The sequence below is a fragment of the Arachis duranensis genome, chromosome 9, assembly GCF_000817695.3.
Source record: "Arachis duranensis cultivar V14167 chromosome 9, aradu.V14167.gnm2.J7QH, whole genome shotgun sequence".
Taxonomy (NCBI): Eukaryota; Viridiplantae; Streptophyta; class Magnoliopsida; order Fabales; family Fabaceae; genus Arachis; species Arachis duranensis.
This window is the reverse complement of record NC_029780.3, coordinates 114,609,270-114,663,306: the sequence shown is the minus strand read 5'-3', so window position 1 is coordinate 114,663,306 and position 54,037 is coordinate 114,609,270. Positions and strand designations below refer to the sequence as shown.

General features: G+C 31.5%; 3 protein-coding genes across 9 annotated transcripts; all 3 read left to right on the top strand.

The window, feature by feature from the left end:
- Positions 1-10,517: 10,517 nt before the first annotated feature.
- On the top strand, positions 10,518-38,632 carry LOC107467298 (helicase-like transcription factor CHR28). 5 transcript variants are annotated; one of them, XM_052253999.1, is made up of 13 exons: positions 10,518-10,664; positions 11,871-12,016; positions 12,109-12,280; positions 12,377-12,978; positions 13,383-13,454; positions 13,523-13,600; positions 13,711-14,617; positions 14,815-14,945; positions 15,759-15,980; positions 16,742-16,973; positions 37,405-37,625; positions 37,835-38,044; positions 38,304-38,632. In XM_052253999.1, exons 2-13 carry the CDS (start codon positions 11,906-11,908, stop codon positions 38,412-38,414), a joined length of 3,069 nt encoding a protein of 1,022 aa, XP_052109959.1. In that variant the 5' UTR covers positions 10,518-10,664; positions 11,871-11,905; the 3' UTR covers positions 38,415-38,632. The 5 variants fall into 5 exon arrangements, with proteins under 5 accessions (XP_052109959.1, XP_015941827.1, XP_020987116.1 ...); XM_016086341.3 differs by lacking the exons at positions 37,405-37,625; positions 37,835-38,044; positions 38,304-38,632 and adding exons at positions 17,115-17,335; positions 17,597-17,806; positions 18,296-18,708; XM_021131457.2 differs by lacking the exons at positions 37,405-37,625; positions 37,835-38,044; positions 38,304-38,632 and adding exons at positions 17,597-17,806; positions 18,296-18,708 and having other exon boundaries at positions 11,878-12,016; positions 16,742-17,335.
- On the top strand, positions 24,580-35,613 carry LOC107467303 (protein arginine N-methyltransferase 1). Of its 3 annotated transcripts, XR_008002639.1 has the most exons (6): positions 24,580-24,801; positions 27,987-28,187; positions 28,470-28,520; positions 28,596-28,664; positions 33,378-34,936; positions 35,282-35,613. XR_008002639.1 is itself a non-coding variant. In XM_052254000.1 (5 exons), exons 2-5 carry the CDS (start codon positions 28,038-28,040, stop codon positions 35,339-35,341), a joined length of 330 nt encoding a protein of 109 aa, XP_052109960.1. In that variant the 5' UTR covers positions 24,580-24,801; positions 27,987-28,037; the 3' UTR covers positions 35,342-35,613. The 3 variants fall into 3 exon arrangements, 1 of the variants encoding a protein (XP_052109960.1); XM_052254000.1 differs by lacking the exon at positions 33,378-34,936; XR_002367879.2 differs by lacking the exons at positions 27,987-28,187; positions 28,470-28,520; positions 28,596-28,664; positions 33,378-34,936.
- Positions 38,633-46,029: 7,397 nt separating the features above from the next.
- LOC127741624 (F-box/kelch-repeat protein At3g23880-like) lies at positions 46,030-47,174 on the top strand. The gene has a single exon (XM_052254423.1). The coding sequence runs from the start codon at positions 46,030-46,032 to the stop codon at positions 47,119-47,121; it is 1,092 nt and encodes a 363-aa protein (XP_052110383.1). The 3' UTR covers positions 47,122-47,174.
- The last annotated feature ends 6,863 nt before the right edge of the window (positions 47,175-54,037 follow it).

Genomic DNA, 54,037 nt, shown 5'->3' with positions numbered 1-54,037 from the left:
TTATTTTAATATAAAATTATCAAATCACTAATATTTTAAATGATAATTTATAAAATAAAAAATCATTATTTTATTTATATTAAAATTATTTTAAATTTTAAAAACATGTGTACAACTTATTAGAGTATTAGTTGAGTTAGTAAATTAATCCATCGGGCCAATTAAATCGGTGTATGGTGTTTAAGTGTTTTGATCACCGTATTAGTATAAAATCGTTGAAGATGTTTTATCAAGAATTTGATTTATATACATACCAAAAGTCAAATAGTGCTCAAAGTAAAGTCCATTAAACCTGTGTATGGTGTTCAAGTATTTTGACTACTTGAAATACCAAGTTAAATCTTCAAGAAATTTATTATTATTGTAAAGTAAAAAGAAGCTATAAAATATTATTTAAAAAAAAGATTTGGATATTTTTTATATTAAATATTTAAAATTCTAAAAAAATCTATTTTTTTATTTTTTTACATTGAGATATTTTAATAAAATTTTACTTTATCTCTCTAAATATAAAGGTTTATAATATATAATAAATTTTATGAGTACATCAAAATATCTTAAATTCATAAAATAATAACAAATTAATAATCTTAATTATGATAAGTTTTTTATCTTATAATTTTTTTAATTATTGATCATCTTTTTTTATAAGTACACCTAAATATATTTATAATATTATGTGTATTATTTTTATAATTAGTAAAGTTATTATTTTATACATGAATTAAAACTAATATAACATAATTTTTTATATTAATTATTTAAAAAATTAATTAAATAATAATAATAATAATAATAATAATAATTCAAATCTAAAAATCAAAAACATATCTCAATCCTAAGGTTTAGATAAAAAGGATTCAACAACAGCAAACATATGTCAATCCTATATTCTTCTATGTTCGTTCCATGACCCAAATTTTTAATATTGGTAATAACATATATAAAACTTGAATATTATAAAATAAAAACCTCAACCACTCATTACAGGCACATTATATTAACATAATAATCATAATTTAATTATTTTTACTTACATAGAATAATAACTCTATTAATTACCACTACTCATCTGTCCCACTCTTGCATTAAACACAGAATTTATCCTTTTCCAATGAAGTCACACATCACTTTATACAATTCATAATTAGAGGACCGTGTCACCGTAACAGTCTCGTCTCGTTATACATGTCATCTATATGTATAGAATGAATCTTTTTTTTACATCATAAAATTGCAAAAGGTCAAAGAGTACTCAACGCTTGTGCATGGTATTCAAGTGTTATGGCCACCTTATTTCTGATACACAGAGTACTAAGTTAGATAGCTTCAAAAATTTTATTATTATTCTAAAAAGAAAGAAGCTATAAAATATTATCTAGAAAAAAAAAATTACTTATTTTTATACTAAGTATTTAAACTTCTAAAAATTCATTTCATTGAATTTTTACGTTGAGATATTTTAATAAAATGTTTGTAACTTTATCTCTCAAAATATAAAAGTTTATAATATAGGATAAATTTTATGAATACAGCTAAATATCTTAAATTTATAAATAATAACAAATTAATAATCTTAATCATAGTAGTTTCTTCATCTTATAATTTTTTTTAAAGTATTGATCATTTTTTTACAGGTACACCTAAATATATTTAAAATATTATCTGTATTATTTGTATAACCAGTAAAATTATTGTTTTATACAAAAATTAAAATTAATATAACAAATAATATTTTATACAAAAATTTTTATAGTTGTAATTATAATCTTATCGTCTTTTATGACATTTATATTTTTTAATTTTAATATAAAATTATCAAATCACTATTATTTTAAATGATTATTTATAAAATAAAAATAAATTATTATTTTATTTATATTAAAATTATTTTAAATTTAAAAATACATGTGCAACTTGTTAGAGTATTAGTTGAGTTAGTGAATTAGGCTTAGTTTGGTAAAGCTTTTGCTTTTTAAAAGTAGCTTATGAAAGCTGTCTTTTAAAAGACAGCTTTTTAAAAGCTGCAGCACTTACGTTTGGTAAAATAAAATTAAAAATGACTTTTAATAAGTACAAGCACTATAATTGTGTTTGGTAAAACAACTAAATTACTATAATCTAATTTTTTCCACCAATCAAACTTAATGCTATATTATTTCGAACCATCTCCATAGTTCCAAGAAACTCATCTCCAACTTTTTCAACTCCATTTTCAGCTTATAATTTGGACTAATGCTCATGCAAAAAAAATTTTATGATTGGTTTTCATCAACCTCTTCCCGTTTCAAAGAACAGAAAAAAACAAACAAACATAATAGATCTACTGAAAAAATACAAAATTAACGCAAAAAAATAATATAAATAGATAGAAGTTCATACCTAATATGTGATAGAGATGTATTTGTGTTGAAATTTGTGAAGATTAGGTTGAAAAATAAAAAATATACGAAGATTGTGTTAGATTTTATGAAGGTTAGGAAGAGAAGTTAGAAATATATGAAGATTTTAATGGCAATATAATAGCGGGAAATATGTGCGGGAAAATGAAAAAAATTTGGTAAGTATAAGCCAGCTTTGAAAAGCTCCCTCCTAGGTGCTTTCAAAAGCACCCCTAACTTTTAAAAGTCGCAAGCACAAGCACTTGAGTTTTTTAATTTACCAAACGCAAAATGACGTGCTTGTGCTTTTTAAAAGCACAAGCACCTCCTGAAAAAGCTTTACCAAACCCAGCCTTAATCTATCGGCCAATTAAATCGGTGTATTGTGTTTAAGTGTTTTGATCACCGTATTCGTATAAAATTATTGAAGATGTGTTTATAAAAAATTTGATTTATATACATACCAAAAGTTAAAGAGTGCTCAAGGTAAAGTCTATTAAACATGTATATGGTATTTAAGTATTTTGACCACTTTATTTTAAATACATACACAGAATACCAAGTTAGATGGCTTCAAGAATTTTATTATAATTCTAAAGAAAAAGAAGCTATAAAATATTATTTAAAAAGAAACTGCATATTTTTTATGCTAAATATTTAAAGTTCTAAAAAATCTATTTCTTTATATTTTTACATTGAGATATTTTAATAAAATTTTAGTAATTTTATCTCTCTAAATATAAATATTTATAATATATAATAAATTTTATGAGTACATCTAAATATCTTAAAATTCATAAATAGTAACAAATTAATAATCTTAATAATAATTTTTTCATCATATAATTTTTTTTAAGTATTGATCATCCTGATTTATAAGTACACCTAAATATATTTTAGATATTATGTGTATTATTTTTATAATTAGTAAATAATATTATTTTATTCATATTAAAATTATTTTACATTTTAAAAATACGTGTACAACTTGTTAGAGTATTAGTTGAGTTAGTGAATTAATTTTCTATTAATATCGACTTTTGTATATACTATAAGTCCTATTAAGGAGCCAAACAATGTGTACAATGGGTTATGCTGATTTTGCGGTTTAGCCAGATCCAATTCTTGACTTTTCGAATCTAGAACTCTAATATCATATCATGATACCACTCATCCCAAAAGTTTCAACTGATGAAAAAAGATAACATTATTATATCTCTAATACTCCCTAAACTTTCATTATACACATTGTACAAACAGTGACGAATCCAAAGAATTTTGACAGTGAAAACAAAATATATATAATATGAATAAATGTGAGAAAAGGTGATAGAATCCCCCAAATTAAACACAAGATAAACCACAAAATTGGGGTTTATCAGTATTGTTTAATTTATTTTTAATGTGTATTTTTTATTTCAATATATACACATGTAGTTATTTTCTATGTATATATAACATGATTAATTTTTAAAATATCTAATTTACAAATTAAAATACCCAAATAGTAACTTAAATGGTAACATAATTTAAAATTATATTTTTTAGATTTTTATTTTTAAAAAAATGAGTAATCTTTTTCTTAACAGTACAATCGAAACATTTTTTTATATATATCATTAAACAATTATTTAAAATTTATTTTTCATACAATTAGAAATCAACTCTTACTGATATTCATAGTGGAGAAAGTTTTTTCAATTAATGTAGTTGCTACAGAAAAAAATGTAGCTAATTTTAAATAATACTCTTTTGAGTTGATTTCTAAAAAAGAACACTAATCTCATTTAAATTGATAATTGATTATTCTAATAGACATCCAATATAAAATTTTTAAATTAATTATTATGTACCAAAAGTTGAGTAAAAAATTATTGTGAAGTCAAATTTAATAATTTAACAAGAGCAAATAAATATTATTATCATATACTGCTTAAAAAATTTTCAAATTGTAGTGGAGCACTTGCCCCGCACCCAATAACATAAATCCATCCATATGTACAAATATTCCAATGATTTCTCATACTTTCCATATACTATATATACTACAACATTACTCTTTAAAAAAACAGATGTTAATATTATTTTTATATTGATTATTTAAAATAATAACAATAATAATAATAATAAATAATAATAAAAAAATAAATTAATAATTTAAATCTAAAAATAAAAAACATATGTCAATCCTAAAGTTCAGATAAGAAGGATCCAACAACGATAAACATATATCAATCCTATATTTTTGTATGTCTGTCCCATGACCCAAAATTTTAACCTCCTTTATTTCGGACCTAACTCATATTAGTAACAATATGCATCAAACTTGAATACTAGAAAACAAAAACCTCCACCACTAATTACAGTCACATTGTATTAACATAATAATTATAATTTAATTATTTTTACTTACATAGAATAATAACTCTATTAATTATCACTACTCATCTGTCCCACTCCTACAACAAATACATAATTTGTCCTTTTCAATGAAATTACACATGACATTATGCAATTCATAATTAGAAAATCGTATTATCATAACAGTCTCATCTTCTTGCACGTGTCTTCTACATGTATAGAAGAGTGCTCAACGTAAAGTCAATTAATCCTGTATATGGTATTCGAGTGTTTTGGCCACCTTATTACATGGAATACTAGGTTAAATGGCTTCAAGAATTTATTATTATTCTAAAAAAAAGTTATAAAATATTATCTAGAGAAAAAAAATTTACATATTTTTTATACTAAATATTTAAATTCCTAAAAATCAATTTCGTTGTATTTTTACGTTGAGATATTTTAATAAAATTTTTGTAACTTTATCTTTGTAAATATAAAAGTTTATAGTATATGATAAATTTTATGAATACACTTAAATATATTAAATTCATAAATAATAACAGATTAATAATCTTATCATTTTTTAAAGTATTGATCATTTTTTATAAGCACACCTAAATATATTTAGAATATTATGTGTATTGTTTTTATGACCAGTAAAATTATTGTTTTATACAAAAATTAAAATTAATATAACAAATAATATTTTTACAAAAGTTTTATAATTGTAATTATAATCTTATCATTTTTTATGACATTTATTATTTTTAATTTTAATACAAATTATCAAATCACTATTATTTTAAATGATAATTTATAAAATAAAAATAAATTATTATTTTATTTATATTAAAATTATTTTAAATTTTAAAAACACATGTACAACTTGTTAGAGTATTAATTGAGTTAGTGAATTAATCCATGGATCAATTAAATTGGTGTATGGTGTTTAAGTATTTATCAAGAATTTGATTTATATACATACCAAAATTCAAAAAATGCTCAAAGTAAAGCCCATTAAATCTGTGTATGATATTCAAGTATTTTAACCACTTTATTTCAGATACACGAAATACCAAGTTAGATGGCTTCAAGAATTTTATTATAATTATAAAGAGAAAGAAATTATAAAATATTATCTAAAGAAAAAAAATTACATATTTTTTATATTAAGTATTTAAAGTTTTAAAAAATCTATTTCTTTATATTTTTACATTGAGACATTTTAATAAAATTTTAGTAATTTTATCTCTCTAAATATAAAGATTTATAATATATAATAAATTTTTTGAGTACGTCTAAACATCTTAAATTCATAAATAATAACAAATTAATAATATTAATCATGATAGTTTTTTTATCTTATATTGTAATTATAATTCTATCATCCGTTATGACATTCGTATTTTTTAAGTTTAATATAAAATCATAAAATCACTATTATTTTAAATGATAATTTATAAAATGAAAATAAATTATTATTTTGTTTATATTAAAATTATTTTAAATTTAAAAAACACGCGTACAACTTATTAGAGTATTAATTGAGTTAGTGAATTAATTTTCTATTCTAATATGATTATTTATAAGATAAAGTAGTCTTTTTAACATAATTAATATTGACTTTTGTATATACTATATATACTACAACTTTACTCTTTAAAAAATAGAATTTTATATTATTTTTATATTGATTATTTAAAAAATAACTAAATAATAATAACAATAGTACTAAATAATAATAAAAAATAAATCAATAATTTAAATCTAAAAATAAAAAACATATCTTAATTCTAAGATTCAAATAAGAAGGATTCAACAAGAGCTAACATATGTTAATTTTATATTCTTGTATGTCTGTCTTATGACCCAAATTTTTAATCTCTTCCATTTCGAGCCTAACTCATATTAATAATAATATATATAAAACTTGAATATTAGAAAACAAAAACCTCGACCACTCATTACAGGCACATTATATTAACATAATAATCATAATTTAATTATTTTTACTTACATAGAATAATAACCCTATTAATGACCACTACTTATCTGTTACATTTTTGCATCAAACATAGAATTTATCTTTTTTCAAAGAAGTCACACATCACTTTATGCAACTCATAATTAGAAGACCATGTCACCGTAATAGTCTCATCTCGTTACACTTGTCACCTCTCAATGAAGTCACACATCATATTATGCAACTCATAATTAGATGAGCGTGTCACCGTAACAGTCTCATCTCGTTATACTGTCATCTATATGTATAGAAAGATCTTCTTTCTACATCATAAAATTGCAGAAACTCAAAGAATGCTCAACGTAAAGCCAATTAATCCTGGGCATGGTACCCATGCATTTTGACCACCTTATTTCTGATACACGAAATACTAGGTTAAATGACTTCAAAAATTTTATTATTATTCTAAAGAAAAAGAAGCTATAAAATATTATCTAGAAAAAAAAAATTTACATATTTTTTATACTAAGTATTTAAACTCCTAAAAATCTATTTTGTTGTATTTTTAAGTGTGTTGAGATATTTTAATAAAATTTTAGTAACTTTATCTCTCTAAATATAAAGGTTTATAAAATATTACAAACTTTTATAGTATTTATAACATTTTTTAAGTCATTTTTTAAATTTTTTTGTATTAGAATAAAATATATTTTTTAATTATTTTGTATGGAATAAAATATTTTTTTTTATGAGCTATTAAAAATGGACAAAAGAGTATTGTATGAAATTCGAATTGATAGATCACAAATATTTTAAAGAAGTCTCATAATTAAATATTTTGTTAGCTTTTTTTAATGTATGAAATAAAATATATATTTTTTAATTTTTAAATTATTAATTTTTTAATAAATTATTAATTTTTTTAACAGCATAGAAATTACTGTGTGTAATTTGAACCAAGCTGGTTCGAATTAGTGTGTGCGTGTGTGTTATGTATAATTCGAACCTACTTGGTTTGAATTAGTGTATACGTGTGTTGTGTATAATTCCAACCTACTTGGTTCGAATTAGTGTGTGCGTTTGCGTATAATTTGAACCTACTTGGAGTTCAAATTATGTAAAAATAGAGTTCGAATTTAGCTGGTTTGAACTTCATATAAGCGTGCATTGATGGATTTATGAAACAGTTTTCGTGTTGGCTGATTCATGTAAAATTTTGCTCCCCTTGGTTTATTATTGTGATTTACCCTAAATATAATTCAAACCACTCAATTTTTATCTTTATACTCTTGTAAGTTTTTTTTGGATGGAATACTCTTGTAAGTTAGGTTGGAGAAAGTTAGATCTTGGCAAAAAATTGTAAAAATACCCCTTACTAAAAGAATACTAAGCCTGGTGGAGAAGTCTGTCCCGATTTGCCAAAATTCGCAATTTAAACAATGTAGATTAGACGAACTTTTGTTATTTGACGGTCTTAATTTTTCAGCCCAACCAACTTTTTTTGACGGATTATACGAACCGCCCAAACGAATTTAAACCCGTTTAATAATGCGTGAATGGTTAACTTGCTAGCATTTTTTATGAATGTTCATTAATTTAGAGTTGGAATCAAATTGGCAATGTCAAGGGCATTAATTTATAGGCACGTGCATATACCTGAATAATCTCCTCATTTGCATCTGCTAATAGCACTCTAAATTTTTTGTGGATCCATGTAAAATGGATTGCATTTGTTTGACTTTATTTGATTGTGGCACTATAAAATTTTCAAAATCAGTCACATACCTACTAACGATTTTTTATCGACGAATAATTTCAATTGATATATCACATTTTGTAACACGATAGATTAATGATACATTCTTCGAACAGTAAGTAAAAAGTGTGTCTCAAATGCTACTTCTCAATGAATATGTTAACTATAGGCTCATTTAATTAATTAAAATCAATGATTGTTCAGTTTGATCAAGTGATACAAAATAATAGAAATAGATTTTTTTTTATTTTTTTTAACACTTAAAAAAATAAAATGTGATCTTTTATTTTTAATTTTATAAGTAGAACCAAAATTAAATAAGAAAGAGCACAATAAAAAATAAAATTAAACACTGAACACCATCTAATTTTTTTTTCCAGTGAAAAGAATCTACTCTCCAAAACAACCCTTTTCAAATAAGATATAATCCTTTCATGTATAAGTATATTCTGTTACTTCTAAACACTACAAAAATATAAATACACCTACTTACTCAAAATGAGATAAATTAATTTCATTATATTTTTCACTTTAAAAATTTTTCTTGCATATATAGAAAGTATAGATGGATGAAATTTAAATTTGACCAGTAAAACTCTTTTGAAACAATTGCTCAATTCAAAATGAAGATTCTCTTAAAAAAACTAACTTTACATATATTTTATTAGATTGGTCATAATACATGAGTATATCTAATTATTTTTCAATAAAATAGAGGTCATTGTCTTTTCATTGAATTTTCAGATCTATGTAATTAAAACCCAGATTAATGAGTAAAACTCAAGATAATAGATGTGATCCAGTGTCAGCGGTTACGACAAAAGACAATTTTTTTTGGTAACTTTACGACAAAAGACAATTGTACTACAATATTGGATAAAAAAATAATTTTAAGTAAAAATAATTATCAAATAATAAAAAATATAAGAATATGTCTACATCAATAAAAAATTAAAAAAATTATAATTTGTACTTTAAAAGAATTAATTCCAATAAAAAATAAGAATACATTTTTATTTTATAAAAAATAACAAAGAGAAAAAACAAATAAAAAAATCAAATAAAATATTTTGACTCTAAAATTTATAGTTATAAACAATAGAAAAATTATATATAACATTCGACCATACGAAAATTAATAATATAAATTATACAGAATATTGGGCACATAATATTTTCCTAAAATATTATTCACATAAATTTTATTAATTATGTAGGTATGTCTATTAACATTAAATTGACAAATTCTGGTTCATACAAAAATTTATTGTCTATTTTCACTAAAGTTGACTCAAGAAAATGTAAGCAAATAAGCAATGTTTATGATTTTTATTTCTTATTAAATATATAAAATATAATTCATTCTATAATTAAACGATTATTATTTTACACAGTATAAGCCAATTATAATTTACATTTATTAAAATAATTAAAAATTAGTAAAATTTTAGTTATTAAATACTAATTTCTTTATAAATTAAAAAAAATATTTTTAATTAAAATATTTTAAAAGAATATGCATACTAACATAGAATACATTACGTCAATTTTGTTAGCGTCATAATATTACATGTTTTAAGATAATATATAATAATGATAATGATAACAATTTAATCAGCTAATCCAGCTATTATCTAATTATATATCAATATAATTGGATTTATCACCATCATCGATTTAGAATTACATGATAATTACTCCTTATATTTCAAATTAAGTGTTATATATACAGGCGATAATAATGATATATAACCTTAAAAAGGAAAGTAAATGTAATATTAATTATTTTAATAAGCACAATTTTGTCTACTTACATAATCTTTTATCACTATGAAAAAAGTTTTTCATTATTATTATCAAATGGAATATGAATTTTAAAAAAAAGATAGTAATTTTTTTCTAGAACAATTAAAATAATTTAATAGGCAGCATTATATATTCCGTAACCATTTCTCTGACCGCATTTATGATCAAAATCTCAAAATCAAATTACATTATCCTAATTTTAATAAGTATATGAAATAAAAAAATAAAAATAAATGAAATAAATATATGACGAAGTGAAGGAAAAGCAAAACAAAGATGAACAGAGTGGAATGAAGACTGAAGAGAAAGAGTGAAGTCGTGAATCCTCGTTTCCCCCGAAGTTTCAGGCTTTAACCCCTTTCGTCACTCTTAATCGGAATCTTTTCGCTCATTCCATTCCCTAACCAGATTTTGGGTAAGTAGAATCCACTTAACTCCATTAACCCCTCGTCGTTTTTACCTTCTTTTACTCTCTTTTTACTGCGTTTTGCTGTAAACAAGAACCCTAGTCTCGCTTCCTGCATCCGCCTAATTCCTCACCGAAGATCGAATCTTTTCCCCACTCTTAAGGCAATCTTCAACCATTCACTGTGAATTCCTCTCTTTTACCGTGTTCTGTGTTGATTGCTTGTTTTTTTTTTTTAAATTTTGGTTCTCTCCCCCCTTTTACTTTTCTATCGAATGTGTTTGTTCTTTCTATCTAGTTCCAATTGCATTCTGATTTAGTTGGTTGGTTATGTTCGTTTATTTTATTATTTATTTTGCCCCTAATACCGTTGCCATTCTCATTTGGGGTATGAATTTTCTTCAATGGTCGAAGGTATGCGTATCTATATAAATGATTATGCCTATATTATAACTCTTGTTGCAGTTTTAGCTTGCTGGTTGGTGCACCATTCTTTGAATTGATTGATGATGGGGTTAGCAGATTGGTAGCTTATTGGGAGGATATTATTGATGAGTTTGGAGTGTCTGTTTTAGGCATTGTTAGGAACTGATTCTAATTTATTGCATTTCAATTGGGGAAAGGTTTCTTGAGGTCACTGAATGTTTGAAATTAAGCTCTAGTTCTGTACTCTAAACCTAGTTAGGTTGGAAAGACTCTTTTGAGGAGTGCTGCTGTTGTGGTTGTGGATAATATTTAAGTACCATATCTTGCTAATTGTATTGCAGTATGTGTTCTCTTTTAGACATGGTTTATGATAGCACACTATAGTAATCATGTTTTATGAATTATAATCGATGCTGCCAACCCCACCAGCCAGTGAAGGCACAGCAGTTGTTATTCGTCACACTGGGCATGTTCCCCCCACCCCCAAAACAAAAAAACAACATAACACACACATAAAAGGACTGGTTTGCTTTCTATGTAAAGGGAATAATGAATTCAAATTATTCAAAAATTTAGTAGGGGATATCCTATTCATTGTAAATTATTGGGAATTCTGACTTCTTTACTAGATAATTGCTTTTTTCTTTTCCTTTACTATGCTGATACCAGATTTCAGAAACTTGTTATCTTGTGTGATGTAAATTTTAGCTTTTATCAGAAAGAAAAACTTTTCATCAATCTGTTTCTCTTATGCTTATTTATTTTTTATTTTCCTCCCTGATGAATAAGCTGTTAGTAAGGAAGCTGGAAAGTGGTTGAAGTAGATGCCCGACAATGGAGACCATATCCATGATTTTGTCAACTCAACTTGGAGATTTTGTTCTTCTTTAGGTGGTTGGATTTCGGGTTTAATATTGAAACCTTGCAAAAAAGTGGTGAGACAAGACATTTTATTTGGAGAAGTTTTTTGTTTTTTCTTATTTGCTGTCATTTTAAATTACAATTTCATGATGCTTTTTGAATTCAGGTTGGCATAGTATTTACGAGTTCTCTTTCTAGGTTGGCTGACGGAAAGGACAATTGTTATCCTGAGTTCATGGATGAATGTATATATATTAGCTCATCAGATGATGACCTTGAGGAGATAGAAGATCCAAAAAGGAATCTCCCTCAATGGGCTGCTGCTGAAAGGAATTCAGGTGGTTGATCTGTTCTAGATGCTCCCCTTCAATGGAGTTTCTTTATAAATTAGTAAGCACTTTCATGATATAAGTAATAAGTAATGTTGTGTGCAGATTATGGTGGACGGCCAAGGCACGATAGTTTTTCAAGAGGCACAAGTACTTCAGGTGCTAGCTCGTCCAATGTTAATAATACTCATTCCCAAATCAAGCTTCATGCTCAACCTGTATCTAGCAAAAATGGACTGAATCAGAGAGTTGCACGTCGAGAAGAACCTTCATATCATGCACAGAATGGAAACACAAGTCAGTCAACTCAACAGGCTTTCAAGCGGGCTCTTCCTCAAACTGTTCATCCATATACATCAAGGGTTCCACCATCTTCGTCGTTTGCACCTGATAGCAGATTAAGTAACTTAAAGGATAACATGAACAATAGTCAGTTTTTCGATACATATAGGAATCGTCCCCATGGAGTAGGACCTAGCACGATGAGCGACAAGGCCTACAACCGTGGCCCATTTATGAGGGGAAGTGATGAAGATCGCTTCATGAATCAAAATGGTGTGATTAGGGTTCTTCCTCCATCTTTGATGCATGGTAAGTCTGTACCTCCACAGTATGCTAGTTCCAGTGAACCTGCATTCCGCTCTGGTGCAGGTGATGAACGGGCTCCTGGAAGTGATGAGAGACTAATTTATGAGGCCATTGTGGAGGTATACACCCTATTTTTTATTGTATGGTTAATTCCGTTGATGTTCTAAGTTGTACGAGCCGCATGTTAAATTCCCTCATATATGATATGTTGCCAAAGTTGACTTCCTAGGAAATTTGTTATAGCCATTCAGACAATGAACTTAAGATTCAGTGTAAGGGGTTGAGGCTTGCTCTTCTTTATTTCTTTGTGGTTTTTGGTGGTAAGAATAAATTTTCTTAAAAGTTTTCTGGATGGAAAATTCAAAATTAAATAAAGTAACATCCTATCATAATATGGATCCCTAAGTCTATAGACAATATGCAAAAAGCACAACTAGCATATATTGGTGTACTTGTAATCATGTCCTAAATCAACATACTTTTTGTGGAAGATCTTTCAAAGAATGTATTTTGTTTCTTGCAGGATCTCAGTCAAAATAGAATAGAAGTTGATGTACCTGAGGGTCACATGTGTGTCTCTCTTCTTAGACATCAGGTATTGTGGCTTGTCTATTTGTAATAAACTTTCAGGGAGCCATTCATTGATATAACTCTACATTGCAGAAAATTGCATTGGCTTGGATGCTTCAGAAGGAAACCAGAAGTTTGCATTGCCTTGGGGGGATTTTGGCTGATGATCAGGTCATCTTTTACGTATTTAATTGATGTTTTTTTTTTCTTTTTTTAATCAATGGCACTGATGATTTTCATCTTATTGCTTTTAACTGAACATCAAACCCTTGTTCTAACAGGGCCTTGGCAAGACAGTTTCAATGATTGCCCTCATCCTAATGCAGAGGTCACTGCAATCAAAATCTAAAACAGACGATGCATGCAATCATAAAACTGAAGCTTTGAATTTGGACGATGAGGATGATCGTGCTACTGTTGATTTGGAAAAGCTTGAAAATAAAGAAGAATCTGATGATGTAAAACCTAGTACAGAACCTAGTAGTTCAACACGAGCACCAAGTAGGAAAAGGCCGGCTGCTGGCACACTTGTTGTTTGCCCTGCAAGTGTTCTTCGACAATGGGCCAGAGAGCTTAAAGAAAAAGTTGTTGAAGAGCAGAGACTTGCTGTTTTGGTTTATCACGGGGGCAGTAGGACAAAGGATCCTACTGAACTTGCAAGATATGATGTGGTCCTCACAACATATGCTATTGTGACTAATGAAGTTCCAAAGCAGCCGTTGGTTGAGGAGGATGATATTGATGAAAAAATGGGGGAAAGATTTGGGATATCCTCTGAATTTTCTGCCAGTAAAAAGAGGAAGCAGTTATTTAATGGAAGTAAGAAAAGTAAAAAGGGTAGAAAGGGATTAGACGAATCTTCAATTGAATCTGCTTCTGGTCCTCTTGCAAAAGTAGGTTGGTTTAGGGTTATTCTAGATGAAGCTCAAACAATAAAGAACCATAGAACTCAGGTAGCTAGAGCTTGCTGCAGTCTTAGGGCCAAAAGGAGGTGGTGCTTATCTGGAACACCTATTCAAAATACAATTGATGATTTGTATAGCTACTTTAGGTTCCTGAAGTATGATCCTTATGCTGTGTATAAATCGTTCTACAATACAATAAAAGTTCCGATATCCAGAAATTCTATCCAAGGGTACAAGAAGCTTCAGGCAGTTCTGAGGGCCATTATGCTTCGCCGTACAAAAGGTACTTTTCCTTTGGTGCATAGATCGTTTGCATGTACTTTTTCCTGGCTATAAGAGTGTCCTATCACTCCTGCTGTTCTTTTAATTAAAATTTGTCAATTAGATATTCTTTCTTAAATTATTTTTATATTTCATGGTTAAGTTTGCCCTTTGGTACTATGACTTCAATTATAATATCAAATTCTTGCATTTGTTAAGGAACTTTGATCGATGGGAAGCCAATAATCAATTTACCTCCTAAAACAATTGAGCTGACTAAGGTGGATTTCTCCACTGAGGAGCGGGCCTTCTATATGCAGTTGGAAGCAGATTCACGTTCCCAATTTAAGGTTTATTTGCTTTATTTGTTTATATCATCGTGGAAAATTTGTAGTGATATGTTTTTATAATTATAGGATTCGGTAAGTGTGCTTTTGCTATTGAGATTTTAAATAATGTGCATTGGAGTTTTGCTTTCTTGCAGGTAGAAATTAGATTTAATATAAATTGTAATCTTGGCAGCTTACAGAATAAATTCAACCTTGCGGCCTCTATAACTGAATTTCAATTCTATATTCTTAGTTTTGATATTCAGTTTAGTTGATATTTGATGTTTTGTAGGGAATGATCAATAAAAGAGACTGTAGTCCCCCTAAAGTATTACATATATTGATATGGTCTATTTAGGATATGAAGCAGTAATGACAGTTTGTGATATGAATTTGGTCAAGTACCGAGTACAAAATCCTCTGGTAATTTTATTTATTTAGTTTGATAAAAACAGCCCTTTAGTGCACTAATGCCACTAAACAAAGATAACAATTAGGAAATTGAAACATTATTAATTTAAGCAACAAATTTTAAGATTGTTCACTAATTAACAACTAGATGCCTGATTGAGTCTAAAATATTTTCTTAAGATCTACTAAGATATGTTTCAAATATTCTAAGACATATTGAGCATATTCGCAGATATTTTCTAGACATTGCAACAGATTCGTTAGTGTGTGGTGCTATTTGGACCTATCTACTTGGCTTCTTTGAATCAGGGAAATAATTTGTAGGATTGGCTAGAGTGTGATTTAGCTTTTATTTAGTTAGATTTCATTGCTGTTACGGCTAAGTACTGCATCAGTTTTAAATCAATGACATATACCTTGCAGGCCTATGCTGCTGCTGGCACGGTGAATCAAAACTATGCAAATATTCTTTTAATGCTTTTGCGTCTTCGTCAAGCTTGTGATCACCCACGTCTTGTTAAAGATTATTATTCTGATCCTCTTGGGAAATCCTCTGTGGAAATGGCAAACTCACTTCCAAAGGAGATGTTGATTAATCTGTTTAATAGTTTGGAAACGACCTTTGCTATATGCTGTACTTGTGAGGTCAGTTAATTTCTAACGTGATGTATTCAGACATTTGTTTTCTTTGTTGTTAATATGAGCTCTAAAAACTTGATGGAATAAATCCTTTTATTATAACATGGAAGTTTAATTCTATGTATGGTATCTTTAATGTATTTTGGTGAAAAATTATAGTATCTAATAGGTAAACTTACAATGTTAAGTTAAACTGCTGCTGAGAAAATACACAAGTATGTGCCTACGCTTGACAGTGGTCAAAACTTGGATTGTCACATATATTGTCAATGTTGTTATAGAATTGCATGGTTAGCACACTCCCAAGCACGTTGCAGGAGTGGATAAATGGAAGAAAATGAGTGACTAGATGGAGATAGATCGCATACCACGGGGGAATGTAGTTGACTAGTTGTGAGCTTTCACTTAAAACACAAATGTTTCCCATCTCAGTTTTAATAATAAAAAAGAGAATATGGGGGGATGCTGTACGGTATAATGTCCAAACCCATCACTTTCAAGTGAGTGTGTTGCTGATCTAACCAATTTTTTCTTCTTTAATCTCCTGAAGCTTACAGTTCTAACCATGCTTATGGATATTTGTTTTTTAGGAAAATTTCTATTCTGATGCTATGATCTATTGGTTAATTAATTTGTTCACTAATCACTGGTTGATATTTTAGATTTTGATTTCTCAGTTTATCCGTCTAGGCATATAGCTGTATAGTAAACCAATAGCAATACGTTGTTGGTATGGGTTTGGTTGATTCGTACTGTGTTTTCAACAGGATCCACCTGAAGACGCAGTTGTTACAATGTGTGGCCATGTCTTCTGTTATCAATGTGTATCAGATTACTTGAATGGTGATGATAATACATGCCCTGCTCGTGGTTGTAAAGCAGCACTTGCAGAAGATGTTGTTTTCTCCAAAGCTACTTTGAGGAGTTGCTTGGCTGATGAACTTGGTGGTAGTAATTCCATAAAAGCGCATGATTTTGATCATTCACTAGTGCAGCAGAGTGAGTACAGTTCATCTAAAATCAAAGCTGTCCTTGAGATTCTGCATTCAAATTGTAAACTGAATAGTCGTAGCTCTGGTTTACTAAATTCTGGTGGAAGCCATAGAGGTTCGCCATCTGATGATGATTCATATATTGAAGATTGCGACTCAGATGTTAGGATTATGAAAAACACAAGAAAATATTCAGACTCCACAACTGTAGGACCAATAAAAGCTATAGTTTTTTCCCAATGGACTAGCATGTTGGACTTGGTTGAGGCATCATTGCAACAATCCTGTATGAAATATAGGAGACTTGATGGGCGGATGTCTCTGATTGCTAGGGACAGATCTGTTAAAGATTTCAATACTGATCCCGAGGTTTGATCTTCTGTTTTCCCTGACATTATTAATGCTGATAATGGTTTTATGCACAATTATAAATATATAGAAAGTAGTAAGAGGACCTATTTGGTGGTAGCTGAAGTAATATGAAATTTAATCTTTGTTTATCATTCTTTCGCTTGATTTTATTTGGGAATCAGTGTGCATTGCTATCACTTCTTGATATTGCATTATTTACTATTCCAGTGCATTTAACCTGATAGTCTGTTGGTGTCTGACAACTGAAATTCCTTCCAGGTAACTGTTATGCTGATGTCACTAAAAGCAGGAAATCTTGGTTTGAATATGGTTGCTGCATGCCATGTTATTCTTTTGGATCTGTGGTGGAATCCAACAACTGAAGATCAAGCTATTGATCGAGCTCATAGAATTGGACAGACTCGTCCTGTTACTGTGACACGGCTTACTGTAAAAGATACAGTTGAAGACAGAATACTGGCTCTTCAGGTAATGATATCTGTCTATTTATTTTCATTTCATGCGTTAAAACACGGGCATACATTTGGAGTAATTGGATTTAGGGTCACCAAAGTGGGGCTTTGCTGCTTTCGATTATGATCCAACTTTAGTAAGTCCTGATTTTTCTCCCTCCTATATTTTCCCTTTTTAAATTTTAATATTGCTCTCTGTTTCAAATTTTTTAAACAGAATGGTACAAGTTGATTGATGCATTTTTAGGCCAACATTTTTGTATTTGTTTTTATTTATTTATTTTGCTTTTCTCAAGTTGTAAAAAGTAACAGACTAATAAATATTATAACCTGCAACAAGGGCCTAGTAAGGATCAGCATGAGTTATCTTGTGGTCCAAGGGGAAGTTGGTCTCATAAATTCCCATTCCACTTTAATTTGTGTGGTTGCTTGCTTTCATCACAGCATGTGTGTGTGTGTATATCAATGATAAACTGATGTTGTCTTACATTGGAAACTATGGCAGGAAGAGAAGAGGAAAATGGTTGCATCTGCTTTTGGGGAAGAACATGCTGGCAGTTCTGCGACTCGCCTTACAATGGATGATCTGAAATATCTTTTCATGGTGTAGAACTTTTAGATGATCGCTTACTTGTTCCCACCATGCATGGTGAATGGTGATAGCTACCTCAAGATTTTGCTTTTGGAGGGGTTAGGTTTGGAGAGAGTTCTGAAGGGATGCATGCATGGCTTCTTTTTTTTGGTGCCTGCTGACATGTGTAGCTCAAGTTGGCTGGTGAGGTTGGTTAATCCAACCGGTAACTTTGTCTATTTTGGAGCCCTTAAAGGGCATTTTTGTCCTCAGAACATCTATGTAGCATAAAGCTGCCTGTAAATATCTAATTACATTTATTATTATGGAAATGCTACCTTGTATAATTTTATTGTTCAGGTGCACGTTGTGCTGTTTGTTATTGCTTCCAATTCTCATTCTAAAACAACAAATTCAAATTAATTAAACATTTTCCTTAATTTGAAATAAGTTTTATAAAAGGGGAAACACGTCATAGCTCAAATTCATTATAATTATATTTAAAAAGAGATCAAGAAGTTATTTGCAATGACTTCAAATTTCATTACTTAGCACCACTCTATAATGAAAGCAAATGGTATCATAAATTAATCTACAACAACAAACATTGTGTCTTATTATGTTGTATTATGTCTCAGCGATATTATTAAACATTAATACTTGCATCATTTTTTATTTCTTCATGTATAGTCTTTTTAGTTTTTTTTTTTATTATTTGTTGCCTGTCTATTTTTTATTTGATTCACCATCTTGGGGTGTTTTGCTATTTTTTTTCGCACATGCTTAAATAACTGATGAGATTTTACCGCCTTGCCTACAACAGGTGTTACGCTAATTTTCTCTTATATCTTTGTTTTTTGTTTTGTTCATATGTGTGTGGCTATTTTATGTGTGTGGCTATTTTATCTCTGCCATACTTAATTTATGTCTAATACTTTGATTCACATAATATAGCCACTAGCCAGTCTAATAACAGAGTTTTATAAAATTTTCTTTTATAAGAGGCTAAAGTTTCAATCTACAATTAAATTAAATAATAGTAGAAGACACTAAAACAGGAATAAGATGATAGGAAAAAAGGTAGAAGGTATGCACAAATTGATAATAAATCAAAAATAATTTCATCGTTTATATTATAATATCCAATTTAATACACCTCATATTCTATTAGTCTATTACGAACCCTACAAAACCCTGAACCAAAGTATCTTGGCTAACCAACCTATAGTGTGCAATATTATTGACATTTAGCTTCACCTAGAAAAAGAAAATGACCCCCTAAGCAAGTAAGAAAGTATATTCAACAATTTACATTTACAGGTTAGTGAATAATAAGTATGTTCAGATACTTCAGGCTGGAATTTTCATATATAGCATCAGGAATTTAACATTCTGACCGAATCTATCTATAGCAGATCAGGATGACATTAACTTTTCCAACTAACTAACTATCTTTTTCTAGACTTGTGCAAGAATGACATGAAAACAAAACTAAACCATAAAGGGGACAACCTCATATAATTTGAAAACTCTTGCTTTCACTGCTGGGTATATATGATAGCTCTAGGTGCTAATTTTGCAAAGAGTTTTTGATTAATACAAAATTTACAATTAAGTGAACAGAGTAATAAAGCATCATCTTAAATATGTACATGCTCCTGCACAGCATATGCATATGATGCTGGCACTGGCTGCATGTCATGGATTGGAAGCTTAATTGATCTTCAGATATTCTCAACTGGAGGAACTGCATCTTAAATTTGTTACAAGTGCTTGGTAGATCAGTAGATCAGTAATCCAAAATTGCAAGTGTTTCTTTTCAACATATATTTTCTGACTTTGTATAGACTCCTAACTTGAGTAAAAGCTTTCCAACTATAGAATACTAAATATTGCTCTTTTTTCCCTTTGGGTATTGGAAATACTATATGCTTTTCCATTAATATTATTAAGATGAAAATTGTTGAATGTTGATCATTGAATTCAAGGAGAGTGAAAAACAAACTAAGGAGAGAAGAAGACAATGACCTAGTAAAACTCCCAGAGCTTTTCCCAATTTGAGTTTGAAAGACTTGTTGCTGCAACAAATAACTTCAATCTATCTAATAAGCTAGGAGAAGGAGGTTATGGACCAGTGTATAAGGTATGTTGGTAAACAACGAATTTCACCATTCCCCAAATCATTAGTTTTTCTAAATTGTTCTTTAGGGAACATTGGAAGATGGACAGGAAATAGCAGTGAAAAGGCTTTCAAGATCATCTGGGCAAGGATATGAAGAATTTATGAATGAGGTTATGGTAATCTTGTTAGACTTTTTGGATGTTGTATAGAAGGAGAAGAGAAGATTTTGATTTATGAGTACATGCCAAACAAAAGTCTAGATGCATATATGTTTGGTTAGTTCCTACAAACCATCTCCTCCTTCTTACCTGTCAAAGATGTGGTAAGAGGGACAAAAACTGATTTTGTGAATCTCTACAGCTCTTAAATATATATATTTTTTTACATTTTATTAAAGAAATTATAATTCTATTATTTTAATGGCTTGACAGATCAATCAAACCATATACTGAATTGAGAAAAACATCTTGAATTTGGATCCTCTAAATTTGAATTTTCACTTTAGAGAGTAAAATGTGATCTTTCACCTTTGAATAATTTCTCTCTCATGTTTTCTTTTGGTCTCATCTATGAAATAAATGGTGAGAGATGATACTTTTGGTCTCATTAATAGAAAGATAATATTTGGTTTGCATAATAAAAAATATAAAGACGGTAGAGATAATTTAAACTGGAAAACAAATTTTAATTTTCAAACCCAAATAAAAAAGTCAAATATATATCTCCATTCCTACTTTATTGGGGTTTATAAGATTTGTTAGTTAAAAACTATTATGAAATAGAAATAATTTAATATCAGAATCTTTGCCTTTGTTTATAGTATTTATATGTGTACTATGATTTTCATAATTTTTTAAGTTTTAAGTCAACCAAATATTTTATTTTCAAGTCTACTTATCCATCCACTTGTCTAGTCTAGTTTGATTATCCAAAAATTTAAATAGATATAATTTAAATTAACGATTTAATTTAATTTAACAAAAATAAATGTACTCATTTTATTATATTCATATGATTAATTATGATTAGTATTTTAATTTTCAAAACCAAATAAACATAATCAGAAGAGGAAGAGGTGGTTTCTAATTTTTGTTCAGATTGGTATAATTTCTCTTTACCTCTCTGAAATTCAATTACTTTTACCATTTTTGTTGAAAAAGAAGTTATAATAACTTGATTTGGGAAGGAATTATTTAGATACACTTGATGACAAAATGCTGAAGCAAATAGCAGTTTAAGTTTGGTTCATTAACTGTTCTCTATAGCTAAAATGTTGAAACTACAATTCAATGCTTGGTAGCTAGTCAATGTCATTGGTGGTGCTTCAGAATAAAAAGATATTCATCAGGAATCTTTTTAACCACAGCTCAGGTCTCCTTTTTGGGAAACATATTTTCTAATGCATTCAAGTTAATTGAGACATATGTTTATAATGTTGTTACTTTAAAAAAAAATCTATCATGCTTGTGAATTTAGTTGGATTGTCAAGCTTACTAGTTCTGCTTTAAAAATTGTATTAAGTTCTTAAATTTCACATCTAGTCTAACAATTGATATCTTATTACTCAAACATTTCATTAAAAAATTTTACTTTAATATATTCTTTACTGTTGATTAAAACATGCAACTATTTGACACTCATTAAATAAAATAATTTTTTTATTTCTAATTTATAATTTTAGGTCGTCATGTGCTTAGTGCTTATTATGGTTTAGCTTATATGATACTATTTTTTTTTACAAGCGTAATTTCAATATTTTATTTGAATTAGTCAGTCTGAGAACATGTAAGTACTTGTGTCATTTGACATTCTACTACTGTATTTTAAATTCTGATTTTGAAGATAAAAATGATTCCAATAATATTAAAATGCTATTTCTCCGTTTATTACTATGGTCATATCCTTGTGTATATTATCATTATGTAAATTCTGGTCATTTCCTATGTTTAAAGTACAAGCCAATTAAGTTTGGTAGATTTAGTTTATTCCCACCATTCTTAGAGTGAAGGATCATTTTACAATGTTAAGTATTTTGCCTATAAAAATTATATTGAGGTGCATTCTATATAACTAGTAGCTTAATGTTTACAAATTCCAAATGTGCATACAAGAAGGAGAAAAGCTTTGTTTTTAGCCTGGTTGAATATATCATCTAACTTTCTTTTATTTTATCTGCTTTTTTTTCTCTTCTTTTTTCAATTCACAAATGAGATATAGTTATGAATAAAAATGTCTATTAAAAAATTATGCTTTCTAATTTTTAATACTTTGGTGCATTTGTATGTGCTTCTATAATAGAAAAATATCAAGAAAAAAATTAAAATAAATACGTAATTTTTTTCTGAAACTATTTTTGTAATTAGTTTGTTCTGTGTAATTATTTTTTGTTTTAACTTCTTGGCTAAAACCCATTTGAAAAATTTGTGTTTGTTAAATAAATCTTCTAACTTTCAACTCTAGGTTGAAAAAAAAAAAATACATTATGGTCTTGAGCTGATGGATTTCTATATTCTAGGACGTATTTTTTAAGAAGGATGTGTTTGGAAACTCAACTATCAACTAGAGTCTAGAGTCATAAACAACTAAATGTAAGATTGGTATATATAATTTGGTATAATAGCAAATCAAATTAAACTCTAATCAAATTAAAATTAAAATAATACTATCAAAATCAATTTTTTCAGTTTTAAGATTGGTATATATAATTTTTTTATTCTAATTAACAAGAATAAAAACACAATTATTTTTGGATAAATTTTGGATATGTTAAGAAATTATTTAGTATACAATTTTATAATTTTAGATGTGTTCATTAATATATACAACAACACAATTGAACATTAGCCTACCAGTAGTGACGACCACGTTTGCTTTATGACAAACAACGTCTTCTTTTTCTTTGAGTACATGAAAATTTTTATATTTTATTAATTTTGTGTGGCTCAAACGCGTATTCAAAAACTTCATTCCAGGAGTTTACTGTAGAAGAAGTGCTATATTATATATTCAGTTGTTCCCAAAACCAAAGCAGCAAAAGAGAATCAAATTCGCTTGTTATTATTTGTGTTTAAAACAAATATTTATGTTAAGAAAATATACTCGGTAAATTTTGGATATGTATTAAAAATATTTTATATGTTATTATTTTGAATGTGTTAAAAATTTATTTATGTAAAAAAAAATATAAATAAAGAATTAAACGAATTTTAAATATGTATAAAAAGTATTTTGTGTATTGTCTTATTATTTTAGATGTGTTATAAATATATATAAAATAATAAAAAGATACAAATAAAATAATCACACGAGACATACTATCAATGTTTTAAAATGTTTTTAAATTAAACCGGTTGAACTGCGAATTACTGCAAAAGACGAATCCAGCAAATGTTAAAACCGCTAATTTAAAAAATCGCAATTGAATTGTTGAATCGGTCGAGAACCGGTCGGTCGAACCAACCGTGACTCGGCCAGTTTTTTGAATAAGGAACCAAACGTCGTCGTTTCATCAAAGCTGCTGCACCGGGCACACTAAGTCACTCACTCTACCCTAACCAGACTCCATCGCCCAGAATCTAGATCCAGAACGCCTCTCTCACACTCAGTCCAAGGCTTCTCTCATTGAGCTCCTGGTCGTCCTTCACCTCCGTCCAGCCACCGCCTGCTACCTCGGCCATTGGAACTTCGAACAGCCACCGCCCTCACTTCCCTTCCATCACGCAGTAGCCATCGCAACCTTCCTTCCCTTCCATCGCGCAGCTACTGTGCGAACGTGGAAGCCTCCGTCGCACAGCCACGCCGCCGCTAGCGCTAGCTCTGCTCCACCGCAGTCACTGTCCCATTTGAAGCCCGTTCAAAGGTGATCCTTGTCTCGGTGTCTCTGTCTCCCTCTTAATTGCTTTGTTGAAGGCTTCTTCTAGCTTCTAGGTAATTTTTTTAACTATAATTAAATAATTTTTCAATTCTGTGCAATATTCTGAAAACCAAACCCGACCCACTGCCGCGTCCGTCCGTCGAGCCACTGCCGCGTCCGTCCGTCGAGCCACTGCCGCGTCCGTCCGTCGAGCCACTGCCGCGTCCGTCCGTCGAGCCACTGCCGCGTCCGTCCGTCGAGCCACTGCCGCGTCCGTCCGTCGAGCTCGGCCACCGTTCGTCCGTGTAGCCACTGCACCCAAGTCTCCAACTCCCCTGCTCTCTTCTTCCGCGAGCTCGCCCCATCCCCTACTCTTTGCATCTTCTTGCCATCGGGTTCATCTTCTTGCCGTCGTCTGGTCGGTGTCGTCCATCAGTGAAGGGTCTGTCGGCGTCGTCTTCGAAGGTCAGTGAACGTCTTGCTCGCTTGTTCTTCATTTGTTCAGTTGTTCTTCGTTTTTTACTACTTTTTTATGCTCTGTTTTTGTGATTAGCTCTGATTTTGTGTGTTGCGATTTTATTGATTAATGAATGTTTTGTGATTAGCCCAGGTTCTTTACTGATTATTGGTTTTTACTGATGTGATTAAACACCATGGCAGTTATATTACCTGCAGAAACGGTGCCAAGAATTGTGAATCCGCAATATTATTTTTTATTTAGGATTTAGGATTCAATTAAGAATTGGCTTTGGTATTATTTAAGAGCAGATTGCTGTTTTTGGCACCTGTATCACTAAAAAGTATTTAAAAAACCATAGTGTATGTGAAGCTGAAAGTGAGTGACATATTGTTTTCATGGATAATTCAACTTGCTGCATCGCATTACTAAGTATCTTTGTTCTAATGAATAAGAAAAAAATATAAATTGATATGAATCGAACAGGTTCTCCTCTTGTGAATAGGTTTTGCACTTAGACTATAGAATAGGTAACTGTTATTGTTGAAATTATTGCTTAAAATGGATTTGTTACGCTGCTGCTGCTATAAATTAATTTATTTCTAGCTCTTGACCTCTTGTTAGGAAGTTTCAGATGCCACATACTTAATTCTGTGTTGTATGTATTGCAAAGGGTACAATGAAGGTAGGCAGGCTAGTAAAGGAATTAGCAGCCGATGTAAATATTAAACGCAAAGCTAAAGGACTGCTTCCTCGTCCAGTGGGTTATGTAACAATTAAGTGTCAATTTTAGTTGGGTTATTCCTTTAATAATTATTTGACAAAAGAATTTCTCTTATTGCTCAAAAGAATTCATTTCCTTATCTAATATCTATACATAGAAAACATAATTTAAACCGTATGGGTAGTAACTTTGTACTGCTTTCTCTGTTGCAGCATTCTTATAACTCCTAAATGATATAAATATAGTGAAACACATTGAGTGAAAGTTTGGATCAATAAATTGCATAACCAAAATAATCTATCTGATTGCTGTGTATAATCTTTATGCTATTTCTTGTGTTTTTCATTTTACAAAAATAAATTTATTTTTCTTTTTAAGTTTTACACTAGTTCTCACTCTTTAGTACTTGTTTCAAATGAATATAACTAAGTTGAAGTGAATTATTCATGTCACTATGTAAAGGTTCGAGCTGGAATAGTTGGATACCCTAATGTTGGAAAGTCATCATTGATAAACCGTTTACTAAAGTGAAGAATGTGCCCTGCAGCCCCAGACTAGGAGTTACCCTAATTGTTCATGAACTTGTATTCTGTTGAAGTTGAAACTAATGGCTTCTAATGTTGAGTACTTAACAAGTTTTTGCTAATTTTGATGATTGATGACAAATTTTCATGTTGGCATTTAATATTTAGATATTTCTTTTTACTATTTAACTTTTGAGTTTGTATTTTGATAAGATCATGTAGTTTTAGTGGATGACATTTCATGTAGCGTTTTAAATTTGGAAGATATTTTAATATTTATATTACGCTTGTTCTTAGTTGATTAACTCTGTTTCTGGAAGTGAAATCATGGATAAGATTACACGGGTTTTGTGTTTTAAATTATTGATAAAAAATGGTTTTGGTATGCTGCTGCTGCTGTTTTGAATTTCTGGCTCTGTTGTTTTTGAATTTTTGTTGATTTATTGATTTCATGGTTTTTTGTTGATTATTGTTGCTGTTTTTGAATTTTTGTTGATTCTTTATTTGATTTCTGGTTCTGTTGTGCGGCTGGTGTTTTTGATTGTGTTAATGAGAGCTGCTGTTTTTTACTGTGATGTTGATTTATTTATTTCAGTTATGGATGATTATTGGTTGAATGATTATTTGATTTCTGGCTCTGCTGTGCTGCTGCTGCTCTGATTTAATAATAAAATATTTTGTATTATATATGCTTTCCACTCCAGTTCCAGTTGTCATCCCTATTTGACAATGAGAAAGCCCAGCTTTACCACCCCTAATTATATTAATGTATTCAATACACTTGTAACTTGAGTTCTCTAATAAAAGATTTACAGACAAATCACAAATCAGAAGCAAAAAGAAATTACTGCTATAATGAAAAGAAACAAAGATGATAGCAAAACTGCGAAAATGCTCATGCTTGTATGCACATATATTAGAGGGTATGAAACTGTATTTATGATTTTTTTTTAGCCTCTAATATCATTCTTTAGTATTGAAGTCAGTGATCTTTTGGAAACACTTGGTGTAAAGTTTGATAACAAATTTGTAAATTATTGATTTGGAAGATATTTTAAGATTTATATTAGATTATAATTATATTTTAGGATGTTTATTTATAATTTATTTATTATTTTATTTTAAAACGGTTTTTTCGGTTGAACCACGGTTGGACCGGTTGAACCAATAAACCAGTGAACCAGTGACGAGCGATTCGATGACCGGTCCGGTTCTCCGAACCTTGATTCTGTGAACTGTGAAGTGTGAACTGTGATTTTTTATTTTTCTGTGAACTGAAGTTATTGAACTAACTTTGTTGAATAATTATGATTAATTATTGTTAGATAAGCTATGAACTACTGAACTTTGTTGTTTGTTGAATAATTGTGAACTGTGAAGTGTGATCTGCAATTTTTTTTTATTTTTCTGTGAACCGTGAACTGAAGTTAATGAACTGGACTGTGAACTTTGTTGAATAATTGTGATTAATTATTATTAGTTAAGCTGTGACCTACTGAACTTTGTTGTTTGTTGAATAGTTGTGAACTGTGAACTTTGTTGAATAATTGTGATTAATTATTCTTAGTAAAGATGTGAACTAATGAACTTTGTTATTTGTTGAATAGTTGTGAACTGTGATCTGTAATTTTTTATTTTTCTGTGAACTGTGAACTGAAGTTACTGAACTGAACGGTGAACTTTGTTGAATAATTGTGATTAATTATTGTTAGTTAAACTATGAACTACTGAACTTTGTTTTTTGTTGAATAATTGTGAATAATTATTGTTAGCGCTGTGAACTGCTGAACTTTGTTGTTGTTACTTCATTGGATTGAATAATTATTAAATAATTTTTGCTGTTAAGATTATTCAATTATTGGGTTTGAGTGGTTTGCCGTGGGTTCTTGTGAATCTGTGATATTGTAATTGGATTTATTGTTATTGGATTGCCGATAATTTTTAGGCCCATAACCGCCAACAATGGCTGACCAACGTCCCAAGAGACTGCGTACCGATGGTCAAGCTCAGGTTGAAGTTCCTAACGAAGACCATTACTACAGGCGGCGACGCTACCCTTCTCAAGTCGAATTGTATGAAGGAAAAAAAAAAAACAGCAACCTTCATCTTTGAATTTGTCCAATTTCGGGGTCTCGAAAGGAAACACGTAAGAACTCTGTGCTTATTTTCAGCGATTCAAATAATATTTTTGTTCCAATTACACCTTGAATTGGTCAAGATACCGGATTTTCTTACTTTTCGTGGAGAATTAGATCTAGTTATGGTTGACTGATATTGCGTACCATCATCTAGCTATAAGTATTGTTTATATCTCCTCGGTGTAAAAACCGAAAACTAAACCGTCTGTGATACTGAAATAGGCTTCCGATAGAAAGGACAAAGTTTCTTTATGCAATTGTAAGTTTCTTTATTTTTTCTCTCATGAAAGGACAAAGTAAGGAACTGTACATATCACGAGGCCAGTAAAATTCGTGACAAGGTAATTAATTACAAACTTTTTTTTTCATTCTTATTGTTCTTTTGATCTTTTGTTACTAATTGCATCCATTTTTAGACGGTTCTGGTTCTTGGATGCGGTACAGGCATCCTATCTTTTTTTTGTGCTAAGGCTGGGGCAACAAAAGTAAGTTCTTTCTCTATATGTTAATTCATATAAATTTTGTAAATTAGTTTGAATATGCAAGTAATCATAGGTGTTGGGACTGACTTAGCATCAATCTGCAAGATTTGTGTAACACATCTTTTATGAGGTCATGCCGATCTCTAGCATGTGCCTATGTTTTCTCTCCGCCCTCCCTTTTGTTGATGTGTATGAGGGCATGAGAATCTATGAACAATACCACGCATAGTTAAAAAAAAAAGAAAAAGAAAATGAAGATGACAAATATTCCCTGCCATGATAAGATTGTAGGGACTTAATCTTGAGACCTGTGTGATTCTCCATTTGATTTTTAAATTGCATGAATGTCTGTAAAACTTGTGATTTTGTTTGAAGTAAAAAGATTGAAGTAAGTCTAGTAAATGCATCCGTAAAAAAAAAAATATAATATCGAAAACCATGATAAGATAACATGGGTGCTGGACCCAAACATCATTATAAATCATCTCTAAAGGTGCATGAAATTGAAAAGAATCATATTGAAATGGAAGAGCATGCATCTTTGCCATGCAACAGTATTCACAAACCTTATTGTTCGTTGTATTATTATTAGAAATAGGAAGATTACATCTAGAAATGATATTCTTGATTACATTAGATGAAGCATGACCTAATCAATCATGCCAAAGAGAAAATGAGGGACAATTAGCACTGAAACTTCTAGGAACAAATTGAGAACTACATTGATTATCTCTAGGAAAATGAACTTGCTGGTTTGAGACAGATTCATTAGAAGTAGATGAAGTAATAGCAATTCTTTGAAATTCATATATGTCATGCTTAGGTATGCCGGTTTCCTGTGATTTAACACCACAAAAAGTGGAATGAAATTCAAAGAAACAGTGGATATCTTCTACAAATTTTTTAACACTGTGACATATCAGGGGCATGAATGATATTTCTTAGAAAAAAATTATCGATTTGTATATAAAGAAATGAGAGTACCTGTTCCATTACCTAACAAAATGTGGTCAGAACCATTAAAGGTGATATGGTGAGATGCACCCGTATCTGGAAACTAGGAATTATTTGAAAATTTTGCAGCAGTATCTATATAGGCATCCAAAATGTTTGGTCATTCTACTAAAAATTGTGCCTTGTTCGGGTCTATTTCGTGCTTCTGTGTGGTGTATTGGTGTGTGAACATTTCTAATTGATACCAGTGTAACAGTAGCTTGCTATTTAGGAAGGCATTGTCAAAATCGAATTGCCTTAAGGGTCATCCAAATGACACTGCTATAGATAAAATCACACAGTACTTGGTCTAACCACTGGGCTATATATTTGTTCATAGCCAACTCCCTCAGTTTGGTGAAAACCTCTGCCCTCAGATTCTTCCCATATTGATCTCTTTTGATAGTAAAAATCCACTTGGTGCGAATTATGATAGTTACATTTTTAAGTCAATTCCTTGTCATTCATTTTTTCAATTTGTTTCTTGTTTGTCTTGCTTAGGTATATGAGTTGATGCCAGCACCGATATTGCCGGACAGGTAATCATCCAAAATCACAATCTTATTCTTAAGTTTAGCTTGTTTCTAGTTAATTTCCTGTTAAAAAAATTGCTAAGAACCAACTCTGTTTAAAGCTTAAACTATCACATAAGTGTAGCTTGCTTCTTGGCTTCCACTTACTTTTACCCTTCTACAAGCAAGTGACAAATATTGTTGCCGTAAATGATCTTTCAAATGTTATCATTGTACTGAATGAGGGCGATTTGAGATAGTTACTATGAATAATAAGTTTTAAACTTCGAAAGAGTTTTTGTACTTTTCTATTTTAAATTATGATGGTTTATACTTGCATCTAGTAAGTAGAATGACCAAACATTTTGGATGTGTGGTCTGAATTTGATTTCACTTTTATTTTTTGAATTGGATAACTAAATCAAATTGCTATCGGCTAAATCTTAATTTAAACAATTAAGAAGACTTTTTGGTTGCAAAAATCATTTTAGTTTCTTTAAGTATATAAAATTTTTATTGAATTTTACTTACTTTAGGTTGATGAGTAGGATGTTCAAATAAAAGAAGGTGGATGTGATGGTTTCTGACTGGACGAGCCAGATGCTTATTGACAAAGTACTTAGTTTGTATTCTTTTAGTTGAATGTTGAACACAGTATTATAAAATCATAAAAAGTTTTAAAATGTAAAATGTAGTTTTTTGTTTATTAAAATTTAAGTAAAACGAAACTCTCTTTTTTAGGATATGTTTTCATATTTCATCACTGCCAAAGATAGCTGGCTCGGATCCACAGGTCTAATCCTTTTTTCAAGTGCAGCAGTAAATTTTTTTTGTAAATATATAAATATCTACTCAAATTTTCTCATGAAAAGTTATTTTGTTAGGTTTACAAACTTCAATTTTATTTTTATTTTTTACTCAATTTTATTTTGTAAACTGTATTTATGAATAATGATAAACCATAAGGGAATAAAACTGCTTGAATGCAATTAGAAACTCAGCAAGATAATACTGATTTCTTGATCTATGCATGTAGTTGTACGTGCCTCCTTTCACCAATCCTGAACGATACGGTGAAAGAGTTGATTGTTGGCTAAATGTTTCCAGAGTTAACTAAACTTTTAGCCAACAATCAACTCCGAAATATTTAGCCAACAATCAACTCTTTCACCATATCGTTCAGGATTGGTGAAAGGAGCCACGTACAACTACATGCGTAGATCAAGAAAGTAGTATTATCTTGTTGAGTTTCTAATTGCATTCAAGCAGTTTTATTTTCTTATCATTTATCATTATTCATAAATATCAGTTTACAAAATAAAATTGAGTAAAAAATAAAGATAAAATTGAAGTTTGTAAGTCTAACAAAATAACTTTTCATGAGAAAATTTGAGTAGATATTTATATATTTACAAAAAAAAAATTACTGCTGCACTTGAGCCAGCTATCTCGGCAATGATGAAATATGAAACATGTCCTAAAGAAGAGAGTTTCATTTTACTTGAATTTTAGTAAATAAAGAACTACATCTCAAAACTTTTTATATATGATTTTACAATATTGTGTTCAACATTTAACTAAAAGAATATATATTAAATACCTTGTCAATAAGCATCTGGCCTATCTAGTCAGAAACCATCACATCCACCTTCTCTTCTATTTGAACATTTTACTCATCAACATAAAGCAAGTAAAATTCAATAAAAATTTTATATACTTTAAGGAGTTGAAGAAACCAAAATGATTTTTGCAACCAAAAGGTCTTCTTAATTGTTTAAATTAAGATTTAGCCAATAACAATTTGATTTAGTTATCCAATTAAAAAAAATAGAAATCAAATTAGACCGCACATCCAAAATGTTTGGTCATGCTACATGCTAGATGCAAGTCTAGACCATCATAATTTAAAGTAGAAAAGTACAAAAACTCTTTCGAAGTTTAAAACTTATTGTTCATAGTAACCTCCCTCAAATCGCCCATTCAGTACAACGATAACATCTGAAAGATCATCTGCCGCAACAATATTTGTCACCTGCTTGTAGAAGGGTAGAAGTAGGTGGAAACCAAGAACACAAGCTACACTTATGTGATAGTTTAAGCTTTAAAAAGAGTTGGTTCTTAGCATTTTTGTGATAGGAAATTAACTAGACACAAGCTAAACTTAAGAATAAGATTGTGATTTTGGATGATTACCTGCCTGGCAATATCGGTGCCGGCATCAACTGCATATACCTAGGCAAGACAAACAATAAACAAATTAAAAAAAATGAATGAATAAATAAGGGACTGACTTAAAAATGTAACTATCATAATTCGCAACAAGTGGATTTTTGCTATCAAAGGAGATCAATATGGGAAGATTCCGAGATACAAGAAGACTTGTGGGCAGAGGTTTTCACCAAAGTGAGCGAGTTGGCTATGAACAAATATATAGCCCAGTGGTTAGACCAAGTACTGTATGTGATTTTATGTATGTGATTTTATCTATAGCAGTGTCATTTGGATGACCTTTAAGGCAATTCGATTTTGACAATGCCTTCCTAGATGACAAGCTAACTGAAACTGTATATAGGATGCAACCATGCAACCACAGGGTTAGTTTGTTACACTGGTACCAATCAGAAATGTTCACACATCAGTACACCACACAAGCACGAAATGGACCCGAACAGGGCACAATTTTTAGTAGAATGACCAAACATTTTGGATGTACATAAGCTAGCCTATATAGAGGTTTTTCTGGCAGAACAAGAGTTCAATGTCAAGTCTGTGGCAGAATGGGACATTCTGTCTTGACCTGTTCCATCCTACAATCAAAATTATCAAGCATCTCCACCTTCTTCGAGTTCAAACTCAGGCCCACCAATTCCTCCACCGGCATCATACCACAATCCAAGAGCTTATCTTTCTACTATCGCAAAATTTTCAAACAATTCCTAGTTTCCAGATACTGGTGCATCTCACCATATCAATCAAATCTCTTAACAGCATCTGAATTTAATGGTTCTGACCACATTTTGTTAGGTAATGGAGCAGGTACTTCCATTGCACACACTGGCCATACTTATTTCTTTAGATACAAATTTCTAAGAAATATCATTCATGTCCCTGACAGAACTTAGTGTTCAAAAATATCATTCATTGTTTTCTAAGAAATATCATTCATTGTTTTTTTGAATTTCATCCCACTTTTTGTGGTGTTAAATCAAAGGAAACTCAGTAGATACTCCTCCGGGGCATACCTAAGCATGGCATATATGGATTTCAAAGAATTGCTATTACTTCATCTACTTCTAATGAATCTGTCTCAGACCAGTAAGTTCATTTTCCTAGAGATAATCAAGTTCTCAATTTGTTCCTAGAAGTTTCCATGCTAATTGTCCCTTATTTTCTCTTTGGCCTGATAGATCAGGTCATGCTTCGTCCAATGTAATCAAGAATGTCATTTCTGAATGTAATCTTCCTATTTCTAATAATAATGCAACGAACAATAAGGTTTGTGAATACTGTTGCATGGCAAAGATGCATGCCCTTCTATTTCAATCTGATTCTTTTCAATTTTATGCACCTTTAGAGATGATTTATCCTGATGTTTGGGGTCCAGCACCTATGTTATCTTATCATGGTTTTTGATATTATGTTTCTTTTGTGGATGCATTTAATAGACTTACTTCAATCTTTTTACTTCAAACAAAATCACAAGTTTTACAGGCATTCATGTAATTTAAAAATCAAATGGAGAACCACATAGATTTCAAGATTAAGTCCCTGTTCTTTTCTAACTATGCATCGTATTTTTCATAGATTCTCATGCCCTCACACCTATCAACAAAATGGGAGGGCTAAAAGAAAACATAGGCACATCGTAGAGATTGGTATAGTCTCGTAAAAGATGTGTTACACAAATCTTGCAGATTGATGCTAAGTCAGTCCCAACACGTATGATTACTTGCATATTCAGACTAATTTACAAAATTTATATGAATTAACATATAGAGAAAGAACGGTTGCCCTGCCTTAGCACAAAAAATGGATAGGATGCCTGTACTGCATCCAAGAACCAAAACCGTCTGAAAATGCATGCAATTAATAACAAAAGATGAAAAGAACAATAAGAATGGAAAAAAAAAAGTTTATAATTAATTACCGTGTTACGAATTTTACTGGTATGATAGTAGATGGCCTCATGAGATGTACGGTTCCTTACTTTGTCCTTTCGTGAGAAAGAAAAAATAAAGAAACTTACAATTGCATAATCTTGAAAAAACACCATTTCATATGATCTATGGAAGCCTATTTCAGTGTCATAAACTGTCTAGTTTTCGGGTTTTACACCGAAAAGGTTTAAACAATATTTATAGCTAGATGATGGTGTGCAATATCAGTCTGCCATAAACCGCCGGTTACTAGATCTAATCCTCCACAAAAAGTAAGAAAATTTGTGTATTTTAACCAATTCAAGGTGAAATTGAAACAAAAATATTTGATTCGCCGATCCTAAAAAAAGAAATAAACAAAGAGTTCTTATGTGTTTCCATGCCGCCTTTTGAAAAATCAAAGTTGTATTAACCTTGTTTTTTTTTTTCTTCGTTCAATTTGATTTGAGGAAGGTAGTGTTGCCGGTAGTAATGGTCTTCGTTAGGAAATTCAACCTGAGCTTGACCGTCGGTACGCGGTCTCATCGGATGTTGGTCAGCCATTGTTGGCGGTTATGAGCCTAAAAATTATCAGCAATCTAAGTACAATATCACAGGTTCACAAGAACTCACGGTAAACCACTCTAACCCAATAATTTAATAATTTTAACAACAAAAATTATTCAATAATTATTCAACCCAGAGAAGTAACAACAACAAAGTTCAGTAGTTCACAGCACTAACAATAATTATTCACAATTATTCAACAAAGTTCAGTAATCAAGTCAGTTCGAGCTCGACTCGTTAATAGCTCGATAAGCTAAACTCGTGAGATGGTGAGTTAAGGTTGAACTCATAAATTAAATGAGTCTAGTTTGAATTTAGATAAGCCCAACAAATAAAGGATTTCTCATATTACAAGCAGTTATTTGAAGTTCTATCATGCCAAGTGACTAGTATGAGTGATGATGTTTTGCAGCCTTCATTTGACAAGAAAGCATGCATCTTCTATAAAGAGGGACAGAGCAAAAGAGCATGAAGAGTGTGTCAGGGGTTAACCACTACAACACACAACTTCTTCGGATTTTGGATGGGGGTAGCAGTGTCACAGGCTAACATTACGGATGCGCAGTAACATTAATTTCACACTATATATATAGTTGTAAGGGGCATGATTCTGAGGTTCACTTGTATTAGTATACGTGTGAGGTTGACATGCAAAAACTATCATAAACCAAACACAAATAAACAATGACAAAATCATATCAGTGAGGGCCCAGAAGCAATTATGATACATCAATTTTTTGCAAAGTGGTTGCATCTTGGTATGTTCTTCAATGTTTGCATACTTCAATTCACTTAAGGAGATCGTTTTATTTATTTTTTTTCATTCAGTTGATGGAAAAGAAAAAAAGAGAAAAAAAATCTTTATTTACAAAATGGTAAAGATCTAAATGCATACACATATTTTATTAGTTCTGATTTTGGGTTGGTAGATAAGATCAACTTTCAAGGCTCCTATGTCTTGCTTATTGATGGTTGTATCTAGCTGTTTAAATTTCAAGTAATATTTATTTAGTTTAGAAATTTAATTTTAATACACTAATAAATTAGTTTTAGCATTTTATACATACCTTTAAATAATTATATTTTTAATGAAAAATGCTAGAAGACCATTAAAATTTATTTTTTTGGCTATCAATTAGTCATCAATATTTAAAAATATTGAAATAAAAGTATGTCGTTGAATTATTGAAAATAAAAAAGAATAAACAGCTAAAAATAATTGTCAAAAATAATAAATTCTAATAACTTTAATCATTTCTCTTATTTTATTAACTATGTAAAAATGATCATTCAAAAAGAACAAATAAAATTAAATAATTTTGTAAAATATTTTATTCGATAGATGCATCAAAATTAAATTCTTAACTTATAACTAACACTCTCTTTTTATCTTTTATTTTTAAATTTTTCAAAAATTCATTTTAAATAATGATAATTTAATCATTTAAAGTTATCTAAAAAAATTTTCGTTGCCAAATACTTTACCTTATATATTCTTATTTCCTTTAACTAATTTAAAATAATAACAACAACAACAATAATAATAATAACTATGATCCTGGCAAATGTTAACCTACATTAGACTTTAGTAGATCAAGACAATTCTGCAGATATCCTGTTTAAGCCCGCCTTTGATAAGCTCGGATTAGAGAAAAAGGATCTAAGGGCATACCCGGATAGCCTCTTTGGATTGGGAGATTAGTTGATATTGGTGTTTTGTATAATGATCAATAAAAGAGACAGTAGGCCCTCTATAGTATTACATGATTTGATATGGTCTATTTAGGATACGGAGCAGTAACGACAGTTTGTGGTATGAATTTGGTCAAGTACCAAGTACCAAATCCTCTGGTTATTTTATTTATTTATTTCTGATAAAAACAGCCCTTTAGTGCACTAATGCCACTAAAAAATGATAAAAATTAGGAAATTGAAACATTATTAATTTAAGCAACAAATTTAAGATTGTTCATTAATTAACAACTAGATTCCTGATTGAGTCTAAAATATTTTCTTAAGATCTTCTTAGATATTTTTCAAATATTCTCACACATATTGAGCATATTCTTAGATGCTTTCTAGATATTGCAACAGATTTGTTAGTGTGTGGTGCTATTTGGACCTATCAACTTGGCGACTTTGAAGAAGGGAAATAATTTGTAGAATCGTCTGCGGTGTGATTTAGCTTTTAATTTAGTTAGAGATCATTACTGCTAAGTACTGCATCAGTTTAAAATCAATAGCATATACTTTGCACTTTGCAGGCATATGCTGCTGTTGGCACTGTGAATAAAAACTATGCAAATATTCTTTCAATGCTTTCCCGTCTTCGTCTAGCTTGTGATCACCCGCATCTTGTTAAAGGTGACTATTGTCATTCACTAGTGCAGCAGAGTGAGTACACCTCATCTAAAATCAAAGCTGTCCTTGAGATTCTGCATTCAAATTGTAAACTGAATAGTCCTAGCTCTGGTTTACTAAATTCTGCTGGAAGCCGTAGAGGTTCACCATCTTCTGATGATTCATATATTGAAGATTGCGACTCAGATGCCAGGATTATGAAACAAACAAGAAAATATTCAGAGTCAACAACTGTAGGACCAATAAAGGCTATAGTTTTTTCCCAATGGACTAGAATGTTGGACTTAGTTGAGGCATCATTGCAACAATCCCCTATACAATACAGGAGACTTGATGGGACGATGTCTCTGATTGCTAGAGACAGATCTGTTAAAGATTTTAATACTGATCCCAAGGTTTGGTCTTGTGTCTTCCCTGACATTGTCAAAGCTGATAATTGTTTTATGCAAATCTTAAAATATGATAGGAAGTAGTATGAGGACCTTTTTGGTGGTAGCTGAACTGCTAAAGTAATGTGAAATTTAATCCTATTTCTTTACCATTCTGTTCCAAGTGCATTCTACCTAATAGCCTGTTGGTGTCTGACAACTGAAATTCTTTCCAGGTAACTGTTATGCTGATGTCGCTAAAAGCAGGAAATCTTGGATTGAATATGGTTGCTGCGTGTCATGTTATTCTTTTGGATCCGTGGTGGAATCCAACAACTGAAGATCAAGCTATTGATCGAGCTCATAGAATTGGACAGACTCGTCCTGTTACAGTGACACGGCTCACTATAAAAGATACAGTTGAAGACAGAATACTGGCTCTTCAGGTAATGCTAAAAGTCCTGAATTTTCTCCCCTTTATATTTTCCCTTTTTAATACTGTTTTAATTTTTTTGAACAGAATGGTACAAGTTGATAGATGACATCTTTTAAATTTGTATTTATCTTTTGCCTTTTTCAAGTTGTAAAAAGTAACAGACTAATAGTATAACCTGCTACAAGGGCCTAATGGGAAATGGAGAGAAGTAAGTGTGTGTTTGTCAATGGTAAGCTGATGTTGTCTTGTGTTGGAACTATGTCTGGCAGGAAGAGAAGAGGAAAATGGTTGTATGCACTTTTGGTGAAGACCATGCCGGCAGCTCTGAGACTCGCCTTTCAGTGGATGATCTGAAATATCTTTTCGGTGTAGATTCTTAGATTATTGCCTTCTTGTTCCGGCCATGAATGGTTAATGGTGATAGTTACCTAAAGTTTTTGCCTTTGGAGGGTTAGGTTTGGAGTTAAAGATAGTTCTGAAGGGATGGGTGGCTTCTTTTTTTTGGTGCCTGCTGACATCTGTTGCTCAAGTTGACTGGTGAGGTTGGCTAATTTGTTTAGCACAAAGCTGCCTGTGAATATTCTGGGTTAAATTTATATATATGGGAATGCTACCTTGTACAACTCTATTGTTCAGGTGCACACTGTGCTGTAGGCAGCGTTTGTTTAGGCGGTGTTTGTTTGTTTGTTTGTTGAGAAATACTAATTGTTAGATACGGTAGTATATATTTATTATTTGTTTCTTGAGACATAAATTTAGATGAATACATATAAAATACGTGTATTTAGTATTTTTTTTTTAAATTAAGACACGAAGACATAATGTATAGGAAATAAAATTTGATTATTTTATTCTTAATTTTTGAAATTAATAATGCATAAGACACAATGCATAAACAGAATAAAATTGACATTTGATTTATACACATGTGTCTTGTAGACTTGTACATTATTAACAAACATATTATAAAATTTGTATATCTTTATGTTTATATTTCTTTGTGTATTTGTGTATGTTAATCAAAGACACTAACCAAATGCATTAGTATCCATGGACATAGCGACACAAGATTATGTTTAACAAAATACACAAAAAAATTAGTGTATTTTGTGTCCATCCTGACAGGAAGGACACGGAAACACTAACAAGGGACGTAACTTATTTTTAAATTTTTTCTTTCATTATTCTTGTTAATTTTTCATAATTATATTTTTTATTATTATATTTTTCATCTCAAATTTTTTGAATAAAAAAAATGAGAATAAATTAGATTTTTATAATTTGTTCTAGTTTATCACCAAACAGAATACAAGAATACAAAATTTTGTGTCTCTGTCTATCAGTGTCTTGTCCTATCATGTTCTCAGTGCTTTGTCCTGTCCTGTTCTCAAAAACAAACACAACCTTAGAGATAGACATGACAGTACACGTCTGCCGTTTGTTTAATAAGACAAAAAATTTACGATAGACACGCTGATACACAAGTGCTCATAAAATACGTGTATTCAATGTGCTTTCTTTAAACTGAGAAACAATTTTTAAGACGCACAAACTTTTCACTTTGTCCTTTCACCGTCACCTTGTTCTCTCTTCCTCCTTCCTTCTTCATCCACCTTATCCACTGCCTCCCTCCTTCACACATCACGCTGCCGCCCTCCTTTCTTCTCTTTTCCTTCCTCCCATCCTCTCTCTGAATTTCCTCGCATTTTATCCCCTCTCAATTCATCACTTTTAGAGCTTAATCTCTATAATTCCTTCTTCCAAATCACAATCTTCCGTCGCAGTCACTGTTGTCATCTTTGCTATTCACTGTCGTGCCTCTTTTCCGTTCCCAGATCTGTCATTGCCTATGCTTCAAGTTGCGTTTGTCATTATTTTTGGTGTCGCTAGTTTTTAGATATGTTTTTCTCTTTCCTCTGAATACTCAATCAAATGTAGACTATTCATTGCTTCAATTCTTATTCTTAAACAACAAATTCAAATTATTAAATATTTTTGTTAATTTTAAATAAATTTTATAAAAAAAGTGAAACACAGGTATATCTCAAAAATTGAGAACAAATTATTAGTGATGATTTTTAAGTTTTAACTCTTATCTATGTTTTTAAGACTAATTATTTAATAAAATAAATTTTAATATATCTCGTTGTCTTTTTAGTTCGTGTTCCAACTGTTCTAATCGTCCTTGGTGCCTATAGACGAGCCCCATGAGCTTTGTAGAATCACTATATTAAGAATCTCCAGGTTGATGGACTCTTGACCATATCCTCCTTCCTTTAGGGTTGTTTTTGTTCTCGTCTGCGCCTCCTCTCCCTTCAGGATGTGGGGGTACAACAATTGCATGATCATATTTAGTTTGGTCCTCCCTCTAGGTTTTGATTTTGAAGCAATATGTTCATTTTCAGGATATTCATTCGTCATTGTCAAGGATTGAGCTCTAAATCTCCGACAACGGCATCAATTTTTCGAAGGTTATATGAAACAGACTATTTGAGTGTGAATTTGAGGTCCAGATTCTTATAAATGATATGTCTCAGGTCTTTTCCGAATAGAGGTAAGTGTCCGATGTCTTCGAGCGAAATAGGAGTGGTACCTGCAAGGTGTAATGACTCACATTTTTTTTAAATATAAATATAAATAAGTTATAATTTATTTTATAAATTGAAGTTTCTTATTTTAGAAATCATTTTATTATAAGTAATTAAATTAATTTTATAACTATTTGAATTCAATCAAATTTATATTTTTATATATATTTATGATGAAATATTTACATAATTAACACTATAATTCTAGTAATTTATAAGTAATAAAAATTATACGTATATTTTCATTTGATTAATTGATATTTTTAATTTAAAAATAGAGTTTAGTTAATAATATTATTATCGAGCTCAATATCTGCCGATATGAGTAAATATCGGTACTCTTTGATGAACTTAGCTTTATTAATACTTCATCGTATATATTTTATTATTATATTACTGATGTCATTTATATTAGTAACTCATATATATTATTAGTTGTGTTTTAATATATCCAACTTTCATAATTATCCGTTTAAGATATTTATAATTTGAATTGCTGACTCAGCAGCTTGATTTCGTGACACCCAACCCTTTCCATTTAATACTATGACACATAGCCATCAAACCACTAATTGTCATCCTCATTCCATCTTCATTCAGCCGAAAGCTTTTGGAGAAAGAAAAAAAAAGAAAATAGAGAGAGAACGTGAATTTCATGAAAACAAAAATCTTTTGGCTTTGATTTCTTGTGATTCGTAACTTCAATAAAAAATCTAATCTGATAAAAGTGTTCGTATCTTCCTCTTCTACACGTTGGCGTTATTTTTGTTTAGTAGAAATTGACAGTGACGTAGTTCCCCTTCCCCTTAAATTCGGTCAATTGGAGTTCTAGGAGGCACAAATAATTTCTAGTGTTTTCTTTTCAGCAACTCGATCAAAAAGTTTCTCCGGAATTTCCATTATTTTCATTTCGTACAGAGGTAAGGTTTGGTAATTTTATAATAATTAAATGTGAATTTGATAAGTGAATGTTAGTTTGATTGCTTATTAGGGGTGTGCATGGCCCGGTCCGGCCCGAAGATCCGACCCGGTCCCGAACACTTTAGGGGCTAATTTGGTGTGATTTCATCGGGTCTAGAGTCGGGTAAGGGTTTCAAAAATAGACCCGGTCATTATTTCAGGTCGAGTCCGGGCCATAGCTCGAGTCACCCGAAATCGGCCCAATGGCCTAGTCATCATACACAATTAATTTTTTGTGTTATTAGTGATGGATGATGCCTATTATTATGTGAAATTTAAGTATTGTAAATTTTAAAATTTTGTGTTATTAGTCATTATATATAAGACTATAAGTTAATGTTTTATATTTAAAATGCATAATATTGTATTATTTGTATTGATTTAAATATTTGATGTTATTAGATAATATTAGTATTGATTATGGTTATGCTTTAATTTTAGAGAATAGTTGATTCTTGTTATATTTTTCTAAGTGAATTTTACCATGTCAAATAATGGTTGGAGTCTTAGAAATTTGGATATTTTTACATGCTAACTTACGAGAAGGCATCAAGGTAATATAATGTTAACGACCCGGTTTTCATCCGGTTTTTACCCGATATAATCGTGGCAAAAAAATGTATAGGTTTCATCGGGTTTAGGGTCGGATTCGGGTCTAACAAACAGACCCGGTATATATTTTGGGTCGAGTCTGGATCTCATCAAATCCCGTTTTATCCGACCCATGCACATCCCTATTGCTTATTGTTTGAGTTTGATTAATTAAGTTTATGATGGAATTTTGTTGAATTATTATTGTTACTTGTGATTTGTTGGTTTGGCTCTAAGGAACAGCTCAGCTGGAATTATTTTGATGATTTTGGAAGTATTATGATGCGGTATTTTGAGAAAATTGATGAGATTTGGTGGTTGGAAGATTGAATAAAAAATTGTGAAAACTCGATAACTGTAAAACTCAAAAACAGACTTAAAAATTAAGCAGAAAATTTGAAGAATTTGGGGAATAGGGTTCGTTCCTTTGGTAAAGCTATAATCATGGAAGCAAAATTTATCTTTGAGATTGAAATAGTAATTTAATAAAAACTTGAAATTAGTTTCGTAATTATATACGTTTTGGGGTATTTTGGATAATAATTAAGTTCAGGGGTAAAATAGGTATTTTATAAAAGATACAATATTATTTTTGTAATTATATTATATGTAAGAATATTTTAATAAACTATAAAATATGTTGGGATAAAAATATAAATATTTTAGAAAATTCAAAGATATAGAATAATTTAAAAAAGCTTAAAAATAAAGCTTAAGTTAATAAGTTTTGAGTAATAAAATTATTTAAAGTTTAAATTAATAAGTTTTGGGCAATAAAAAATTATTGTTATTGTTATTAATTTATTAAGATTATTATCAATGTATTTTGAAATATATTATATATTAGTAATTTATACTATAATAGAATAAAAGAGTTAAATAGTAACCTACCTAAAAGTTGTAGAAAGATGAACTTAAGTTGAGAATCTTATCATTCACGCTTCATAAAATATATAGGATAGATGAGGGAAGAGTGTGAAAACTATTTATGGTATTAAAATAAGAAAAAGAATAAAAGAATAAAAGAAAAAATTAAAATAATCTAAAGAACCTCTGCCACAAGAGAACAGAGAGCAGGAATAAAAGAATGTATTAATTAAAGGGATCTCTGCTACACAAGAGTAGAGAGTAGTGACTGAGAAGATTTTAATGAACATCTGCCAGAGTAGAACAAATAAAAAAGAACGTATTAATTACAGGGATCTCTGCCGCAGTAGAGTAGAGAGAAAAGATTAAAAAGAAATTGAGTGCTCTTTGGGCCTTAGTGCCAAGTGTCTAGTGGGGATGGCGATACGTAATGCTCATTGGAGACCGAAAGGAAGGTTTCTCCCACGAAGACGGCGATGCGTAACGCTCATGGAGGGATGTTCGCTAAGATAGAGACGGCGATACAAAACGCTTATCTCAGGACCAGTGCGGGAATCGGACGACAAACCGACACATGAGCTCATAGCCTGTATAGGACTAGACATGCATCATACTTGTTTGCGCATACTTTTCTGTGATATGTGTTCTTTGTGATTGTATGTGTGTGCTTCTTGACTTGTGATTTTCACTGTATCTCTGGCTTGTTAAAGTTGTTTGTATTATGAGGTTTGTTGCTATTGGCCACCTATTGAAGATTCTAAGCAGGCTGTTGTGAACTTCTCGTGTAACGAATAATAAAAGGAGTATGACTATACACCCCAATCCTACTGAGAACTCTCCAGTTCTTACCTCCCTATTTCCACCCTCTTTCAACTGTAGGTGCGAAGGTTTAGTGCAGAGCTACATGAGTATAGAAGATTATATTTACGAGTTAAGTCGTTAGAATTTATTTTCCCCTCACCTTATTAGTTAGAGTTTTATTCAGAGGGATAGGTTTTGTAATTGCTTTTGTATGTAATACTATAATGTATTATTAATATTAAGTATATGAATAGGCGATATTTGTTCTTATTGAAAAAATTTTAAGGTTTTAGTAAAATCATCAATAGATTTATGCGTAAAGACTCATATCTTATTATTTACCATATGAGAGTCGTCATAATACCCCCGCTAACAGAGTGGCGCACCCGTAAGCGTGACATTCTAATAGTAAGGATGTTACACAAGGGACTCCGATATTTACGTTAATATGCGTTTAAAGCAGGTTTTCGTAGAATTGAGTTCTAAAGATATCTGAGTACATCCGTGTATTTATAGGTATAGATGTGGGATCAATAACTATTTTTGGAGTGGTTTTACCTTTAATAGTGGGCTATTGCTTCTTTTTGTATAGAAATTTTATTGAGATCTCCCTTCTAAACGAGGAAAGATTATAGGTGGTGGTTTGAATCCACCCATTCTAGAAGAAACCACACTGGATTGACGTTGCCAACCCGACCTCTGGGAGGTCGGGTAGCACATTAGATTAGTGTGGGACTTAGGGCCAGTTTGAATAGGTTCATAGGTAACTTTTTTTTAACTTGTAACTTACGAAAACTTTATTAATGTTTTGTACAATTTTTAAAACTAAATTGTAACTTTTTAAAAAATTATTTAAGTGCTTGTGGAGAAATTAAAAAAATGATTTCTCTTATAATAATTTTTTTTTATCATTCATTTTTTAAAATAAGTACTTTTAATATAGATATTTATTGTTTAAACTCTTTTTTAAAAGGAGTTTAATTAAACTATTTATCCAAAATTGAGTCTTATTATAAATTGGGCTTGTGGTCCTTCTTGGGCTCGACTTTAGTAGTCTAGGATAAGACCAGGGTCTATTTTAAAGGTTTGAACCTAATTCTAAATTAATCTGAAAAAACGGAGTTAGATCGAGTCGAGTCGATATATAATTAGTATGTAAGATTTTGTAAATTTTATATAATAAAATAACAAAACTTTAAAATATATTTTTTATTTTTGAAATTTGGTAAAAATTTAAAAAATATTCTTAAATTTTATTTTGTTTTAATTTTGTCCAAAAAATTTTCAATTTGTATTAAATATTTCTCTAACGGGTGGCAGCTAATTTTTTAAAAATTTAGAACCAATTAAACAACAACTAATAAAAACAGCCTTCAACATAAGCAAATTAAACATAATTGTCATGAATTATTATTGTATTGGTATTAAATTTTTAAAAATTTAACTATCGGAGATATATTTGAAGCAAATAAAATATTTTTAGGACAAAATTGAAATAAAATAAAATTTATAAATATTTTTAAAACTTTTAACAAATTTTAGGATAAAAAAATATTTATCATAAAATAAATTATTTAAATAAAAAATAATATCATATAATATAAAAAAATAATTAAAATAAAAAACATAATATTTTATTAATTTTATGGTAAAAATATATATTGTAATTATAATGTTAGAAATAAGAGACTAAAGTAGAGAAAGGATTTGTGTATTATTATTGAGTTGTATTCAAGTTGTCTAGAATGATACAATATAGAACGGTATTTATAGGTGTTAAGAAAATCGAAATAATAAAAACGTAATATCTTATAGTAAATATTCAAATATGCTAAATAATGCTAATTGATCCTAATTGATTTTAATTATATTCTAACATATAAAATAGTGATTACTATAGTATCTAAAAGTATTTGCCTAACTTATTAAAAAAATTAAAAATTAATATTTAATTTTAAAAATATAAAATTAAATAATTATTAAATATTTAAAATTTATAATAAAAATTAGATATCAAATAATAGATGCAGTAAAATTCACCTCAAAATATCCTGGGATCCAATCGGGTCTATGCAAATATGTTCCAAACCCAGTCCAAAGTTACAGTTATAAAAATGCCAAATCCAAACACCATATTGACTACTGTTACTGTTACTCATCGCGCAGCCCCGCCCCTTGTTCCTCCACAATGCGGCCGAAACCCCTCTCTCCAACGAAGGCGCCACCCATCCTTCCGGAGGAGCTGATCGAGGAGATTCTGGTGAGGGTTCCGGCGAGTACCCTTGTGAAATTGAAGATTGTGTGCAAATCATGGAATGCACTCATCTCCAATCCCGAATTCACCGGCGACAACGTTCACCGGTCAAGAGCAGATCCAAGACTGGTATATCGCTCTGGAAGTAAATGCAAAATCCACTTTTCGTCGGTGCAGTCTCTGTTCAAGAACTCATCCGCCCTTCTTACCAAAGATTGCTGCTTCGAGATGGATGATGATCTGCATATCTTGGGTTCCTGCAATGGCTTGATCTGCCTTGGCTTGATGAGCGGTCGTTTTCACTTGGGATCCATCCGATTGTGGAACCCCTGTACCAGATCGGCATCGGATTGGTTGAAAATTCGGGCGATAGATGGTGACATGTATGGTTTTGGCTATGATCATGTGCATGATAATTACAAGTTTCTTGAGTGTTGTTGGAGATACGGCCACAAAATTCACACCTTCGGTTCGAATTATTCGACAACCATCGTTCAAGATCCCCCATCTTACCACCCCAAGCTGCGGATAGGGACGTTTGTGTATGGCACTCTGAATTGGGCAGCTCAGGCTCGTAGCAACTCTCTCGAATGGGTGATCCTTTCCTTTGACTTAGCCAACGAGAATTTTGCCCCATTGTCTCTGCCTGATATGAATAATAGGGACGAGCATTATGATCCTGCGGTGGGTGTGTTGAGGGACAGGCTTTGTGTTTGTTTGAAGGAAAACTATGGTGGTTGGATTTTTTGGGTGATGGAGGAGTATGGGGTTACTCAGTTGCTGACTGTATTTAGTAATGAGCACGTATATCCACCCATATTTTATTCATTTAAAGCCATGTACATGACGGAAAACGATGACGTTCTGGCTGTTTCCTCTCAATTTTTGAAATTACTTATTATTAAAGCAAATGATGTCCGTACATCGCAACGAAATTTTGTCGACGCAGATCATCGGAATTGCTATGTTTACCATGAAAGCTTGGTTTCGCCCTCCCCTTTAGGTCTTCCAAGTTTCTACTACTGATAAAATAAAATTAGTCCATGTTTATTGCTTAATGACTTTCTGTTATTGTAAGTGTTACTCTCATTCATCAATGCAGTTTATTTTGCTGTTTACCTCAACTTGGTGACTCTACTCTTTGTCCATATGATTATCCCCAGTGGCTATCTTTGTCAGTACTGCATAATCTAATGCATAAGGTGCAGCAGGCACCATCAATTCATGCTTGACTGAGACCTGCTAGGTTTCAAGTAAATATATTCATCAAGAGAACCTCTCTTAACATTTAAAACAGAGGTAAATACCAAATCGCAACTCAAAAAATTCTGCCGCTAATAAAATGGTACTTCATCTTTGTTATTGACAAAATGATCTCTTAAAAATTTTAAAATTTGACAAAAATGACCAACTACCAATTAAGTTACTTGGAGTTAAGATTTAAAAATGACGTGTGAGTTAACAATTATCATATACAAGGGTGACCTAATCCATGAGGTTGAGGACATAAATTATGTGTCTTGAATTTTGAACCTCCGAGCCTTAGGGAGCAAGGCAACAACCTGACCATTGTATCATGTCTAGCTATTAGGAACTAAAAATGTAATTAAGGGAACTAATTCTCTATCCATGGCTAAACCACTCATTTATGTCTGCCACATTCTGATGCATGCATGTTTTCATCATTTTTCGGGTTACTTCGTTTTATGTTTTCAAATGGTACACGTCTTCTTATTTTGTCTCTACATGGGAGGGATCATGTATTACTTGGAATATGAACCAAAAACCATGGCCCCTTTTCTTAGGGAAACAAAAAACTAGAAACAAATCTACACTATCATAAACAAATTCAGAGAATATTTAGGGATGACTTTTAAGTTCTAACTCTTATTTATATTTTTAAGATTAGCTATTCAATAAAATAAACTTTAATATATCTTATTGTTTTTTTAGTTCGTGCTCCAATTGTTCTAATCGCTCTTGGTGTCCATAAACAAGTCCCATGTACTCTATAAAATCACAGTCTTCATAATCTTCAGGTTAATGGACTCTTGACCCTATTCTCCTTCTTTCAGAGTTGTGTTTGTTCTCGTTTGCGCCTCCTCTCCCTTCAAGATGGGGGGACTATAACAATTGCATGATCATATTTAGTTTAGTCCTCTTTTTGGAATTCTGATTCTGAAGCAGTATGTTCATTTTCAAGATATTCATTCACTATTGTCAAGGGTTGAGTTCCAGGTTTCCGACAACGGTGTTAATCTTTCAAGAATTATATGAAACAGATTATTTAGGTGTGAACGTGAGGTCCAAACTCTTATAAATGATATGTCTGAGGTATTCTCTGAACAAAGGTAGGTGTCCGATGTCTTCGAGCGAAATGAGAGTGGTACCTGCAAGGGACTCCAATGGTTACGGTAGTATGAGTTTAAAGCAGGTTTTCGTAGAATTGGGTTCTAAAGATACCTGAGTGCATCTGTGTATTTAGGTGTAAATGTGGGATCAATAATCACTTTTGGAGTGGTTCCACCTTTAATAGTGGGCTATTGCTTCCTTTTATACAGGTAGTTTATTGAGATCTCTCTTCTAAATGAGAAGAGAATGTAGGTGGTGGTTTGGATCCACCCATTATAGAAGAAATCACACTGGGTTGACGTTGCCAAGCCCGACCTCTGGGAGGTCGGGTAGCGTATTAGAGTAGCGTGGGAGTTAGGGCCATTTTAAATAGGTCCATAGATAACTTTTTTGAACTTTTAACTTATGAAAAGTTTATTAATGTTTTGTACAATTTTTAAAATAAAATTATAACCTTCTAAAAAATTATTTAAGTGCTTGTGAAGAAGTTAAAATAATAATTTCTCTTATAATAAAAAGTTTTTTTTATCTTTTTTTTAAATAAACACTTTTAATATAAATATTTATTGTTTAAACTCTTTTTTCAAAAGGAGTTTAAGGGCTTGTTTGGGTGAGCTTTTAAGAAAAGATCTTTTTTGAGTTATCTTTTTTTAAAAGATCTTATAGAGAAGTAAAAGTAATTTTTTGTTTGGATATCTCATATAAATAGGTCTTTTTATCTATCAATTATGTTTGAGTATAACAATATAAAAGTACTTTTTTGTTTATTTATTACATGAAAAATATCTTTTTTTTAAGGAAAAAAGATCTTTTAAAAAAAGATGTAAATTACAGCTTTTCAAAAAAGATCTTTTTTTGATTTTACTAGTGCTTTTACTTTTACTACTAGAAATTTGTCAAACACGTTAAAAAATAAAAAAAATCTTTTTTTCGTTAAAAAAAAGATCTTTTTTTTACAAAATAATGGCACCTAAACATACACTAATTAAACTATTTAGCCAAAACTGGGTCTTATTATAGATTGGGCTTGTGGTCCTTCTTGGCCCAGCTTTAGTAGTCTAGGGTGAGGCAAGGGTCTATTTTAAAGGTCTGAACCTAATTTTAAATTAATATGAAATAAACAAAGTTAGATAAAGTCGAGTTGATATATAATTATTATGTACAATTTTATAAATTTTATATAATAAAATAGCAAAATTTTACTTTTTTATTTTTAAAGTTTGACAAAAATTTTAAAAATACTCTTAAAATTTATTTTATTTTAATTTTGTCCAAAAATTTTTGATTGTGTTAAATATATCCTTAGTGGGTGGCGGCTAATTTTATAAAAATTTAGAACCAATTCAATGACAACTAATAAAAACAACATTTAATATAAGCAAATTAAACATAATTGTCATGAATTATGGTTGAATTGGTTTTAAATTTTTGAAAATTTAACTTTTGGAAATATATTTGAAGCAAATAAAAAACTTTTAGAACAAAATTAACATAAAATAAAATTTATTAATATTTTTTAAATTTTTGACAAATTTCAAGAACAAATAATATATTTTATCTAAAAATAAATTATTTAAAAATAAAATAGTGTTATATAATTGTTACGGTGGGTAACCGGAGATTGTCTGAATGGATAGCGCTGGCTGGCCCGTATGTGTGAAGGAGGAGGTTTCCGTGTGAGTGTGCAACTCGGGAGACTCCGCCCGACTTGTGCTCGTGAGTGAATGGGGGGTGGTACCTGCAAAGACACTCCGATGCCTAAGTTAGCAAGAGTGTGAGCAGGTCTATAGAGTATTGGGCTTAGAGATACCTGAGGGGTGTCAGTGTATTTATAGTGGTGAGCCAATAACCACCGTTGGAGTAGTGCCGTATCTTTTGGGTGTTAACCGCCCCTCTATCTTAGGGAGGTTAAGATATGGCTTGATGAAGCGGTTAGAGAGATTTTAGGGGCGGTTACTCATTCAAATGAGTGTTTATCCGCCAGCTAACCTCATGTCCGACTTCTTCGAAGTAAGTCGTGGTCGACACCGACTTCTTATATGAAGGTCGGCGCTTAGCTGGGCTTAGTTCTTCGGATTGGGCCTTTCTATTTGGACCTGGGCCTTTATCATTGGGCCAGGGTATGAACAGTGCCCCTACTTGAGCCCAATATCTCTTTAGGGCTTGGGTTCAAGTATTTAACTCGGGTTCGTAGCCGACTTTCTTGGAGGAAACACGGGGTTTTTAAATCGACGTGATTTTCGCGACCTTTTGTTTTCTGACAGTTACGTCAATTCAAATGTCGCGTTCGTTAGGGATGCACTTTGGGATTGATGGCTTTGGTAACGGTGCATTCTCATTAATGACTGCTCCGTTTTTACCATTATGCCCCTTAGCATATTTATAAGTACTTTCCCTCTCTTTCCTTTTTCCATTTCTGCAATCTTTCAAACTTCTTCTTTCTTTGTTCGTGCTGTATTCACTCGTACTACATTCTCGTGCTCCGGAGACTTTTGCTTCTTCCTACCTTCATTTCCAGAAGAGGTTAGTTTCTTTCTCCTTCTTCGCACTTTCCGTACGACTTTACTTTGTAGAGAAATAGGTTTGTAGACTCTTGCTCGGTTCCTTTTTCTCCTCTCTAGAGACCTTTGTTTTTGATTTTGCCTTTTCTTTTTCCTTTTGTAGGTTTCCTCATTTTTCTTAGAAAAAGAAAATGGCCTCCGTAGATTGGGTCGATGTTACTGTTCTAGGGGAGGAGCCGTTGGTTGATCCGGAGTTTATTACTCACCTTCGCACCCACCATCGGCTCTGTACTTCGGATGAAGATGAGCCTAAATACGAGTTACTTGTTCCCGGTTTAGAGGACCGGGTTTGTCATGGGAGAGCCGACGAAACGGCCCCCCATTTCTTCTTCATGTATGAGTGTATGATCACCCGTCTGGGCGTCTTTCTGCCCTTTTCAGATTTTGAGATGTCTGTTTTGCAGCACTGTCGTGTTGCCCCTACCCAGCTTCATCCCAACTCCTGAGGTTTCTTGAAAATTTTTACCAATTTATTAGCCATGCTCTGGATTTCCCGACTACTTTGAAAATCTTTTTCCATCTTTTTCATATGACCAAACCTTTTAGTGGGCTGAATAATAAACAACAATGGGTTTCCTTCCGAGCCATACAAGGTCGGAGGATTTTTACCCTTTTTGATGAATCTTTTCATGACTTTAAAAACTTCTTTTTCAAAGTGCAAGCTGTAGAGGGTCATCATCCCTTTTTTCTGGATGATAATTCTCTTCCTCGCTTTCCTTTATACTGGCTGGACCTTTGTCCAATCACAGCTAGGTAGTTTTTTCTAGTATGCTGAATTTCCGACTTGTTAACCCAATATTCCGACTTGTTTGATTCTTTAGCTTATTGTTTTCTTTTTCAGAAATGGCAAAGACAAACGCTCAAGAATCTTTTCAGAGGGTCCAGGAGGCTAAAGCTAAGTCTCGCGCTCGGTCTGGTGGTGCCAGGGTTATCTCTCCTCCTCCTCCTCCTCCTCGTAATGTTGGAACTCTTTCCAATCCTATGGTGATTTCTTCTTTAGCTCCCTCTCAGCCGCCACCCGTCGTCCGACCTTCTCCTGATCCTAAGAAGCGCAAGCTCTTAGAATCTGGCTCTTCTGGGGAGGTTAAGGCGGACGCTCTTGCATTCGTCCGAAAGAATATCTATCCTTATGCCCATATAGGCATGGATGATATGTCTGTTCGGGGCCACCTTACTACTATGGTCGAGGAGAGCCTTAAGGCGGCGGGGGTCTGCGGTAAGCTTTTAGATATTCTTGATAGGGCTCCTCTCAGTTCTTTAGGGGCGACCTCGAGGGTCGAGGAGCTGGAAGGGAGGCTTCGTGTATATCAAGAGCATGAGGGAGAGTTGAGGAAGGAAATTGCCAAGCTAAAGGAGGAGAGAGATACCCTTCGGGAAAAAGGGAAGGCTTTGCAGGCCCAATGCAACATGGAGATGGAATTGAGGAAAACGGCACAGGCCAGCTATCAAAGCCTATTCAAGGATCTTGTGTCTGTAAAAACTGACCTGTTGAATTCTCGGAAAGCATATGAGGAGTTAGAGGACTCCATTGCCGATGGCGCCGAGGAGTCTTGGAGGATTTTTCTGGAGCAGGTCAGAGTCATTGCTCCTGACTTGGATCTTTCTCCTTTACATCCTGACAAAGTTGTCATCGACGGTGCCATTGTAGATCCTCTTGTCCCTGTAATTGTTTCTGAATCAGAGTTGAAGACTCGGGGGCAGAGGATCATCGAGTCTCCTCCTCGCTCCAAAGATGCTCCGAGTACTTCGGTTATTCCTCCGACTTCCTCTTCTTCTCCTGTGGGTGCTTCTCTTCCTGGTCCCGGCGGTGCTCCTCCTGATTCTGGTGGTGGTTTGTCTACTTCTGCTGTGAAAAAATGATCTAATGATCTTTGGCTATTTGGGGGTCCGGCTTGTGGCCCCCCCATTTTTGAACTCTTTATTTATTTTGTTCTTGGTTGTGCAGTTTGAACAATTTCTTTTGGCCTTTTAAGGCCGTAAACAAAATATTTCAGTAAGTGCCCTTTTTTGAATAAGGGTTTCGATTATCAAAGTAAATGCCCTTTTTTGGATAAGGGTTTAAGTTACCTTATGCGTGTATGCTTTTCTAATTTTGATATTTCAAAACCTTCTTGATCTTTCTCTGAAAACCTTTTTATTGGCTCGTCTTGTTTTTTCGAGCCTTTTAGCTTAAGGGCTTTTATGCAGCCTTTAAACCTAGGTTTTCCAATCTCTTTTTGTTATCCTTTATACTCAACTTTGCTTTAGTGAGTTTTTATGACTTAGGTTATTTTTGTGATGCGTTTTTGATCTACTCGGAGTATTTCCGAGTTTGTTTTACACGGGTTCTCATTTCGACTTAGGAGTCGGATTGTTCCGGAGTTTTTTACGATCAACTCATACAACCTCTTTACACCGACTTGTACCTCGTCGTTTTATCCTGACGACCATCTAGGTCGGTTCATGGGATTTTCACGCTTTGTCGAGCTTAAGTCGGCGCGTTTCGTAGAAAGAAAAATAGACGAGGAGGAATTTATAAGAGATATTGTAAGGTACCTTACTGCTACTAAGGGTTTTTAATAATCTATTCCCCCTTAGTCCCTACCGTGATGCCTCGTTAAAAACCCTTCTTCAGAAAAAATCCTTTGATTTTTGGGAAAAAATCGTGAAGTTGGGAAAAGAGTACATCAGGGAGTAGAGTTCGCTTTTAACTGTAGTACCTTTTCATATTACAAGCATGCCACGATCTTGGTAGCTCAGTTCCGTTCAGGTCGGTTACTTTATAATAACCTTTCCCTAATACTTCCTTGATTTTGTATGGTCCCTTCCAATTTGCGGCGAGCTTTCCTTCTCCTGACTTGTTGACTCCAATGTCATTTCTGATTAGGACCAAGTCATCTGGGGCAAATACTCTTCGAATGACTTTCTTGTTGTACCTGGTAGTCATCCTTTGTTTCAATGCCGCTTCTCTTATCTGGGCATCTTCTCGGACTTCGGGGAGCAAGTCGAGCTCCTCTTTGTGTCCCCGTACATTTCCGACCTCGTCATGG

Coding starts and splice junctions, on each gene's coding strand:
- LOC107467298 (XM_021131457.2), top strand. CDS start 11,906: ATGCCCGACAATGGAGACCATATCCATGATTTTGTCAACTCAACTTGG. Junction 15,981..16,741: donor CTATATGCTGTACTTGTGAG/GTCAGTTAATTT, acceptor TGTTTTCAACAG/GATCCACCTGAAGACGCAGT. Junction 17,336..17,596: donor ATTTCAATACTGATCCCGAG/GTTTGATCTTCT, acceptor AATTCCTTCCAG/GTAACTGTTATGCTGATGTC.
- LOC107467303 (XM_052254000.1), top strand. CDS start 28,038: ATGGTCAAGCTCAGGTTGAAGTTCCTAACGAAGACCATTACTACAGGC. Junction 28,188..28,469: donor GGGGTCTCGAAAGGAAACAC/GTAAGAACTCTG, acceptor CTCTCATGAAAG/GACAAAGTAAGGAACTGTAC. Junction 28,521..28,595: donor CCAGTAAAATTCGTGACAAG/GTAATTAATTAC, acceptor ATCCATTTTTAG/ACGGTTCTGGTTCTTGGATG.
- LOC127741624 (XM_052254423.1), top strand. CDS start 46,030: ATGCGGCCGAAACCCCTCTCTCCAACGAAGGCGCCACCCATCCTTCCG.